Source organism: Lissotriton vulgaris, chromosome 6, assembly GCF_964263255.1.
Source record: "Lissotriton vulgaris chromosome 6, aLisVul1.2, whole genome shotgun sequence".
NCBI classification, from domain to species: Eukaryota; Metazoa; Chordata; class Amphibia; order Caudata; family Salamandridae; genus Lissotriton; species Lissotriton vulgaris.
In genome coordinates, this window is record NC_141694.1 from 1,893,678,293 (window position 1) to 1,893,750,381 (window position 72,089).

Genomic DNA, 72,089 nt, shown 5'->3' on the forward strand with positions numbered 1-72,089 from the left:
TTTCTCTGTATTATGGACGTTTTACGATTGCACTACTGTGTATTTTGAAACGTCCATTTAGAAGATTGTAATATTTTGTGTTTTGGAATCTAAGCAATCCCTTCCTCTCTCAACATTTTGGAATATGTATCTGAATATGATAATATTGTATGCTATTAAGTCTATGAACTCTCAATACAAATATAATTTAAAAAAATGGTAACTTTGATGTTGCTTTTACTCTCCATTGCTAATACATGCCTTGCCACATACAGTACTATTTTCAGTGTAGATATTTGATGTTGCGTTAGCTTTCCATTTTTTATTAATACATTGTCACATTCAATACATTTATATAGTTTCTCGCCTGTGTGAATATTATGATTTCCTATTAAATTTTGTTGAGTAATAGACCCCTTGTTGCATTCTGTACATTAATAAGGTTTCTCCCTACGGTAGATTTATTGATGCTGCATTACCTTATTCTTCCTGCAGAAGACTTTATTATGTTCTGTACATACATAGGATTCCTCTCCACATGGATTTTCTGATGTTGCTTCAGCTCTTCATTTGCCATGAATGCTTTATGACATTTATTACAGTGAGAACTGTCTCTCTCCTGTACATACTTTCTGATGTTGTATTAAATTTTGCTTTGATATAAATCTGTCACCTTTGGTACATTCATATTGTTTCTCCCCAGTGTGGACTTTCTGATGTTTCTTTACCTCTCCATTTGTTTTAAATGCTTTGCCACATTCTGTAAATGTATATGATTTCTCTCCTGTGTGAACTTGCTGATGTATTTTTAAACCTTAATTTGCAATAAATGTCCTGTCACTTTCTGTACATTCATATGTTTTGTGGAATTTCTAATGTTGCGTTACATTTCTATTTGTAATAGATGCCTTGTCACATGAATTACATTTATACAGTTTCGCCCCAGAGTGGACTTTCCCATGTTGTATTAGACGTGACTTTCTAATAAATCCCTTGTCACATTCAGTGCAGTTGAATGGTCTCTCTCCAGTATGGACTTTTAGATGTTGCATCAGCTCTCTATTTCTTATAAATGCTTTGTCACATTCTGTACATTGAAATGGTTTCTCCCCAGTGTGGATTCTCTGATGTTGTTTTAGCACTGTATTTGTTATAAATGTTTTGTCACACTCTGTACATTTATATGGCTTCTCACCAGAGTGGATTATCTGATGTTTCATTAGATGTGACTTTTTAAGAAATGCCTTGTCACATTCTGAACATTGATATGGTTTCTCCCCAGTATGAATTTTCTGATGTTGCTTTAGCTCTCCATTTGTTATAAATGCTTTGTCACACTCTGTACATTGATATGGTCTCTCCCCAGTGTGGACTCTCTGATGTCGTATTAACCTTTGCCCTGTAATAAATGCCTTGTTGCATTCTATGCATTCATAGGGTTTCTCCCCGGTGTGGACTTTTTGATGTTGCTTAAGGTCTCCATTTGTTATAAATGCTTTGTCACATTCAGAACATTTATATGGTTTATCCCCAGTGTGGATCTTATGATGGTTCTTCAGCTCTCTATTTGTTATGAATGCTTTTTCACACTCTGTACATTGATATGGCTTCTTCCCAGTGTGGATATTCTGATGTTGCTTTAGCTCTCCATTTGTTAGAAATGCTCTGTGACATTCAATACATTGATATGGTTTCTCTCCCGTGTGAACTTTCCAATGTCGAACTAAATTTTGCCTTACAATAAATGCCTTGTCACATTCTGTACACTGATATGGCTTCTCCCCAGTGTGGCTTTTCTGGTGTTGTTTCAGCTCTCTATTTGTTATAAATGCTTTGTCACATTCAGTACAGTGAAATGGTTTCTCCCCAGTGTGGATTCTCCGATGTTGCTTTAGTTCTCCATTTCTTATAAATGCTTTGTCACACTCTGTACATTGATATGGTTTCTCACCAGTGTGGATTTTCTGATGCCGTTTTAGGTCTCCATTTGTTATAAATGCTTTGTCACATTCAGTGCATTCATATGGTTTCTCCCCAGTGTGGAATTTCTGATGTTTCATTAGGTCTCCACTGGTAATAAATCCCTTTTCACATTCTGAACATTCATACGGTTTCTCACCAGTATGGATTTGTTGATGCTGCTTTAGATTTTTCTTCCTTTGGAACACTTTATTACATTCTGTACATTTATATGGTTTTTCCCCAATGTGGATTTTTTGATGTCGCTTTAAATCTCCATATGTTATAAATGCATTGTCGCATTCTGTACATTTATATGATTTCTCCCTAGTGTGGATTTTCTGATGTCGCTTTAAATCTCCATTTGCTATAAATGCTTTGCCACATTCTGTACACTCATACAGTTTTTCACCAGTGTGGATTTTCTGATGCTGTTTTAGCTTTGCATTGGTTATAAATGCTTTGTCACATTCAGTGCATTCATATGGTTTCTCCCCAGTGTGGATCTTCTGATGCTTTCTTAGGTTTCCATTGGTAATAAATGTCTTGTTGCATTCTGAACATTCATACGGTTTTCCCCAGTGGGGATTTGTTGATGCAGCTTTAGGTTTTGCTTCCATCCGAACACTTTAGTACATTCAATATATTGATATGTTTTCTTCTCTATGTGGATAGTCTAATGCAGCATCAGGTCTTTCATTGCGAAGAACATTTTGTCACAGTCAGTCCATCAATATGTCTTTTTTCTCCAGTATGAAGTTTCTGATGTCGCACTCCCTCTTTCTCCGCCTAATGAATGTTTTGTCACATTCTAGATACTTATACAGTTTCTCTCCTGTGTGTTCTTTCTGATACTAGGGTAGCTCTTCCTTCGTAATGAGCACCTCATCAGACTTGCTTCGGTATGTCAGTGTGTTATATCTTCAATATATATATCAGCTTATGCCTAAGAGCAAAGTACAGACGTCATTGGACAGTTTTGGTTTTTTGCTGTAGAAAAAGACTTTGGAGAGGCATTAGCCTGCACAGGAACAGATTTTGAGGTATACTGTTTATACATCACCTCCTCCTACACAAGTGATGTTTAATGGCTTCACCTTTTTCATTCAACCCTGCATTTATTTCACCTGTTGGATTAAGGGAAAAAAACACTAAATAAGTGAAATGTAGAGTTCATCACAAAAATCTATTGGTATTTGATAGAGAGAGAGAGAGAGAGAGAGAAAAGAAAACTTTGTTCGAGGTTTCAAAAAAATCACAACATTATGCACAATAAAACTGTACAAACAGAAAACTATAAGAAGGTCTAAAGCACAGCCACCACAGCTTACAATAGGCAAGTTGAAAATGCATGTGTTTTGCAATAAAGATCTAAAAGGGATCTAGTGTCATTTAATGAGACATTTCATTACAAGTGTGCTGAAGAGATTCTAGATTACACTTTCAGTATAAAGATGCAATAGGCAGAGTAAGGGCATACGATCCTTACGTGATCCCTTTTTATCAAGGAGTATGGACTCAAAGAGTAACCAAAACACCAGAGAAGGTTCCTTGTTCAGTGAGTGAGACCCCCTCACAGTGACACACATTGTTAAATCCACAGTGACAAGAAGCCTCCCTTCTTATCAAGATGGAGCCTTTTCCAGTGACTGAACCATGCAACACAGCGCATCAAAATAATTGCGGAAAACATAAGCAATTGCGACAAGGGAGTTTGTTAGACCTGGTATCATTGGCGTGAGTCTCCCTTCCATTTTTTCTGATTGCCTCCTCTATTTTTTATATGTTTTGCTGGTTAGATGCTTCGGGGCACTGTGCCAGTGCTATTCAGTGCCACAGTGCAAGTGCTCCCTATGTTAAATTGTTGTACTGATTGGTGTCTCCATGAATGGGTTATTTGGTTTCACCTGTCAGACCCTAGTACAGTGCACCATGTGTGCCCAGGGCTTGTAAATCAAATGCTGCTGGTGGGCTTGCAGCCCTGGTTGTGCCACCCACCGAAGTAGCTTGTAAAGTGTGTCTCAGGCCTGCCATTGCAGAGCCTGTGTGCAGTCTGTGACTGCCATGTCGACTTGGCAAGTGCACCCACTTGCCAGTCCCTAAACCTTCCCTTTTTGTCATGTCAGACACCCCTATGGTAGGCCTGCCTTGTAAGGTGGGTGCATTGTAAGTATATGGTAGAACATGCCCTGGTGTGTGAGGCATGTCTTAATAGTGAATGACAGCCATTTTCATTTTTTCACTATTGCAAGGCTACGTGTTCTCCATAGGCCACAATGGGCAGTTTGATTATTACATCTTATAATCCTAACTGACCCAGGGAACATGGTAGAAATTTGAGTTTAGTTTGCCTGAACTCAGATGAAAAAAGACATCTTTTAGTGAAGTTGGTATTTTCTTGCCTAACTATCCAAGCCTGCCTCTGCTAGGTTGTGTATTCCGTGTCTGGAGTTTGAGTGACAGGGGCTGGAGGATTCCACGAGACAGGGTGAGTCAGTCCAGCGCTGAATAGAGAGATCTACATCAAGATGGGAGGGAAGAGTTGCACCTGGGACCTGAAAAGGGCTGGGCCTTCCCTCTACAATGCTGGCTCCACATCCTGTGGTGTGTCTATTGTCCCTGGCCTACACTGTGAAAAGAAAGAAGCAGTCTTGTCAACAAGTGCTCCAGGACTGACCAGAACTGGTTTGGTCTCTCTGCCTTCAGAGAACAAAGAGAAAAGTAGTATAAATATGGGGATCCAGACCCCAAGACTTTAGATCGCTTCTGGGAACAAGACAAACCTTTTGCCAAGGAGAACCAAGGAAGCTGCAGGAGTTTGGACTGCCCCTCTGCCAGTGTGCTGTTTGCTGGGCTGGCCTGCCGTAGTCTCTTCATTACCAAGGAAAGGAGAAGGAACTTTTTAAGGACTTCATCATCTTGCAGAATATTACTCCAAGGGCTTGATTTGAGCTTGCCTCCTGACCGAAGTCTCAGGGATACCAGACTTCACCCCCTTCTGTTTGCCTGCATCTGGAACTTGCTGTTCTAGTGCTACATAGGGAATCTGCAACACCGACGCCGGCGAGCGACACCGTTATCTGCAACAACGTCATGAGAGCTGCTCTGACTTGCGACGTGGACCCGACGCCAGTCGCCGTGCCACATCGATGCCAGAGACGACTTCTTAAGCCTGCCATAGCCGTGAGCATCGCTCAGACTTGCGACGCCGGCCCAACGCCTGCTGCTGTGCTGCAGCGACTCCGAAGACGACATCATCGCAGAGCTGATGGTCGTCGTGGGTAGTCAAGAACCCATCGACATCGTGACATCGTACAGAAGTGTGGTTTCAGCGCCATTGTGATGTCACCTCCTCTCCGGACCGGAACCGACGCCTCCCCTGCCTGCGCAAGCATCCAAGACCCGAAGCCTCATCTCCCCAGAAGAGTTGTCCCAGAACCTAGTTGACAGTAAGTTGACTGACCTCTGGAAGCTTGCTGGGGCGATGGACCTTTGGGTCAGTACCAGAGTGTCCGAGAAGGTACCTGGGAGTGACCCCAAGAAGGGTGTTGCAGGTTCCCTCCAGCAGAGTTTGGGGGAGGTTAAAGATGACCCAGACAAGTCCCAGAGTAAGGAGGAAGGAAAGGGTACCCATGCCCCATCTGAGAAATGGGGTGTTTCTGGTAAGCAGTTGCTCAGGGCACCCCATTTTCAATTCTATTGCCTTGAGTGATCGCAGTTTGGGTGACTGCCTGCCCAAGGAAAGCACACACTGGTGGGCCCTCTACAGGAGTGGCCAATAGGCCTTAGGGGTAAGTAGTCCCCAGTGGCAGGTCATATACCATTTCCATCAAAACAGTATGCAGTTCCTAAGGATACAGGAAGAGAGAATTGGAGGATCAATCGGTAGATATACGTGTCCAAATGTTGGTGCCGGAGTCTCCTCCTTTTTGAACTAGGTCCCTCACACACCTGGCTGGGTGTCATGCTTTATCAAAGGGCTTGCTCCACGTCGAGTCGTCGCTGCTATGCCTGATGGGCTCTTTACCAGAGATCTTTTGTTTCCAAGCAGTAATGTGAAATGCGAGTGTAGGGCCGTGGAGTGAAGAGGAGTGTATCAAGTGTGTGAATGGGTTAAGGAAAATAAAAAAGGAGATAAGGTAGTTTTAATCTGTGGGTCTACTAGTTCAGTTAAAATCAGGGTTCCCACCCCACGGACATGATGTTTAGTGGTTGCTAATACAAAAAGGTCAACATGTTTCTTGCTATGTTTGTCACTAAAGTGATCAGTTAGCAATTCACCAGGCCCGGAAGTAAAATGTCTATCTACATAGTGGTTGGCGTCCTAGTTAGTATAAGGGGTTGCCCAGAAATATTTATCCTTGAATTAGATCATAGGGTCTGTCGTTTTCTTATTTTATTTTGTTTGAACCGCTTACCCTTAAATGACTTAACGGCAAGTTGGTCTTCCCATGCGAGCACAGGAAGATATTGTGTCTTATGTTATCTGGGCCCTCAGACTATTGATCATATTTAGTTTGTATGCCCAGCCCTACTACCTTATCACCTATGCTAATTACGTCCTTTGTTCATACAGAATAGTATTAAAACTGCCCATGAGTTTCTCCTTTTCCCTAAGAAAATCTTCAAGTTTACAGTGTTTTAAAACTTGTTGCTTTGGACAGGGGGTATGGGAGCAATTGTTTTATTCATATTTAATCATATTGCCTCCTACCTGAAGGTCCAACTACTAGATTATATGCCACTTATTCTATTTTGGTACTCAAATAATTCTATTCATTTGTTGCAGTAAAGGAATTGTACTGTATCCAATTATTATATTATTGTTCATTATTTCCCCTTCGTTTCTAAAGTGTTCCTAAATGAATTCTGGAACACTGAACTGTTGCTGCTAGATTGAATAAAGTTTTCCTATTGCGGGCTTGACTAATTACATACCTTTCATTTTTTTTCTTCTTGTATTGTTTGTATAGTGTACATAATTAGTCCAAATATTCGTTGTGGTAAAGGAACTATAACTGTATTTTATAATCCAATCTCATTGTGATATTTGACTTCTTCTCTAATGTCGTTTTATTAGTATCTTTTTATTAACTGCAGAACTGTGCACTTAACTATTGCTGCTTGGTCCAAGGATGTTCTTCTGTATAACTATGTAAGCTCTTTTTCTAGCTATATCTTCTGTTGATTTTATGGTTGTGATTTAATCTGTACAAATTTGTACTCATGAAATGCTGCTATACTTTTTATCACTCTAAACGTAAGTGACTTTTTTCTTTTGACTTATACAAATACTATTTTATGGTAAAGGTTTTTTTTTTGCACACTGCAAATTGTATTCTTATCGTGTGATTCAATTGTAATTTTTAAGTGGAGCTCTTTTTGAGTTCCATACCTTAATAAATTGAACATCAAGTTCGTCTGAAATGACTTTAGAGAACTGGTTTAATAACTCCACTACCCCACTGTTATCTCATGCTACAGTTAGCTGTTCAGTTGTACCTGGACATAAGATCATGCCAAACAGTCCTTGATGAAACCATCCCAAAATGTTTAAGTCTTCAACTGCAACATACACTTTACCATAGATCTTCCTTCCTTGATATCTTCAAAATAACCTTGCAACTCAATCTTTCTTCCGCCATATGATACCTATTTGGTGGCAACAATTTACGCTCACCCCACTTCTGTTGAAATGATTCTTGTGTGAGCATAATCATTTTGGCACCGGAGTCTACTAACAACCTTGCCTCCTATCTGAATATCTGATGGTTTGCAGCCGGCGTATGAGCAACCACGCCTTAGTTTCAAACGGCACTTCGTAGAGAGCTCCTGATTTTGAGGACCTGGTGCCAAATTCCGATTCAGGCAAATTGAAATCACTTGGATCGTAGGACTGTCGTATCTTTTACATACTGTCTTGAAAAAGACCCGCCGCGACCTTAGACACTGGCGCCGAAGGGTCGAAACGTCGACATTTCTTCACAGGCTCACCAATTCCAGAATTCTAGTGAATTGAAAGAAATATATAGGATTCTGTAAAAACGTAGTAGTGGATGGCCTTCAAGGAATACATTTGTATATATGGATTGTATTGGAATACATCATTAATGTACATATTGTGTTTTTATCACAAGATCACAATTCACTTTTTTTGCACTTGAATAATTGTGTTTGACAGTCATTGTACTAATTATATAGAGAATTTTTTGAATGAATATATAAAAATACAGCAAGTCAAGTATAGGTCTTCTTTTCATTTATTGCAAGAACCTGATTTTACTGTATTTTGCCTTTGTCAGAGGTGGGTTCGTTTTGTGTTGTAAAGTGCATTGAATAGCATTTGCAAATCACTTGTGTTGTTACCCGACAGAACCATTTTTGTTTAACCTCCTATCTGAATATCAACATAAGGAGCCACACAATGCTCAGGATTGCCCTGTTGGACCTCATTGTCAGACACGACAAAGACCATGTCTTGCATTTCTTCCATCAAATCATGAACATTGTAAAACAAATACTTTCCAGCCCTGTGTGTTGTGCTTGGGATAGGAGGGGCAGAGCATAACCTACCTCCATCAAACCTTGGGATTCTAGGGTGAGCAGTGTGGGAGATATGATGAGTGTTCATTGCCACCCGCCCGCCCCTTACCAAGCATAGCCACAGATTGTCAAGAGGACCTGGAAGCAGGTGGCATCCATTTTAGGTACATGTTGTAACATATCATCACTGCCTAAGCCGCTCCCTTGATATTGCCCAGTGACGACCTTCAACAGAGGACCTGGGAGGGGATAGCATTCATCTTAGTTAGGTACATGTTGTAGCATACTGTCACCATTGCTCTAACAATTGCTCTCAGCCCCTCCGCTGACTATGCCTAGCCATAGACCCCGTGAACAGGGCTTAGTAGAGGAAGGCAGCCTTCATAGATAGGTACATGTTTTACTGTACTGAGACCACTGTCTCAGTCCTCCTCAGAACATACCTAGCATACGTTGAAGATCCAACCTCATTCATCTTTAAGGAGGGTCAATTCACAGAAAAAGGTGCATCCATTGGTCAGAGGCCAAGGAGCAAGAAGGGGGTATTGGGCCAAGCGGTTGAGATCTAATTCCCTTCAGGAGTGTCTTGTCCGGCCCAATCCCATGTTTCCGGCCTAGATTAACTAATACATTTTATACAAATAAATTACTGAACAAAATAGCACTATGCTGGGGTGTCACTAGAGAGGGTGCAGCTAGGAAACTAAACCATATATCTGTTCACTCAGAGAAAAGATCGTTGCACAGGGGTGAGTTTGTCAGTAAAGCCTTTCCCAGCCAACGTGGACGCTGTAGAGGGATGTCAGTGAAAAAGCCATATTGCCAGAAAACAGAAGCTTTTACTCAACATAGAGATGTAAGGAAAGGAGAAAGTCTCTCATGAATTTATACCATAGAGAATCTTTAAGCTGTTCTAATGCAATAACACAAGTCTTAGTATTTCTGTAAAATCTTGCACAGAGAGCTTTAACTGTGGTGAGGTGTGAGTAGTGAAGGTGCAGTTATAGAGTACTGTCAGATAGAATCACTGTTTCATTCATCTCTATTACTGCAAATGCACAGAACACTGACAGCTGAAATATTCGGTGTGTATCTACTTATAAGAACAGAGCTTTCCTACCAAACTCTACCATAGAGATTCTGCACCTTGTGGATATGTGATTGAACAGGTTTCACTATAGAGCATGCTGTCACGAAATATATTCATATACTCCATGCACTTAGATATAACAAGGGGAGGTGTTTCATTAAACTTTACCATTCACATTGTGTATGTAGTTAAATTATGGTGGCACAGGGCTATGTGTTTTTCTGAAATCTTGTACACAGCCCTTTACGCTGTTCAGACGTGTTATTGCAGCATTTGCTATTCATAAGCCCATTTACACACCATGTTCACCCAGACAAAAGGGGTTTCTAGAGGGGTGGTGCCTCACTAAAGTCTTCTACACTCAGAAGCTACGCTGTGGACAGGTGCCAGCAAAGAGGGCATGTTGTAAAAAAAACACAAGGATTCACTTTATATACACTTCTAAAACAAGCATTTGCAACATAATAGGTCTCGCATTTTTGTAGTTGGAGCTATTGGCATTGTAAATGGCAGTTTTTTATTTTTTTGTTTGCAGTGGAGTGATTTAATGAAAAAAAATTAATGCTATACCATATATGCTTTTATAGCAACACTACAGTAAATCTATAGCTATGTTAATGTAAATGGGTATGAATGAAAATACAAAAAAAGATGTTAAAATGCAGGATGGAATGTATAGCAGGTGACAGGGACTACCCACTATTTAATAAAAATACATAGACAAAAAAGCACACACAGAATGTGAAACCTGCAAACTCCAGGAAAGTGTCAGGCATCAGCGTGTATTTGTGGCACATATACATGCAAATATACCATGACATGTTTTCCATTTTGTTTCGGTGCGTCGGACGGCCGGAACCGTCTGCCGCACCAGTGCTTATGTGCATCAGACTGCTCCCGGCTGCCTGCGCACATGGCACAGGAAATACCAAAACACCCTTGGGAGCTGGGGAAGAGCTTCCCCAGCTACCAAGGGTGTTCTGACAACTTGTATCAACAAAAGAAGGAGTATCACCACTGTAGAGGAAATTCCAAGGTTTTCTTCAGGACCAAGTGTAAAAAGACCTGGGCGGTGTACACACGCTAAGGTGTACCCAACCCTCGGTCCTAGTGGCCTAACTACTACTTACAGTCAGGTAACCTTGCGTCCAAATTTAGGCGTAAGGAAAAAATCGAAACTCAATGTTCGAGAGGGATTAGCCCCATAGGAAACTGGGTCGGATTGGGACATCCGACACTTAATTTGTGACCGGATGTGAGGGGAGGCTGTTGTGCCTAGACGCCGACCTCAGATCCTCGCCCAGGTCGTTTTACACTTGGTCCTGAAGAAAACCTGGGAATTTCCTCTACAGGTTGAAAAATGTAGACCCTATTGCACTCACATAGATACTGTTGGTCAATTTAACCAACATAAGTATCACATTCCTGTTTTTAACATTGTCCAGTAGCGTCTGAATAAAAAAAATGTCATCGAAGTTATACCTGGCCAATTTTTAATTTCACTTTTTTCACATCACATTCACACAAAAATCTTCCCGCTCCACTGTAATCAGGTGTCGCAGCACACCCGGATGGCACTCAGCTGTCCGGGTGGGACCCCGATGATGAAGCATGTCACCAACCAGGTTGGTGAGTGAGGGGTCTTTTATCAAAAGAACAATTTTCTTTTGATCATCTCCATTTCCCCAACCCCATTAGGACCTCTCTGGTCCAGTGGTGATACTCCTTCTTTTGTTGATACATATTTAGGTCTATGGGACCAGGAGTACTCCCCTTCACATTGTGGTAAATCCCTTACTCTCTCCTTTGTTATTACACACCTGTTCTGACAACTTCTCTGAAATGACGATTGGCGACATTTCGGAGAAACAGAAAATCAGTTTAAGTGTGTCTGTGCTCAGGGGGCTATCTGAGCACCGAGGCAGATGGGAGGGGGTACCATTAGAAAGGGGAGACTCTCCCCTTTACAAAGGTACCCATCCGTAGTGGATCCCTTCTTGGGGATCGCCTCAGGAGGGTGATCCTCAAGCAGGGGTCCACCCACTAGGCACCAGGAGGGGTGAGCTGCTCCTTGGGCAAAGGCTTTTGCTCCCCCCACTATTTTGGGCACATTCAGTCTTTCTGCCCTCCCCCATGAGGCATATGTGGGCGACAGCCTCCAATCTGCTCCCCCCCAAGTGGGGCAGAAAGCACACTAGGCACCAGGGATGTTTTATTTTTATGTATATAGGGTTGGGAGCTGCCCAAAATGGGCATGGCACTGCCCATGCCCCCCCCCCTCCAAATTCCAGTTTTTTGCCCTCCCCCAGGAGGCAGATAGGAGCATTAGCCCCCAAGCTGCCCCCGGGGGCAGAAAGCGCACTAGGCACCTGGGATGTTTTATTTTTATGTATATAGGGGTGGGGGCTGCCCAAAATGGGCATGGCAATGCCCTCCTCCCCAGATTCCATAGTCTTTCTGCCCCCCCCCCCCTCTCCCGGGAGGCATAGGTGGCATTAGCCCCGATCAAAGCACACTAGGAACCAGGGATTTTTTTATAGTGATATAGGGGTGGGAGCTGCCCAAAATAGGCATGCCAATGCCTCCACCCCTCAAAAAACATTCCACAGTATTTCTGCCCCCCCCCAGGCATATGGGAGCAAGAGCCCCTGATCTACCCCCCCAGGGGGGCAGAAAGCCCACTAGGCACCAGGGATTGTTTTTTTTATATATGTATGGGGGTGGGGACTGCCCAAAATGGGCTTGCCAATGTCCCCCCCCAAATGCCACAGTCCTACTGCCCACCCCCAGAAGGCAGATCGGAGCAATAGCCCCTTTTCTGCCCCTCCGGGCAGGGCAGAAAGCCCACTAGGAACCAGAGATATATTTATGGGCATGTCGTGAAGAAGCCCCGTAGGCACAGGTTGCTCCCCTTCTTTTAGGCAAACATTTTGGCTGTTTCAATTATATTTTTAGTCTCATCTACCCCCAAGCGGAGGCCCGAAAACCACTAGAAACCTGGGAGAGTTTGTGTGTATGAACTGGAGATTGGCTTACGGTCTGCGTGTACTGACCTTTGGCTGGCATTTTGCTTGCGGTGTGTGTGGCTTGCACTTGGCTAATGGTGTGTGTGTGTGGACATGCACTTGATGAGGGTGTGTGTAGATTGGCGCTTTCCTGGTGGTGTGTGTGTGGTGTGACACTTGGCTGGCAGTCAACGTGGACTGCTGTTTGGCTGACAGTTGCATGGATGGCGCTTGGCTGGCGGAGTGCGGGGATGGCGCTTGGCTGGTGGAGTGCAGAGATGGTGCTTGGCTGCCGGAGTGCGGGATTGGTACTAGGCTGGCAGAGTGCGGGGATGGTGCTTGGCTGGAGGAGTGCGGGGATGGTGCTTGGCTGGAGGAGTGCGGGGATGGTGCTTGGCTGGAGGAGTCAGGGATTAGCGCTTGACTGGCGGTGTGCATGGATGGCGCTTGGCTGGCAGTGTGCATGGATGGTGGTGTACGTGTACTGACTCTTGGCTGGCGATGTGGCTTTTATGGATCCCCAGCATTTTCTTACACAGAATCTTCCACAAACCTCCAATTTACTTACAAAGTCACATTTTCCTCATATTTCTGTGTCGGTAAGTTGTAGAATCACAGCACTTTCCTACCACCCAGACTTCCCCCGAGGTCTGGCGAGAAAAATTATACCTCACTTGTGTGGGTGCCCAAAGTAGCGTCAGCCTAAAAACATACAAACAAACTGCACTTTTGGACCTGCTGTGGGCCCCCCTCAATCTCTAAACATTTTTGGCCCTCCCATGTCATAGTCACTTGGCCCAGCTACACAAGTGTGGTATTATTTTTTCGGGAGGATGAGGGAAACGCTGAGTGGTAGGAAATTTGTGCTGTGCAGTGACCCCACAACTTTCCCACTCAGGTATTGGAGGAAAATGTGACTTTTTAGCTAAATTTGAGGTTTGCAATGGAATCTGGAAAGGAAAATGTTGAGGGATCAACGCAAACCACACCTCCCTGGACCCCCACGGGTATCTACTTTTCACAAATGTCTGGGTTTTTTACATTCCCCTAGATGTCTTCTAGCCCGGGACCAAAAACACAGGTATCCACATATCTATCACAAAACTACCTGGTTTGCGAGGGAGTCATCTGCGTTTTGGCCATCTTGGGAAACCTAGCAAACCCAAACATTTCTGAAAACTAGAAACCGAGTGGAGTCCAGGGAAGTGCAGCTTACCTGGATCTTTCTACATTTTCCTTCCCAGAATCCCCTGTAAACCTCAAATTTAGCTAAAAGAAATCATGTTTTCCTCACTTTTCTGTGTGGGAAAGTTGTAAGATCACAAAAGTATCTGGTGCGTTGTCACGCCCCATGGTCAAGCTGCAGAGTTTTGCAAAAAATTACAACAAACAAGAAACCAATATTTTTACTCCATAGTCTTTGTTAATCTGTTTTCTCCATGTGTTTTAACATTCCTAGTAGGAACAACATAACTCCTATCTTTACATGTCAAGAAATGCCCATCTTGGCAGTTTTTCATGGCATAATGGAATGCCCTGTGCATCCTGGGTAACCAAATGCAGTTCGGGCATGTTTTGCCCTTTGTCAGGGGCAGCTAAAACGGAAGAAGAGCCCATCAAAAGTTGTAAGAGACTACATGCAACAAGAACATGACTCATGTTACAAATTTGTAAAACTGCGAAAAAGTGATTGTCTGGCTCAGTGTCCACATTGCTGTAAATTTTTCGAATCCTAAACACATGCTCCATTCATTCAAATTGTGCTCCGGGAATAATCAAGAAACCATGAGACAGAAACAGATAAAGGAACAAAAAGGTGGAAGTAAAAAACGGAAATAAAAAATCAAACTCACTAGTGCTCTATGAGTAAGTGCCTAAAATACTGCGACTTCGTGTCAAACAAGGCCCCAAATCACGTCTGGTGAATCATGCTCAAAAAGAAAAAGACCAATTTACTTGAACAAACTTAAATGTAACCCTTTGCTCACCGCGTGCCTGCATATTTCAAATGTATCTGTGCCAAGTACCCCACCCAAACGTAAACATAAAAGAAATACTACAACCATGCTAGTGTGCCATTAATACTGCAACAAAACCAAACGCAGATAAATACAAATATCATAACTGCCATCATTACTTGAATATACAACGTGCAATTATGAACAGGATATACCATTTCACATTTCATATCTGTGTGAACACAGTCCGCTAACATTGCCGCTATTACAAAACTGTCAAAATACAATAAATTGCATGTCGAAGTACATGGTTATACCCCAAATATATTGTCTTTGTGTAGAAACAAACGTCCTCTGATGACAATACAGTATGTTGGTGATACAAGAGGACTCTCTGGAAATCCCAGGAATCCTATAAGATGGTATTTTTCTTTGTAATCCATTTTCATTGGTGGCAAATTATCTTTTGGGACAACTTTAATAACATAACCTGACAAGAAAGGCTCCAAGAACAGTTCAGTGAAGCAGGAGCGGACCCCAGATCACCCAGCAGCCAACTTCTGTCCCCTGAATCCCAGCCCTATAACACTGCAGTGGAGAGGGCGACTAGGATCTCCAAAGTAGTGAGGGCAAGAGTGGTCCCTAGATCACCCCAGGGCAGCCAGCTCCTGTTCCCCAAATCCCCAGACACTCCATTGTTGCCCTTTCTGTCTCATAACACTGCAGAGGAGAGGGTAGCTTAGGCCCCCACAACACTCAGAGCAAGAGAGGGCCACACAACATGGCTAAACCTCTGCAAGCAATATGCAACTTTCCATTCTCACATCACACAACACTTTGGGAGTCTGCAGTCACAGCAGGTATGCATTGGCACTTTGCATGTGCTGAGGCATCAGAAAATGTTTGTTGCGCAGCGGGTGGCCAGCGGTCATGGAGCTCATTTTTTCGTATTTTTTATTCAAAATTTCCCTCCTGTAAATCAGTCATTTAACAGACCTAGCTCAGCTGGAGTTAATGGAGTCTGATTACTCTGCACTGTATTTACCACTTCCTAGAGCAAGTCTTGGCTGTTTGCTATTTTGAGAGACAATAAAAAAATGACTATTCTGGTATCCAAGTGGAATAAAATAGTCTTAAGCTTCGAAATACCAATTTAAAGTATTATGTACTATGATTCTGTCCAGTAACCACTTACTGCCACAGGATCTGGTCCACTGAGTATGTTTCAGCGAGTGGTAATCTCAGCTTTCCAATTTCATCAACTATGCTTGAAACAAACACTGTATTCAAAAGGTAGCCAGGACCACCAAACTGACATTCCCTAGGGAAAGGAAGCACTTTAGCTTTACCATCAGAACCATTGCCACTCTAATTGTGGGCTAGTGGACTAGTTGGAAAGTTGGAACCAGAAGACCAAGTTCAAATCCTGGCCTCCTATTTGGCCAAATGGCATGCTCTAGGATAAGCAATGTTTAGGCATATATTTCTCTGCTTCCTTTTTGACAAAATAAAGAGTATTTAGAAGCAAAGTAAAAACCACTAGTAGGCATGTGATGAAAAATGGACTCGATGTTACATGGTGGAATGGAGACGTGCCCTGTCTTGTGGTATATTAATCAAAAAGTAATATAATGGTAAAAGTGTAGCCTTTGCAGCAAGTAGTATAGTCTCAGGTCTAGTCATTTGAATAGTATAAATAGCACCCCTGACGAGAGGCTGAAGTGTAATAAACCGTGAGAGCCTGTGCAGCTCGTGCTCTTCCTGTGCCTCAGTTTACAGATCTAACAGTGCATCAGCATTTTGCAACAAGCTTAAACGAAGCAATACACACAGAGGGCAAACGCCCAGGACAGGGACTCAGCGCAGTATTCATTCACACATTCAGTAGGTGGATGGATTTCTAACTATCTGTAGCTAAACAGGCCCCTGATGCGGCACTGTGCAGGACCCTCCTGAGCTGCAGCTTCTTCCTTCCAGGCGCCAATTGTCACCTGCTATCAGGATCCTCCGAGGACCCCATGGACAGATTTACTTATGCATCCCCACATACCCCCCTCCCCAGCCATGAGGACCCCAAACACAGCTTTACCTCTGTATCACCCCCGCCTTCTCCCTGATCACCGTGCCCCTCACCAGTCTGAGAACTCCATGCACAGCTTTACCTCTGCACCGGACTAGACTGCTCCTCTAATTACCCCTGCCCTCCCCACACCCAAGGCCCAATACACAGCGTTACCTCTGCATCACTCCTAGGTGCTCCATCACCCCCTGCCACTTCCCGAGGAGTCCAAACACAGCTTTACCTCTGCACCGCCCCTCCTGATCACCTCCTGCCCCTCCTCATCCTGAGGGCCCCATAGAATCCTTCACCTCTGCCCCCCTCCTGCCCCTGCACACCCCAGAGGGCCCCATAGAATCCTTCACCTCCTCCTGCCCTCCCCCCAGGGAGCCCTATAGAACCCTTCACCTCTGCCTCTCCCCCGGGGGCCCTTTAGAATCCTTCTTCTCTGCCCTCCATCCCTCCCTCCTCTTCAATACTTTCAAGGTGTCCAGTGACTCACCTCAGTCTGGGTCTGGTCCACCTCTCACTGGTGCTCGTGAAATCCCATAAACACAAACAGTGATGACGCTGCACTCACTGCTGCACCGGGGGCCCTGTTGTGTCTGCAGCAAGGCCTGGGGTCAGGGGTCAGCTGTCCTCGCGGCAGCCTCATCACCACGCTCACATCCTTCGGTTTGTTTGGGGCTGAGCTGCAGTGATCCGCGCATGCGCTGAGGATCGGGTGCTCGTGCTTGGGTCTGAGGGCTCCGATCCACCGCGCATGCGTACAGGGTCAGACACTAGATGAGGCATCCGCGCATGCGCAGGGTGAGTGATCGTGGCAGCGGACAGCTGACCCAGGGTTTGCTACAGACACTGAAGAGCCGGAGGTCTGTGGTGCAGGAGCCGGGGCACGAGGTATCTGTGCAGGTCGATTGCATGGAGTATGGCAGCACTAATGACCCTGAATAAGACCTATTTTGTAGCGCGTTAATTGAAACTATAAAGGTGGGGGGAGCAGGCGAAGGTAAAACTGTGAGTGGGCTCCTCAGGGAGGGCAGGGGGTCATGGAGCAGCTAGGAGTGATGCAGAGGAAAAACTGTGCATGGTGTCCTCAGGGTGGGAGTGGACGGGATGGCCAGGGAGCTGGCAGAGGTGGTGCAGAGGTGAAGTTGTGTATAATGGAGTAGCTAGGACTGATGCAGAGGTGAAGCTGTGTACAAGGCCTTCAAGGGTAGGGAGGGGCAGGGGCTGATCTGTGGAGCAGGCAGAGGTGGAGCAGAGGTAAAGCTGTGTATAATGGAGTAACTAGGACTGATGCAGAGGTGAAGCTGTGTACAAGGCCTTCAAGGGTAGGGAGGGGCAAGGGGTGATCTGGGGAGCAGGCAGAGGTGGTGCAGAGGTGAAGCTGTGTATAATGGAGTAACTAGGACTGATGCAGAGGTGAAGCTGTGTACAAGGCCTTCAAGGGTAGGGAGGGGCAAGGGGTGATCTGGGGAGCAGGCAGAGGTGAAGCTGTGTATAATGGAGTAGCTAGGACTGATGCAGAGGTGAAGCTGTGTACAAGGCCTTCAAGGGTAGGGAGGGGCAAGGGGTGATCTGGGGAGCAGGCAGAGGTGGTGCAGAGGTGAAGCTGTGTATAATGGAGTAGCTAGGACTGATGCAGAGGTGAAGCTGTGTACAAGGCCTTCAAGGGTAGGGAGGGGCAAGGGGTGATCTGGGGAGCAGGCAGAGATGGTGCAGAGGTGAAGCTGTGTATAATGGAGTAGCTAGGACTGATGCAGAGGTGAAGCTGTGTACAAGGCCTTCAAGGGTAGGGAGGGGCAAGGGGTGATCTGGGGAGCAGGCAGAGGTGGTGCAGAGGTGAAGTTGTGTATAATGGAGTAGCTAGGACTGATGCAGAGGTGAAGCTGTGTACAAGGCCTTCAAGGGTAGGGAGGGGCAAGGGGTGATCTGGGGAGCAGGCAGAGGTGGTGCAGAGGTGAAGTTGTGTATAATGGAGTAGCTAGGACTGATGCAGAGGTGAAGCTGTGTACAAGGCCTTCAAGGGTAGGGAGGGGCAGGGGCTGATCTGGGGAGCAGGCAGAGGTGGTGCAGAGGTGAAGTTGTGTATAATGGAGTAGCTAGGACTGATGCAGAGGTGAAGCTGTGTACAAGGCCTTCAAGGGTAGGGAGGGGCAAGGGGTGATCTGGGGAGCAGGCAGAGGTGGTGCAGAGGTGAAGTTGTGTATAATGGAGTAGCTAGGACTGATGCAGAGGTGAAGCTGTGTACAAGGTCTTCAAGGGTGGGGAGGGGCAGGGGCTGATCTGTGGAGCAGGCAGAGGTGGTGCAGAGGTAAAGCTGTGTATAATGGAGTAACTAGGACTGATGCAGAGGTGAAGCTGTGTACAAGGCCTTCAAGGGTAGGGAGGGGCAAGGGGTGATCTGGGGAGCAGGCAGAGGTGGTGCAGAGGTGAAGCTGTGTATAATGGAGTAACTAGGACTGATGCAGAGGTGAAGCTGTGTACAAGGCCTTCAAGGGTAGGGAGGGGCAAGGGGTGATCTGGGAAGCAGGCAGAGGTGAAGCTGTGTATAATGGAGTAGGTAGGACTGATGCAGAGGTGAAGCTGTGTACAAGGCCTTCAAGGGGCAGGGGCTGATCTGGGGAGCAGGCAGAGATGGTGCAGAGGTAAAGCTGTGTATAATGGAGTAGCTAGGACTGATGCAGAGGTGAAGCTGTGTACAAGGCCTTCAAGGGTAGGGAGGGGCAAGGGGTGATCTGGGGAGCAGGCAGAGGTGGTGCAGAGGTGAAGCTGTGTGTAGGCTCCTCGGAGAGAGGCAAGGGGTAATGGAGTAGCTAGGAGTGATGCAGAGGTGAAGCTATGTATGGGGTCCTCAAAGGGGTGGAGGAGCAGGAGGTGATCAAGTGAGCAGAAAGGTCCAGTGCAGAGGTAAACCTGTGTATGTGTTCCTCAAAGAGGGGCAGGCGGTTTTCGAGGTGTTAGGCGGGGGTATATCCGTTCTTGAATTGGGGAGAGGGATGGGGTGTTTTTGTGGAGCAGATGTGAGTGGTGTGAGGTAAAGCTGTTTCTTGGGTACTCGGTGGGGGCAGTTTTTGTGTTGATGCTGAGAATAGATGCCCACCCACTGCCTTTTGCAGGTTTGTCCTGCAGTCCTGGTTCCTGTCACCGGCCCAGACCGAGGTACTATCTGACGCCCTTTGTTTTTTAAAAAAAATATTTTTATTGGCATTTATAGTTCACCATGACAATTAGTGATACAAGTACATTCATTTGAGTTATATATTTCATCTTCCACAGCTTAGTATACAGATATCTATATATGAAGCTGATCAGTAGACATTTTGTCAACGATGGTATTTAGGGCTGTGTAAATACTGTACAGAACAGTGGTATAATAACCAGGAAAAGGTTCATGAGATTACTGGGTACAGGTATCAGATGTGGCGTCTGGGTGTTGTGAGTCTCACAAATCAATGCAGCTGTGTACTGTAGAATTATGGGGATGATTACGATCGAACTGATTTCAGTGTCTGACCGCCCAGTGTGATGTGGTGTGTGGTGCAGCTGACAGCGTTACGAATGTGCAGTTGGGAAGGGTCCATTGTGTGCAGTTGTGATTTGCGTTGGTGGTTGGGGGTCTGTTGGTATGAGTGCGCCGCCCACTCCATGGAGATGGGGTGCTTACATATCCTCTTCCTCGCGTAATGCCTCCTCCTCTACAGCTGTCCATTTGTGTAGTGCTCCCACCCATGCCGCGAGGGGGTGGGGGCCTGTGGGGGATCGCCAGTGTATGGCTATGCTCCTCTTAGCTAGTAAAACGGCTAGCGAAGTAAAGCGAAGGTGCACTTAGTAATGTTTCTGTTTCCGGAATATGCCTAGCGCGCTAGCTTCCCAAGTGTTCAGGTATGTAAGCCCTGTGAGGGCTTCCAGGGAGTCGTGAATGTTTGTGCCTAAAGGATCGAATTGTGGGGCAACTCCAAAATATATGATGAAAATCTGCTTCCTGCGATTGGCATCCGGGGCAAAGGAACTGTGTGTCTGGGTAGAATTTTTTCAGGCGTTCCGGTGTAAGATGCGCTCTATGGAGTATACAAAATTTTATGTTTTTAAACCGAGCGTTTCTGGACACCTTCTTGGGGTATTCAAGAGCCCTGTCCCATTCTTTCTCATGCAGTGGACGCCCAATTTCTTCCTCCCAGGTGGTGCATAAAGTCAATAAGGGTTCGTTCGTGAGTTCTCGGATGGTTTTATAAAGCCACGTGACTAAGTGTCGCCCCACTCCCATGTGCAAGACCGTATGTATGACCGGATGTGTGTTTGGCTCCCCGCCGAGAGATTGTGATATAGACAGTAGCTCTCAAGGAGTTGGCGGTACAGTAGGAACTGGCCCGGGGGGGACCGTAATCGTCCATAAGGCGTTGGAATGGTTTGACCTGTCCGTCCTCGAATAGGGACTCCATGTCGGTGATCTCGCATTCTGTCCATGCGGTTAATATGTTAGTCGTGTAATAGTTTTCGCGTTTGGGCCATCCGGACAGCGGCAGCATAGGAGAGTATGGGGGTGTCCCCGGTGACATGCGATGCACTCCTAGCATGCATTGGTGTGCTACTGCTACTTGTAGGGGGTACGTACACCTTGGCTTAGTACCAGGTAGCAGAAGGCTATTGAGTTCTGGGACAGATACTCGACCAGTCATAGTGTGTCTCGCTGGTGTGCCTGCCTGCCGTCCAGTAAGATAACCATTGTAGTTGTGCCGCTAGGAAATAGGATTCAAATGATGGAGCTCCCACTCCTCCCTGTGTGGTGGGTAATTGCAGTTTCTTCAATGCTATTTAATGTCTGCTAGATCCCCAGATTAGTGTGCTGAGAAGCGAGTTAAGGTCACGAAAGAAGGTTCTGGGTGGGATTACTGGTAAGTTCATGAAGTGGTATAACACCCGTGGGACCATTATCATTTTAGCTAAGGCCACCCGTCCGATCGGGGCTAATGGGAGGCTGCTCCAGAATCCGATTGCTGATCTGATGCCAGCTAGTGCCCTACGGTGATTGCCCTCAAATATGTCGGTCGGGGAATGGTAAAGGCAGATCCCGAAGTAGCGGGGGCTTCCGCACTCCAGGCCACCTTCAGGTTGCCCATCCATATGTCTCGGGGGGGGGGGGCAGATTTGGATGAAAGGGGTAAACTGTGGATTTGTCCCAGTTTACCTTTAGTCCGGAGGCTTCCGCAAATTCCGTGAGTGTCACCCAAATAGGTGTTAGATCGTCGGTGAGGGCCCGTATGTATAGTAAGAGGTCGCCGGCGTACATGGAGACGCTATGTACGGTGTCTGCAATGGGAATGCCTCAGTTTGCTCCATCTTGTCGCAGTCGTATGGCTAGTGGTTCGACCCCGAGGGCAAAGAGGAGAGGCGAAAGGGGGCAGCCTTGCCTCGTACCCTTTTGTACCACGAGTTCCGCAGAATCTGACGCCCTTTGTACCACATTTGGGGTTTCTGACACTGTTAATCCTGCCATTGACCAGCTGTGAATGTGTGAATGATATTGCGCTGAGTTCCTGTCCTGAGTGTATGCCTGTTGTCTTTATTGATTCTATTAAGCCTATTGCAAAGGGCTAATGTACTATTATATCTGTGAACAGAGTCGCAGGAAGAGTATGAGTTGCCCAGGATCACACAGTTTAAATCAAACATTTCAACAACTCGTCAGAGGTAGGAAGTGCTATAAATACAATTTCCGTTCAAATTAGTTGATCCAAGACTACTGAATACTGTTACTTCCTGTAAAGGCTATACGATTGCCATCACATTGCATATTGGTGAATTTACCAAAAGACTAGGCACTTCCACTGCATAACATCTAGTCCTTTTTTTATTACATGCTTACTATTAGTTTTGATTTGGATTCCAACTACATCTTATTTTGCTAAAAGGGGAGCAGAGGAATATGCTCAAACATTGATTATCCGAGAGCACACAATTTGCCAAATAAGAAGCTGTGATTTAAGCTGTGTCTCCTGATTCCACTTTTCCAATTAATCCATTAGCCCACAAATGAAGAGGCAGTGATTCTGATGGTAAGGCGAAAGTGCTGATCTTCCCTTGGACGTGTCAATGTTGTCGCCCTGGACATTTTTAGAATGTATTGTTTGTTTCCACCATATTTCGATGAAGTGGGAAAACCGAGATTACCTGTAAAGTATTCCTTATCCTTAGCTGAAACATACCCACTGGGCAGGGTCCTTTTTAGGTCGAGCTGACGTAGCATTCATGCGAAAGCATGAATGCTGTCAGCAAGACAACTAATGCTATCCGTATTTGGGAAAGTGGACAGCAGAGTGCCACGCGCTTTCCCAGTGTCGGATTTCACAGCGGGAGCGAGCGCGCTTGCGCAGACCGCAGGGCTTGCATGCAAACACGGCGCGCACACAGGCAGGCCCCATCCCCTGCACGCACAGGCACACGCGCGCGCTCACACACACACACACGCACATGCAGGCACACGCAGGCACACACATGCAGGCACACAGCCCCCCCAGCCCCCTCCCCTCTTACCTCACCGGAGTCGGGCTCGCACCATCTGCCAAGGGAGCCCCGCAGAGCACTCGAGCTCCTCTCCCACTCTACCAAGAAGCGGAGCTCTCCCCATAGGCATGGGGGCCTCGCAGTCTCCCCGTTGGTCTTCACCCGGGCCCCCTCCTGGGACCCGGGACTTCATGCGGCACTTCTCGTCTCCGGGCTCGCGCTTGCCAAAACGAAACTGCAGAGTGGCGCGCATGCGCAGGCAGCCCCTGCCCTCCCACTCATCATCGGCTGCAGGGTGGCGCTCGACTGATTCTGGTTTTCCTTTGCATTGAGCACACCCAAAACACCGCCCCCATGCCTGCCATAAGCAACTGCTTCTTTGCGATGCTCTTGTTTTCGCTCACTCCCCCGGCCCCCACCCGACTTGTTTTCATTTCGCGGCTATTGCTACCCTTGACTGACCCTCTTACATGTACTAGAGCTCTCTTGTTTTATTTTTGCTCGCTCGCATGCACACAACTCCCGGTCACGGCCGCATGTCTTTTGACGATGTTGCAGAGGGTCCCGATGCTGTACAGCACCACCAAAAGCATTTGGCATAGCCAGTAGGTTCCAAAGTCGATAACAATTAATGCTTGTTTTTCCTTTGCAACCCATCTTTTCCCGCCCCCAGCCGCCTTAGCTACACATGACTTGGCAAAGTTATCACCGCCTTTTCATCTGTCAGCAATTAGATTTGTATTTGAATGGAGTGCTTTGCAGCATGCTCACAGCGTAGCCAATTGCTGTTTATTACTGGGTCGATCTGGGTGCTGTGAGTGAATGAATGACCAGATAGGCGCAAATTATCTTTGTACTTGTTTGTTTAGCAGGCGATCGGGACAGGACAGCAGAGGAGCATAGGCAGGGCAGGGATGGAGGCGGCAGCGGGGCTCGGAAGGGGAGGGAGGGAGGGAGGGAGGGAAGGGCTAGGTCGGAGCAGAAGACATGACTAGTTAGTGCATGGGGAATGCATGATGCTGCTTCGGTTGTATTTTTGCACTCAGTCACACACGTTGTTAAATTATCAATGTATACTGCTTATTATTGTGTGTCTGCTCTGCGGATGCTGCGCCCGCGGTGCACAATACCGACTGCTGCTTGGAAAGTTGTCAGCTTCCGGTTTTTAAGGTCTTCGTTGGGACGTATTGTCTCTGCTGCTGTTTTGTGTGTCCTCGCTAAAGGACACGTACTGTGAAAATGCAAGTGTTTCATGAGTGTGTCAGCTCTGTGGGTCCGTCTTTGCTTCTATCCCAATGACAAAATAACAAACAAGTGTGTGGACTTGATGTATGTGTGTGCGTGTTTGTGTAACATAATTTGCGTTTGTGCATTTGATGGCGTTTGTGTGCATTAAGTGGCATGTGTGTGCGCATTTGAAAATGTGGGTTTGATTAGCGTGTATGTGCCTTTAACGGTGGCTGCATGAATGTGTATTTTCGCATTTGATGATTTCTGTCAGTGAATGTTATGGTGTGTTCGCATCCATTCATTCGTGTATGGTGTATTAGGAGATGTATATGTGTGTGTGTGTGTGGGGGGGGGGTCGGTGCTGTGTGCTGTTTCAAGGTGTTCTTGGGGTAAACAGGGTTAATCTCTGCGTAGATGTTCGATATTTGAGCTTCTTTTCACCAAGTTGTTGTGTTAATGTGTGCATTCATTTCTTGTGTCCGAGGAAAGGAATAGAGTCATGTGGTCTGTGTGTGTTGCTTACGGTCTTTCTGGTAATTCGTTCATTTTATTTTGCCTCTTTTGCTCACATTTATCACCTCTTGCTGGCCTTATTGTAGTTTTTGCTCTATTTTGTTCCTCTTAACTCCCATCTCCCTTTCTCCCCCTATAGTTTCCCACTCGTTATATGTGTAAGTGGGGGCAATTTCATGGCTTATGGGGAAAACTCCTAGGTGAAGGGACACTTTCTGACTCACAGTGGCTGTTACAATTCCGTGGGCCATGGTGCAATTGTATGAGCTTTGTGGAGGAATTTTGTGTACCTATACATAGAGCTTCATGGCTCACACAGTCTTCCGTGGCTAGTTCATGTTTTATTGACAAAGTCAGGCCTGCGTCTTTTTTTTGTTGTTGTTGTAATTTTACATCCCCCGTTTTTCACCCATGTCTGTGTCTTAATGCTTTACTGCTATAACTCTAAAACCCTGGTGGACTTTGAATTGCTTATGACTTCATCAAGTGTAAAGGGGGCCTGGGGCGTTAATGACTTTGTGCACGTTCCTCTCCAATCATTCATCCATCCATTTATTAGGTCGAGCCTGAGCAGTGCATGTGCTGCTCTGCGAGCCATGCTATATTGGAGTATGAAATAGAAGCACCGCCCACTCTCCGCCTATATTTGTCATTAGCTTGTTGTCTGATGTAAACATTAAGGCGCATGCGCAAAGAGCCGGGCAACGCATGCTGCTTGTTACTTCTGCTGTTCTATATAGCGCTAACAGAAGCGGAAGACATGGAGGCGCATTACCCAAGCCGGGAACATTCATTTTTAGGCACGGGATAGAAGTGAGTCATTCAGAACCACAGGATGCCAAGACTCGAACCAGGATTCCCAAGTTCATAGTCTGAAACTGTAGCCTTTCTGCTGCATTGTATCAGCCTATTCTGGAGCTTTTGTTGAAGTGCTTCTGTTTTGATGAGTGAGGGCGACATAAGAGGCCCCAGCTCGCCCGTGTTGCACTCGACCCAGGGGTGTCCAACGCAGCTCCAAGAGGGCGAGAAGCATGGCAGACTTATACCCAAAGCAGGAGAGGCTCCTACCCTCCGGCACTTCCCTGCCCCCCACCCCCTGCTGAGAGCTCCTGTGTTGCACTCGACCCAGGGGTGTCCAACGCAGCTCCAAGAGGGCGAGAAGCATGGCAGACTTCTACTCAAAGCAGGAGAGGCTCCTACCCTCCGGCACTTCCCTGCCCCCCCCCCCACCCCCCTGCTGAGAGCTTTTGTGTTGCACTCTACCCAGGGGTGTCCAACGCAGCTCCAAGAAGGCGAGAAGCATGGCAGACTTCTACCCAAAGCAGGAGAGGCTCCTACCATCCGGCTCTTACCTGCCCCCCCCCCCCCCGCGGGGAGCTCCTGTGTTGCACTCAACCCAGGGGTGTCCAACGCAGCTCTAAGAGGGCGAGAAGGATGGCAGACTTCTACCCAAAGCAGGAGAGGCTCCTACCCTCCGGCACTTCCCTGCCCCCCACCCCCACCCCTGCTGACAGCTCCTGTGTTGCACTCGACCCAGGGGTGTCCAACGCAGCTCCAAGAGGGCGAGAAGCATGGCAGACTTCTACCCAAAGCAGGAGAGGCTCCTACCCTCCGGCTCTTACCTGGTGGAGAAGTGTGGCTCAATGATTAGAGCGGCAGACCCTGATGCAGAGGTCTAGCCCGGGACCAGGGTTCAATTCCCCGCCTCGGCGGGTCTTGGGCTAAAAATTCCACGGATCTGATAATTCTCGCCTCGGTGCCTATTCCAATCATGGAGTCCCACTCTGCAACTCTGGGCAATAGCTTGCTTAATCTCCACAACGGCCCCCACAACGCTAGGGATGCCTGGCCTCCACCTTGGGGGTGCCCAGGAGTGGACGCCTCACAGGGAAAGCCAGGATGGGTTCCACAGCGGTATTCGTACAAGCGCCTTGAGACCCTTGAGGGTGAGTAGTGCGCTATACAAGTGTCAATTTACAATTTACATCCCCCCCCCCCCCCGGCTGGGAGCTCCTGTGTTGCACTCGACCCAGGGGTGTCCAACGCAGCTCCAAGAGGGCGATAAGCATGGCAGACTTCTACCCAAAGCAGGAGAGGCTTCTACCCTCCGGCTCTTCCCAGCCGATGTTTTCATAATAAATACACTAATGATGCTCTCCACATGTGCTTTTCAGGAAGAAAACGCCCCCTAATCTTCACATGTTGCTAATATGTAGGAGTAAGCAGTCTATTTACAAAGCTTCCCTATTCACATTAACCAGAGTCTAACTCCTTATTGACGAGGGAACACTCAATGTATTTCCCATTTCTAACCCGAATAGCCTCATAAAAGCACTTAATAATGACAAATGCACATAGGCTAGGTTCTTTCCACGCGTGTCTCGAGATGCTATGGCATCGCCATTTCTCTGGAGCTTTTTTTTCAGCTAATCGTTCAAAGCACAGATGCGTTTATTTATTTTCTTCACGGGTTTAGTATTGTGTGGGATGAATAATCCAGACACAATGGTGGGGGTCCCTCTGACGAAAGTGACTAGTTTAGGGACACGTGTGAGGAACTTAAAGTGTTTCTACTCTACCACTCCACTGTACGCCAGTGTACTCAATGCCAATCTCCTCTACGCCACTCTAATCTACTATTCACCACTGCACTCTACTCCGAAAAAATCTACTCTATGCAATTGCACTCAGCCCCATTGCCCTCAGCACCACTTTACTCAACACTGCACCACTCTACGCCACCGCACTCTGTAAATGCACTCCACTCTACTCAAAACCAATGCACTTTATGACAAACTACTCTTCACTACTGCATTCAACACTGCTAGTATACTCTACGCCACTGCACTCTACACCATTGTACTCTGTCAGTGCAGTCTACATCACCCGATTCTACACTGCATCACTGTACTCTACGCCACTGCTGTCTACGCCAATGCACTCCATGCCACTGTACTGTACATGGAACTCTATGACAGTATGCACTGCACTCTGACACTCAACTCTATGCCTCTGCAATCTACGCCACTCTACTCTGAACCACTCTACTCAACATTGTGCTACTCTATGCCACTGCACTCTACGCCAATCCACTCTAAGCTACTCTAATCTACTCTGCACCCCTTCACTCTACTCTGAAACAATGTACTTTGTGCTACTGCAGTCTACGTCACTCTATTCCACTCTGCACCACTCCACTCTACGCCACTCAACACTACGCCAATGAGCTCTACCCCAATGTGCACTACACCACTTTACTCAGCACAATAAACTGTATGCCACTGCATTCTATGCTAATCTGCTCTGCACTACTGCACTGTACGGCACTATACTCTGTGCCATAAAATGCAACACCGTTGCATTTTATGGCTTTTTACTCTGCACCAGTTTATACCATTGCACTCCACACCAGAGGTCTTCAAACGTTTTTCTCCGGCCCCCCCTGAGCAAAATGTTTTGAAGTCTGCCCTCCCCTCAAAACATTTTATGGCAAGGATTGGGGAGTGGGAGGGGCATGGCTGAGTGCCGGGGGCGGGGCTTATGAGATAATTTCAGCAGTACTTTTTCTATAGCTAATAAACCACACTAAATATGATACTTATAAAACAGCAAATGTATCAAACAAAAACAAGTATTGACCTAAAAATAGAGCTCCCCATAATTGAGGTGCTGCAAGCCTCTCACACTCCTGGACCCCAATGCAACTGCACTTGCTGTACTAATGATGACTGCTGTCCTGAGAAGCAGGCTAGCTCCCCTGCGTCTTTCACCCCTTCCCCACCAGGCCTGACCTTCACCCCAATCGTGAAACAGGCCTGCTGTCCATTTCGGCGGAGGAAAAGCTCTCACATATTTTCTCCATTTTATCTGCAAGAGTGCCCTCCGTCCTTATGCTAGTAATGAAAATGAGCTCCCGGGCCCCCTTTTTAGGTCTTGCTTAGGCAGAGCGCCGGCGCTGCATAGGAGGGCCTTTAGCCGTCGCTCTTCACTTTTTCAAGCACTGCACTCATGCTTGTGGCGGCATCCACCTTGCTGGAGTGTGCGGCGGCGCACCACAAGCATGAGTGCAGTGCTTCAAAAGTGAAGACTGCTCTCCTAAGCGCGCGTGCGCCTCTCTCCTCGCCCACATAATGAGCAGCTTACTCGCGCACGCACGCACCAGTCCCGTGTTTGTTTTTAACGAGAATCTAGGAACTAGGAGCCCATGTAACTTTTGCTAAGGATCACAGGGTTGGTAAAGTGACATTTGCCTGAAATGTTGCTAATGTCATTGGAGTTGTGGAAAAAGGTACGGGCCGATGCCCTTTTTCAAAGTTGCCCGGCGCTAACCGCCTCTAATACCACTCAAGTTACCAAACAAAGAGGCAGGCGCTGGAGACTGGAAGGCAGGAAACAGAAGTTTTATTCCGACGGAGCAGAACACATCAATTCAGACAACAGGGTATCTTCACGAGGTGCTCTAACCGCATCTCTGAGGCCTGGCCTCTTATACACCGGTTTATGATCTTTATTACAGTTTATTGCATGTGGCACATTGTCGTAAATACTTTGAAGTACGGAAAGGCATCCTCGGAATCCCGGTCACAACAGGTGACGATTGTTGCGCAGCTGGACATTCCGCCGATTCACGGAATGTATGTGGTCGATCGGATCTCATAGGGTGGGGGCTTTGATCAACTCGTGGATCCTTTGATGGGAGAAGCTTCCTACTATATGGGGGGGCAATAAACAGCATCCGCAGGGCCAGGTGGCGGCCTGGGAACGAGTAAGACAATCGGGTACAGAGGAAAGGGGGTTTTATCAAAGGACCCGGGATCATGAAAGGAATGGAGGGAGGTGTTGAGCTGGGAACAGGATGGGGTTCCGAGGCAGGGTTGCGCTGAAGAGGGGTTTATGGCCCAAGCATGTGGGAGCGGGGGCTGTCAGCGCGCGGGGGATGCCTGCGAGGTCAGAAGAGAGAGAGAGAGACGCGCTGGCTGTTGGCGATGGGCAGAGTGGCATTTAAAATGGCTGCCGCTTACGCACACGAATGGACTCAAAAAGGGGGGACAAGATGGCGCCGATAAGTTGACACTGCAGACCAGATTTCAACAGTCCTCCCTTTTCAACATATCTAGCCAGCTTGTCTAATCAATGTCTATCTGCATCAGATTCCTAACCTCAACATCATACAGTGCTCTCATGCGTTCTTTTTCAAAGTCCACAGTCTTAGGGCAGATACAATTCGCACATAGTGAACACAGAGGCGGCAAGCATTGAATTCCTAAGCAGAACCCACATATTACAACCATAGGAATCAGGATAATAGTAAACAATCTCCAGCCCCAGTTCTTAACAGTACTCCAAAACCATCCACCAAGCGACCATTCTTCTTGCTCCTGGTGAACTTCTGAGGAGAGTCTGTGGAGATGTTCGATGGCTTTGTACACTGAGGGTGAATTGTCCGGTATATATGTACAGCAGCTGGACCCAATAAAGCGGCATGCTCCACCACGATCCGCTAGAACCACGTCTAGAACAAGGCGGTTCTGGAGAGCCACCAAGCGGACCGCTTGAAGCTCGGCTGTATTGTTGTCAAGGATGCCATCTGTGATGTTCATTGTTGTCTCGACTGCCTGAGTCAAATGTCGGATGGCACGGCTGTTTGCCATCGGGCCCCAGAGCGGAACAAGTCCCTTCATTGCATCGAGGAACTGTGCTCCTGTAGAGTCGGCTTGTTCAATGTCCTTGGCTCGTTTTTGTCTATGGTGATTCGCCGGAGCCACATAGGTCGGAGGAAGGATGAAGGAGATAAAACAGGTGCCCCCCCCAGCCTTTGGGGAGCCAGGTGTAGGCTTTTGTGCCGCAAACAAAGTACATGTTTGGAGAGGATACAAAGGAAGGTGGATCGGTGGAGTCCAAAGTTCTGGTGATGCGGCAGGCACTGCGGCCCACCAGCTTTGTCCCAAGCCCTTCTATGCACATAAGGCCTGTGACATTGATGACGGATAGGGCCACAGTCAGGGTGGCAGCTGTTCATTTCCGATGGTAAGAGAAGGTGGGTCTGGTCGGATTGTTAAACACCTGCATTTCAATTCGTTCTTTGACAGGGATGTCCATGTGGATAGAGTCGTTGGAGGTCTGCGGGCAGAAGTGTGTCTTCGTTTTGTTTCGCCAGACCTCATGAAAGAAATGCGTCATAGTTTTGCTGGAGGTGGCATTATCCCTATAGCTCTCTTGCAAGAGGATCAGCCAAGCAAGGCAGGAGCCGTGAATTGAGAAGGGTGAAGGGATGAAGGGTATAGAATGTCCAGTGGCGTGGGGTAGCAACCCACAGACCCAGCGGTTGGTGGCATTGGTGGCAAGATTGTGCTGGTGCAGCAGTTGCACGAAGGAGTTGTTCCAAAACTCCTTTCGCCTTTCTCTGAGTTGGGGTGAAAGAGAAATCAGATAATGTTCCTTCATGGTGGTAGGCTGTGCAGTGGTCAGGAATGTCTCATGAGCGGGTGCGCTTTCTTTCACAATCCAGAGGGTGGTCATGAGGAGGAGGCAAAAGAGGATTGCGATAAAGAGTGCAATTGTCTTTGAACTGTGGATTTTGTCAGTCTTTGGGTTTCTGTAGTGAATCTTCGGGTGTCCGGTCGCTTCCATCATCTTCTTATCGGGCGCTTCCATCATCTTCAAGGGAGCTCGGTAGCGGGCAGAACCAAAGACCTCGTCTGGCTTTCTCTCCTGACAGCCTTTGTAGTGTTAGGCCACCGATCTGAGAATTATGACTTAGTCAATGGTCTACTTAGCCGAAACTCCCTCCTTTCGTCGCAGGTTATACCCTTCTCTGGATGGCACTGTGGGGTCAGGAATCTTTGCCAGTTCGAGTGTCTCTGTGTCTGGATAGCAGTTCAATGATGTTCGGTCTCTGTTCAGGAGCTCTTCCTGGGTGGTCACGTCTTCGGTCGTCGTCAGAGTCGGGGGGATCCGTTTGCAGTGGTGCGCATGTACCCAGGTCCGTTTTCCTTCCACTCGAAGAGCTGTTCGGGTGGTGAGGAGGATTTGCCAGGGGCCCGTCCACCGGGGTTCCAGACTCTTGGCACGCTGGAAGTTTCTTATCAAGACGTAGTCCCCGGGTTGCAGGTTATGTCCGGGACCCCTGGAAGCGTCAGGGATGGCATGCAGCACCTGTTGGTGAATGACAGACAGTGTCTCAGTCAATTTATACAAGTAATCAGACATTAGGACGTCCGGGACGTCATGAATGGAAGTCGGTTTTGGTGCAGACCAGACGCTCATGGGTCGGCCGAAAACGACCTCGTAAGGTGTCAAGTGGTGTTTGGTGGGGCTGGAGCGCATCAATAGCAATGCCAGTGGGAGAGCGTCTGGCCATTTCAGTCCTGTGGTAGCCACTATCTTAGCTAGTTTTAGTTTTAGTGTGGCATTGTGTCGCTCAACAAGTCCAGCAGACTGGGGGTGGAAGACTGCGTGGAACTTCTGTTTTACACCCATCCCCTTCAAGATGAGCTGGATAACTTCGGCTACGAAGTGGGGGCCATTGTCGCTCCATAAAATTCAGCAAAGGCCGTAGCGAGGGAAAAATTCTTTTAATAGTACTTTTGCAGTGGCCATAGCAGTGTTGTCACGGGTTGGGTATGCTTCCACCCATTTGCTGAATGCACACACCACACCAAGTACGTATTTCAGGCCTTGGAATCTGTCTAGTTGGATGTAGTCCATCTGTAGGACTTCAAATGGGTGATTGGGAACCCCAAACCCTCCCCGGGGTACTACAGTTCCTTTCCCAGGGTTATGTTGCAAGCATATCAAGCATTGTTGGACCAGACGTTTGGCGGAGTCTGTGATTTTGTCGTTGTGCCAAACTCTGGAGACAAGTTCGATCATGGGGGCTGATCCTATGTGTGCAGGGGAGTGTGCCATAGTCAATATGGGAATCAGGTATGAGTCAGGTAGCAACCATTTGTTCGTGTCTTTTGTTCGCCAGCAGCCTTCGTTGTCTTTCAGTCCCACCCGTGCCCATTCAGTCAATTCGTGTTGTGAGCTAGCCATTTGAATGTCCCTTTTAGTGTCCCTAGCGTCGGTCCATTTGTCTGCTTGGGACCTGGTCACGTACATGCGTGTCGTCGTCCTATTCTCAGCTGTGGTCCGAGCAGTGATGTTGGCTAGTGCATTTCCCTGTCCAATAATGTCTGTCACCTTCTTGTGTGCCTGGCATTTGATGACCGCAAGTCGTTTGGGGAGGAGGACGGCTTCGATCAGGGCGGAGACTAGATCTCCATGTAAGATGGGGGTGCCGTGTGAGGTCAAGAATCCCCTCTCCTTCCAAAGGAGTCCGAAATGGTGAACCACCCCGAAGGCATACTGGCTGTCGGTGTAAATGTTTGCTGTGGTTCCTGCTGCCAGGATGCATGCTCGTGTCAGGGCAATCAGTTCTGTTGCCTGTGCAGATCGTTGTGTGATGCGGGCTGTCTCTACTACAGTCCGGGCTGTGGTGACTGCATAAGCAGCTGAGGTGGTGCCATCAGGGAGTTTGATGCAAGAGCCGTCCACCCACAGCTCTCCATCGGGGTCAGAAAAAGCCGTGTCTCTGAGGTCGACCCTACTCCTAGTCTGTTTGTCCGTGAGGGTCACACAGTCATGTACAGGGGACACATTTGGATCGTTTTCTGGTAGGGGCAACAAGGTTGCCGGGTTCAGCGTGGTGCATCTTTTCAGGGTGATGTGGGGTGCAAGCAGAGTCAGTTCGTATCCAGTCAGTCGTGCACTTGTCAGGTGTTGCGTCTTAGTTTGATTCAGGAGGGTGTCAACTGCATGGGGTACTAATACCGTGAGGGAATTCGAGAGCACGATCCCCTCACTTTGTCGGATAGAGATAGCAGCGGCAGCTACAGCTCGAAGGCAGGCAGGCAAGGCTCTGGCTACGGGGTCAAGAGTGGCAGAGAAGTAAGCGCATGGTCGTTGCTTTGGGCCAATGGACTGGGTCAAGACAGACAAAGGACATCCCTCCCTTTCGTGAGTGTAGAGGGAGAAGGGCTTTGTGTAATCGGGGGTTCCTAGGACAGGGGCCGAACAAAGGGCATCTCGTAGTTCTATGAAGGAGGATTGGCATTCAGGGGTCCAAGGGAGTGGGAAGGGGACATCTTTAGCTAGCAGAGAAAGCAGCAGTTTCACAATGAGACTGAAGTTTGGCAACCACTGCCGACAGAAGGAGGTGAGGCCTAGTAGGGAGTGGACTTGTTTCTGAGTCTTAGGGACAGGGGTTTCAAGAATGGTTTGGATCCGGTCGGGAGTAAGCTTCCTTCCGTCTTTGGACAAAAGGTGGCCTAAGTAAGTGACCTGGGGTTGGTAGAATTGCAACTTCTTCTTGGAGACCTTGTGGCCATTTTCCGCAAGGAAGTGCAGGAGTTGAATAGTGGCTGTGACTGCTAGTGGAGTGATATCGGCCGCCAAAAGGATGTCATCGACGTATTGTATCAATACCACTCCATCGGGTAACTGGACTTCATCCAGTTGTCTCTTGAGGGCCTGACTGTGGATGCTGGGGCTTTCTGTGTAGCCTTGGGGTGCTCGACAGAATCTATATGAGCGGGCTTTTAGGGTGAAGCCAAAGAGGTATCGGCTGTCTGGATGGATGGGGATAGAGAAGAAAGCATTTTTGAGGTCAATGACAGTGAAGGTGGTGGCAGTAGAAGGAATCAAAGTCAAGATAGTGGTGATGTCTGAGACCATGGGGTACTGGGGTACAACTACTTTGTTGATCTCTCGAAGGTCGATGATGAAGCGGTACGCTTTCTCATCTCCCTCTCCTTGTTTCTTGATGATGGGCAAGATAGGGCTGTTGCAAACATTGCTAACCACTTCCTCTACCACTCCTGCGTCTATCAGTGACTGAATAATCTTTACCAATGCCTTCTCGCCCTCGGGCGATATATCCGATATTGTCGAAGTTTTGGGAGTATTGCGTCCTGTCGAGCAGTGATGTGCACTGGGTCAATCATCATGCGTCCTACGTCTGAATCTGTTTTTGCCCACAGATACGGAGGCAGAGTGTCAAGTAGGGACGAGTCAGCGTCAGTGATGGAAAACATGCGTCGGGAAGGGCAATGTCTGAGCAGAATTCGGTTGTCGTACAGGAAAACTCGAACTCCGTCTTGTGAACATCTAATAGTAGCTCGGAAATGTTTCAGCAAGTCAAGTCCCATAATGGCGTCAGGGGTATTGGCGGAAAGCAAAAACGTCGTGTCCGTTGTGTTGTTCTCTAAGTCAAAGGGGATCGGTGTGGACAAAGGGTTAGTGGAGGGCGTTCCATCGAAACCTATCGATGTTACAAGCGAGCCAGACAAGGGTGCCCTTGGAATCAGTCGTTTAGATAACGCACTACGTGTCGCGCCAGTGTCTACCAGAAATGGAGACTTTGACCCAGGACCTTAGCGGTGACATAAGGACCTTGCTGGTCAACATAGAGCTCGACTGGATCCCTCCCTTGCCCTAGGCAGTCCTATGCGAAGTTGCGGGCATCGTCGCAGTCAGACTGCTGGTACTGGTTCTGTCGGGGACGGTCAAATGTATTCGGTCTGTTTAATCTATCGTTAGTCGTGTCATTTGCGGACCCCCGTTGCTGTCCTCTGTTTCTCGGTCCACCCGCTACGTCCTTGGGGTCCCTATTTCTGTTCATCTCCAACAGAACCGGACACTGGGATTTCCAATGGCCGAATCCTTTGCAGAAAGCACACTGGTCCTCGCTAATGTCTCCACGTCCAACATGGGGCGTTGGGGTGCGGTCTTTAGGGGGTGCGTTCCTAGGGACATTTGTCTGAAAGTTCCCTTTGTATTGCTCTCGTCCTACAGTGAAGGACCGGGTTTTCTCTAAGACCCAGCGGTGCCAGGGATAACACCTGAAACCTTCGTAGGTAACCTGTTCCGGCGTACAAATGACAGAGACACGGGACACTTCCTTCGGCGTCAAAGATTCGAGGTTTATTACTGCAGGGAACACAGAAGTCACGAGAAGTACATAGCATGTAGGTTCACGGAGACTGCTTCAAATTGTATCTGTGGATCGCTCTTCTTATACAGTTTTCAAGCATATGATAACATGGTGCACAAAAGATTACAACCCGGTTCCCACAGTAAATGTCACAAGGGGTCGCTTTCATGTATTCAGGGCCCGGAACATAATTACAGTAGCATTCGGCAGTTCCCAACTGTAAAAGCACATCTTCCCACCATTAGTACATTCCAATCAGCAGTAAACGAATCGAGGAATTATTATTATTATTATTATTGCATTTATTGATCGCACAGCTACCCGGAGGTTTCCCGGCGCTTGCCTTGGGAACCCGTCCTGGCTTTTCCCTGTGAGATAGCCCCTACAGGGCATCCCCAAGGTGAAAGCCAGGCATCCCGCCGCAGGGGGGCCGTTGTGGAGATTAAGCAAGCTTAATGCCCAGAGTTGCAGAGTGAGAACCCATGATTAGAGCAGGCACCGAAGCGAGAATTATCGAGTCCGTGGACATTTGAGCTCAAGACCCTGCCGCGTCAGGAATTGAACCCTGGTCCCGGTCTGACCTCAGCTTCCGGGTCTGCCTGCTCTACACCGTGAGCCACACTTCTTGTGGAAGAGACAGAAACAGGTGCAGAGGAAGACGAGAACAGTGAACAGATCGAAAAGGGTGTAAAAGGGGTGGTATCAGGAAACACGAGTTGCAGGGATCAAAGGAGGCGTGCCTAATGAATGCACAACTGAGACAATAGAGCGGCACGGCAAGATGAGCCTCGAGCGGGGCCATCTGCCTTACAATGTCATCCCCCTCATCATAAAGACACCTTCAAAGAAGGCATGTCTTCCGCAAGAGTTTGGGAATCCCAGGGTCGCGAAGCGGACAGCGTCCGTTCGCTGGCTACTTGAGGGCAAGAAACAAAATGGATGCCGTATCTAAGATGGAGTCCGTGGGCTCAGATGAAGAAACCCACGAAACAAACAAACGGTTTAGGCTAGCACAGCGAAAACGCGTACACCCACTAAACTCGTCATTTGCGGTTCATAGATACCAGACTCGACCATATTCGTGCGAGTCAAAAACACCACTTACAATTGTCACGGAACCTCAGACGCTCCTTTTGCCCTCATGTAGGCAAGCACTAGTCGGAATCATAATCGATCTCGATATTCATCAGACCATCTAGATGCTGCTGCAACATAACTCTATCCATCAGAGTTCCTTTGGTAACAGGCGGCTGCCTTATACACGTCGTAGCACAGAGGCCACATAAAGCAGGACCACACTGCACACAAAGACAACACGTGAACAGGAATGCTACAACAACCCCAATGATCATCAGAATCTTCCAACCCCAAGTCGACATTAGGCCCCAAAACCACCCGAGTAGCGTCCAATCCCCTACGTCCACGTGTATGGACTCAGAGATCTTATGCAACTTCGAGATGGCTTGATAGACAGTCGGAGCGTTGTCTGGAATGAATATACAACAACTCGAATGGATCACTCTACATACTCCACCTCGATCTGCTAAGATGACGTCTAAAACCATACGATTTTGTAACGTCATAAGCCTGTCAGCCTGAAGCTCTGCTGTAATATTACCAAGGGCACTGGCAGTGATGTTAGCTGTCGATTCCACCACTCGAGTCAACTGTCTCAGGTTCCTACTATTGATCATAGGCCCCCAAAACGGCAAGAAACCCTTGAAAAAGTCTCCTGCCTCTTGACCGGCAGTGTCCTCTTTGCTAATCACGCCCCTCACAACTCTGGTCTTGTGGTAATCGGAGGCGACTGTAAAAGTCGGTGGCAACAAGTTTGCAATATAACAGGTGCCCGCAAAGTCAAGGGGCAACCATGTATATGCACGGTCGTAACAGACAAAGTACGTACCCTTGGCAGTCAGGAGAACAGGGGAAGAGAGCATTGGTAAGACATACGTCTCAGAGCAAGCACTCTCTCCAAGGTGAGCCCTCTGGTTTCGGCCACAGCCTTTTAGACAGAAATTACCAAGGTGGGGTACGACCCATATTGGAGACGAGCTCCTAAGCTGTGTGTCGCCCACGAGCACACTATATCCAACCTCACTGAGATCCCTATAGGCTCGCACCTCTTCCTCTGGGATGAGCGACGGCTCATAGATATCCCTATCTAAATCAGCAATCGCTATTGCCAAAGACTTATGGTACGGACTGGGACCAAAGTGTGGAGAACGTGGCTCTCGATTGGGGTAAGAATCTAGTGCGCTTCGAAACATTGTTTGGAATGCTCGAGCTGAACCCTGGGAACTATAAGGAAGGACCAAGTACGGAATTCCCTTATCGGTGGTATGTGGCATTAACCCACACACCCAACAATTGGTAGTGTTCATCACCAACTGACGCTGATGAAGGAGCTGAATGAAGGAATTATTCATGAATTCCGCACGTCTAGCCTGCTCGTGTTGGGGTAAGATGTGGAAGGAATGAGGAGAGACAGTGGAGGTAAGTTTAGGTTCAGGAGAAGTGGTAGGTGAGGCAGAAGGCAACAATGACTGTATCATGTAATACACCCCACCCACCAATAACGAGGAAACAGTTAAAAACAGAAGGAACACCTGAAACATGAAGCATTTCGTGTGTGCAATTCTACGCAACTCGAATCTTTGGGCCTGAGCCTTTTCCATTTCCGACAGCTTCGAGAAAGCCATCCTCTAAAACCGTCCGCAACGTTCTTGACGCACTTCGTTCTGTGTAGCAGTAGTCAATCCCCAGGAGTTCCCAGGAATCGACGGTCTCTGACCTAGTGTCAAGACCTACTAACCAGAAGGAAGTACCCGTGCGGCCCTACGGTTCACCCGGATGTAAGGTATCAACAATATACACAAAATCTGCTAGCTGTGGAAGCAAAAACACATATGTGGAAAAAGACTCAAAATTTACAAAATTACAATTTGGCAAGTGTGTTCAGACTGGATAATGGCAATGGGGTAACGTGGATGTCAGGGGAGAAAGCAAATATTCTTATTTTATTAGTCCTTAGGGTTGGAACGGAGAAAATATCGGCTTCTCCCAGGACGTGTCTGTTCGTCAAACAATTTATCCGATGATGAGTCAGAGTTCTGTTGACCAGTCAATTGTTCAGATCTTGAGTTTTGTGATGACAAATGTTCAACAATATCGTTCTGCTGCACTGAGGTATCTCCGACAGGCTGAGCGTCGCTGAAAGGGACAAAGTTCGGAACAGTTTCGGCTTCAGACGATGCAATGCCCTTCCTCACCCACGAGTCTGCTGGTAAAGGTATAGGTACCCTTTTGGTATGGGTGGCATGCACCCAGTTCTTACGCCCTTCCAAACGAACAGCAGTCCTCGTGGCAAGGAGTACTTGGTAGGGTCCGGTAAAACGAGGCTCAAGGTTGCGCTTCCGGACAAAATTCCTCGTCACAACCCAGTCTCCGGGCTGGAGCTGGTGGCCTGGACCCTCCGTGTGCGTCGGCAGTGCTTCAAAGACCTGTTGGTGAATTAACCTCAGTTTAGCAGTCAGATCATAAAGATAATCGATCAACATTGGGTACTCAAGATCAGAGAACACACTGGGTCTAGGGACCCCCCAAACATTGGCAGGGCGGCCGAACACAATCTCATAGGGACTGAGCCCTACTCGGGAGCGTACAGTCGCCCTTGTTGACAGAAGAGCTAAGGGCAAAGCGTCAGGCCACAAGAGACCAGTTGTAGCCTGAATCTTCGCTAGTTTCAATTTAAGGGTGCCATTATACCCTTCAACCAAACCTGCTGACTGGGGATGATTGGCGCTGTGGAATTTCTGTGTAATTCCAAGGCCCTTACACACACTCTTCATCACACTCCCCACAAACTCACTTCCGTTATCAGACCATACAATTCGTGGCATTCCATACCGAGGAAAATATTCCTTCAGTAGGATTTTTGCAGTGGACAGAGTAGTGTTGTCTTTGAGGGGGTAGGCTTCAATCCATCGGGAGAATGCGCAAACCACCACTAAAACGTACTTCAGGTTATTGCATCGCTCCATATGGATGAAGTCTAGCTGAATCACCTTAAAGGGACATGAAGGGGGAGCAAAATGGCCAGGGGGTTTAGGAGTTCCCTTACCAGGATTGTACATCATACATACCATACAATTCTTAACCAATCTCTCAGCACACTTAGTAATACCATCATTCTTCCATACAGGGGACAACAACTTGCAGATACCTTTCGCACTAATATGTGCTAAACCGCGTGCCATCGTCACAACAGCTAGCACATACGCATCCGGCAACATCCACCTCTTATGTTCCGAAAAATCAATCCAGCAACCATTCGCATCCAACTTTCCCGTACTCTCTTTCCACTTCGTCTTTTCAGTCTCGGTGGCCTCGTTCTGAATCGCTTTCACACTCTCGATAGTGTCCTCACACATACCAGTTTCTGCAGGCCACCTTACCGAACTCGTCACATACATTCTAGTGCTAAGGTTCCGGGCAGTCTCCTTAGCAATCTCATCCGCAAACGCATTGCCACGACCAACATCATCCGTCACCTTACGGTGTGCACTACATTTAATAATCGCCACCTGCTTGGGCAATGTAAGTGCATCCAAAAGATCATTCACAAGCTGTCCGTGCTGAATCTTCGTACCATGCGATGTCATGAAACCTCTCTCTCTCCACAACCGTCCAAAACTGTGAGCAACACCAAACGCATACTGACTGTCCGTAAACACATTCACCCGTTTCCCTTTCGACAACACACACGCTCTAGTCAAGGCAATCAGCTCTGCCGCCTGTGCAGAATTCTGATTCAATGTTGCAGTCTCCACAACCGTACTCAACGTCACCACAGCATACGCAGTCGTCACATCACCATTCGGCAACTTAAAACACGACCCATCCACATACAGGGTCCCATCGGGATCTTCCAATGGAGTATTTTTCAAATCAACACGACCTTTTGTTTCCTCCTCAGTCCGTAAGTAGCAGTCATGAGATACCACTTCGTCTGATTCCATACTGATCGGCAACAAAGTCGCCGGGTTCAGGACATTACAACGTTTTATTTGAATGTGACTTGCCAAAAGCGTCAACTCATACCCAGACAACCTTGCACTCGTCAGATGTTGGGTTTTCGTACGATTCAAGAGAGTGTCAACTGCATGCGGAACCATCTCCGTAAGCATATTATCCATGACCAATCCTGCAGATTGTCGGATGGACACCGCAGCTGCCGCTGTTGCTCTCAAACAACTCGGCAATGCTCTAGCTACTGGGTCCAAGGTCGAGGAAAAATATGCACATGGACGTTGCTTACCACCGAATTGTTGCGTCAAAACACTCAACGCACAACCTTCCCTCTCGTGAACGTATAGTGTAAACGGCTTACTGTAGTCAGGGGTACCTAACACAGGGGCCGAACACAATGCGTCACGCAGTTCAGAAAAACTTTTCTGACATTCTTCCGTCCATGGTAAAGGAGTTGGAACATCCTTGCACGTAAGAGCCACCAATGGTTTCGCAAGCAATGAAAAATTTGGAATCCATTGCCTGCAGTATGACGTGATACCTAAAAAGGCACGCACATCTCTCTGAGTTGTTGGCACAGTCATCCGAGCAATTGCCGCAATTCTCTCTGGGGTCAACCTTCTTCCCTCCTTTGACAATAAGTGACCTAGATAGGTTACTTCTTGACAACAATATTGCAGTTTAGAAGGTGACACCTTGTGATGTAAGTCACAGAGATGTTGCAACAACGACACCGTAGCAATTTTGCAAATGTCCTGAGTATCTGCAGCCACCAATAAGTCATCGACATATTGGATCAAGGCCGCACCGGCCGGCAACATAAACGCATCAAGTTGACTCTTCAAGGCTTGGCTGTATATCGATGGACTCTCACAGTAGCCCTGAGGAGCGCGTTTAAACCTAAAGCTGCGGCCACCAAGAGAGAAACCGAAAAGGTCCCTACTCTCCTCAGCAATCGGAATGCTGAAGAAAGCATTCTTCAGATCGATCACTGAGAACCAAGACGCAGAAGATGGAATCAGAGTCAGTAGAGCCGTAATGTCAGGCACCACAGGGAACTGAGGAATCACAATTTTATTCACCTCCCGTAAATCGATGACAAAACGATAAACAGGGGGCTTTGATGGATCAGTGCGCTTCAGAATGGGCAGCACAGGGCTATTGCACACGTTTCCCTGAGTCTCCTCAATAACATCTTTCTCAATCAAATCGTAAATGATTGCTAACAGCGCTCGCTCACCATCAAGAGAGATACGATACTGGGGAATACGTGGCAAACGCACATTAGATTTCAAGTGAACAACATAAGGGGAGATATCAAGCAGGCCCACATCATTGGGACCTGTTGCCCACAAAGATGCAGGAAGAGAACTCAATTCCGGTGGAAGCTTGTCGATGGATAAATACATAGGAGAGATAACTTTCTCTCCCAATGTAAGCTTTACTCCCGCAGGAGAACAATACAAAGTCGCATACAGACGTTTCAGCAAATCCAGGCCCAAGAGATTTTCACCACAACCAGTAGTCAAAATCAAAGGAGCTTTCAGCTCACGAGGCCCAATTGCAAGGTGCAAAGGGCGCAAAACCGGATTGCTAACAGGGGCGCCAGAGAATCCAACGGAAACATTTGTTAAGCCAGACAAAGGTGCGCCAGGGAGTTTCGAATGCATGATGGAACTTTTCGCCGCACCAGTGTCCAACAGAAAAGGCTCAACAGCGCCCGAGGTGGCAACTGGGACGTAAGGCCCTCTCTGATCAACCGGAACTGATACTACTCCCTCTCCTTGTCTATGGCTGTCCTAGTAATTACCGTCGTCAGCACCCTGATCAATGTAATAATCATCCACATTGTACTGCGCGGATCTACCTGATGATGATCCTCGCTGATCGAAACAATTATTTGAATCAGAAGAATTATTAGAACGATCATTTTGATTTTGCGTAACACCACGACCTCTACCTCGCGAAGCCTGTTGGGGACCGCTACGACCTCCTCTAGATGAATTACCGATATTCCGATCACGCAAAACCGGACAATCAAATTTCAAATGACCCTCTTGTCTACAGTAGGCACACTGATTGTACCCAAGCATCGTTCTCTGCGAAGAAGAGTCATTTCGCGATTGTGACCTAGATGACTGCGATTGCGATCTATTCCGCTGCTGAGAATCATTCTGATTAGAGCGCGGAGGATAGGCCTGTTGCAACAACACTTTCGTTTTGAGCTCCTTCGTCTTTTTATCTGCACGATCAGTTTCCTCTTTTTCTCTATTCTCATAATATTGGGCCGTGGCCAATATCTGAGCAGAAGTGGAAACAGCCCACGCACTTTCAGAATTATTTAACTTGTTGCCTAGGTCCGGCAGCAAATTCGACACAAATTTGTCTACGAACAGCCTCTGACCTCCCTCAGTGCCCAAATCTTGACCACTATGATCGACGAATGCCTCCTCAAATCTCGTAAAGAAATCGGAGACACTCTCGTCCTTCTTTTGCTTGCAAGCGGACAATTTGTCCCAGTTAATTTTCATAGCTGGCATAAGCGTTTTCATAAGAGCAATTATTCTCTGAGGCAAATCCGTAATTAACTGGTCAGGCTTAACCCCAACTCCTTGCAAAGCGTCCGCGGCCGCAAGAGCAGCCCAATCGCCACCTAATTCCGCTGCATGATCTGTGTGACGAATTTTTGCCCATACTGGTTGCAGTACGACATTGCCGAACAGCATCTCGATGTCGGCAAGATTCATTATCGTAGCATCCACGAGCTGAGATAATTCTTTATAATACCCTGCAGGATTTTTGCGAGGGTCGGGCAAAGACTGCTTAACCTGCAAGACTTCCGATCGTTTCCACGGAAGATGTATCCACACCCTCTCGAAATGTGGTAGGGTCGGAGGGGCAGCATTAGGATTACCTGGCATCAATACTGGTGGAACCTCGTGCATGGGATACTGACCAGGCGCTGCTGGCGGTCCCTCAATGTCTTCCAAAAACAATGCTCGAGGCATTATACAAGGACGAAAAGATAGCAACTGCTCGACAGCACGTCGAACATTGGTACCCACCAATATTCCGCTCGCAAACTGGAGCTGAAGATTAGATAGAGCAGTCAATACCTCATCAGACGCATCAGCCGATATTTGATCACGTAAAAGCTTGCACATTTCCTCAAACACGAACCTCTGTGTCGGTACGTTGAATTGAGAGAACGTATCAAGCACCACACGTGGAGGATTCCTAAGGGGGTATCTCATCCAAGCCATCGCCATATTATATAGGCAGTCACGTTCCCTACCACCAGGAAGCTGACTACGTCTTGGGGAGGATCAGAACCCGTGGCCCCCAAAATAGGACCAAGAGAATTAAAAAAGTTAGCAGCAACAGAAGGGACACGACGTCCAGTAGATGGGGTATTAGAGTAACACAACGGGGTAACAAGAGAAGTGTCAAGAACAGAGGGAACAGCAGGAGTAACCAGAACAGTAGGAGCAGCGGGAGCAGGAGTATGAGGAAGTACAAGCGGAGGAGCAGTAGGGACAGGAGCAGGTAGAGGAGCAGGAACAGGTGGAGGAACGGGGACAGGTTGGGGAACAGGAACAGGAACAGGGGGAGCCACAGGAGCTGCGGTACCCTGTACATACGGAGGTGGTGACTTCAAGAGATAGGACAACAAGGGGTCCTCTACTACTTCCTCCTTCTTATCCGTACCCGTCGGTAAAGCGGGGTAGCACTTATCTATAGACATGCGCTGCAATCTATTGAAAACTTCCTTTTCCTTTTCCTCCTTATCTCGCTGGAACTGCTCTGCGTTTCTTACCGTAGTAACAATTCCTTCTCTCTTATTACGCTTAATCTGCTTGATTTCTTTCTGCTTGGCTTCTTTACGCCACAACCGAAAGGAATCAAACATGGCCGGCCTTGCTTTTCTTTGGAACAATTTTGCTTCAAGATTATCTAAAATCGGAGTCTCAAAACTACCATGAAGTGGCCAACTAAGGACACCATCTTTTTTAGTATATCGAACCCAACACTCATTGAATGTAATTGGACCTAAACCGTGTCGACTATACAACTCGTAAGTTGGAGTTCCAATCGGAGGTATCGGACACGAGTCCTCCAACCGGGAATCCGTACCGCAACTTCTAAAGCAACTGAACAAAGTACTACGGCCAGGCATCGTGCACACTAACCGAGTTTCACAAACGTCAAGGGTTATAGGATTACAATATCCCTACAAAGAGCAAAACCCTCGGTTTTTGGCGACTGCAGACGTCAAATATCACAACAAAGAACAAAGTACCAAGAACCACAAATGCAATGGAACCATGCAACAACTAAGCACCCACAACAAAGGACTCTGGGAGCGACCCACAAATACTTAACTCAAAGATCAATGGCGTCACCAGGAAGGCCCGTCAATCGTCTCGCTGTACCAAGGTCTACGCTAGGTGCCAAAACAGGTCTACAGTCAGGGCAGCAGTCCGTCGCAGCCGTCAGGAGGCGGGAATCTTCACGGGAAAAGTCGTCGGGCCACTTGTTTCGACAACAGGATCGATGAAGCGGGGTGCACCTTCCCTTGGAGATTTCACACGAAGTTCCTCACGATCGTCGGGCTTTGGACCGGTACCGCTGATGCAGCCCCACGTTGGGCGCCAACTGAAGGACCGGGTTTTCTCTAAGACCCAGCGGTGCCAGGGATAACACCTGAAACCTTCGTAGGTAACCTGTTCCGGCGTACAAATGACAGAGACACGGGACACTTCCTTCGGCGTCAAAGATTCGAGGTTTATTACTGCAGGGAACACAGAAGTCACGAGAAGTACATAGCATGTAGGTTCACGGAGACTGCTTCAAATTGTATCTGTGGATCGCTCTTCTTATACAGTTTTCAAGCATAGAATAACATGGTGCACAAAAGATTACAACCCGGTTCCCACAGTAAATGTCACAAGGGGTCGCTTTCATGTATTCAGGGCCCGGAACATAATTACAGTAGCATTCGGCAGTTCCCAACTGTAAAAGCACATCTTCCCACCATTAGTACATTCCAATCAGCAGTAAACGAATCGAGGAAGAGACAGAAACAGGTGCAGAGGAGGACGAGAACAGTGAACAGATCGAAAAGGGTGTAAAAGGGGTGGTATCAGGAAACACGAGTTGCAGGGATCAAAGGAGGCGTGCCTAATGAATGCACAACTGAGACAATAGAGCGGCACGGCAAGATGAGCCTCGAGCGGGGCCATCTGCCTTACAATGTCATCCCCCTCATCATAAAGACACCTTCAAAGAAGGCATGTCTTCCGCAAGAGTTTGGGAATCCCAGGGTCGCGAAGCGGACAGCGTCCGTTCGCTGGCTACTTGAGGGCAAGAAACAAAATGGATGCCGTATCTAAGATGGAGTCCGTGGGCTCAGATGAAGAAACCCACGAAACAAACGAACGGTTTAGGCTAGCACAGCGAAAACGCGTACACCCACTAAACTCGTCATTTGCGGTTCATAGATACCAGACTCGACCATATTCGTGCGAGTCAAAAACACCACTTACAATTGTCACGGAACCTCAGAAGTCACCCCTTGCAACTGAGCAATCATCACCCTTTCTTTTAAGTCTTTCTTCTTTTTCTCTGTCGCTCTATCGTTTTCATTTTTCTGGTGCTCGTAATATTGGGCTATCTGAAGTGTGGTAAATAAAATATTACCCTGTCATAATTTCTATAAATAACCAAAGGGTCATTAAACGAGAGGCAGAGTCCGTGGTGTCCGATTCAAAAGGGCTTTATTTCAATAACTCGAGTTAGGGGAGAATCGGTTCCATCACCACTAAGGTTCAGGAAGGGTCTTCTGAACTTTATTCACAGAGTACAATATTTATACATTGGAAATACATTAGCTTGCATAGAGAAGGAGGAGCGCTCCAGGCAGAGCAAGAGAAAGAGAGAGATAAGAGCATGTGGGCGTGCAAGAGGGCGTGTAAGGAGGCGTTCACTTGAGGAGTCATAGGTGAGTCATAGGTAGGTGGATACATGAAGGGGGTCTTGCATAGCCAGCTGGAACCTTTACCCTACATGTGCGCGCAACTTGGTCATGACGTGCAATTGACGTGCGACTGGGGGAAGCTGGGGGGAGCTGACTTTCGGTCTAGTAGAGAAGCCTTGAGTGTCAGGACGACCTGCACATCTAATATTATCTGATATCTTAAGTTTGGAAGATGTATTGTCTGAAGTAAAGGTTGCTTGAGCAAAGGTTGCTCATCACTAAGAGCCAGTGTGTGCATATATTTCTTCGTACATTGCGTGGGGGCCATGGGCTTTCTATGGATGCGAGTTCTGTAAATCACTTAAACGGAGACAGAAAGGCTAGGCTCTATCTCTGTAGACGGGTTATGTTTACCTTCTTCACTAAGCAGGAATGTGTTTCTGTGGAGCATGCAGATAACTGTGTGCAAAATACTGTCTTGGCAGGCCGGGCTGGGCCCCTTTCGGCCTAGCCAAAAGTATGCAAGAGGTCAGGGATACGTAGCTGAGCTGCAGCTTTGAGAGTGTCTGGAGGCAGGAGGCCTGAATTCGGGTCCAGGCTCAAGCTGAGCCACAAAACGGGTTCATCTCGATGTTAAACGTGCACAATGCAAATACATGGCAACATAGGCCTCAGTGCAGAATTAATGTTTCTTTTATGGAAGGCTTGGTAACTGACATTCTAACATGGGACGGAAATGCAGAGGCATCATTATTACAGGCATGAGAGGGAAAATGCATGGGTGACATGCACATACACTAAACGTGGGGTACACGCAGGGGACACATTGACCATGTAAAATTTCTATTTCCTCAGAAGGATAGCCGCAGGCTTGGAGGCCGCCCAACTACTCTCGCTGGCCTGCAGTTTCTGAGAGACCTCCTGCGTCAGACCTTTTACATAATTCTGGACAAACAGATGGTGTCCGGTTGCAGTGGTCATGTCCTGGCCGCTGTAATCGGAGAACACCGTTTCAAACCGGGAGAAGTATTCCGATACGTCTTCCTGGGGTTTCTGACGACAGGCCGTTACTATCGACCAGTCCACTTTCTTTTCTGGGATCAGGGTTTTCAATTTCTGTACAATTTTGTCTGGAAGTTCTAAAATGGGTTTCAAAGGCTTCTGTCCAGGTTCTCGTTGCCTATATATGCCATAGAGTTGTGACCAGGTGTGTCCGAACAGCTCAAGGTGGTTGACTTTCCGGATTTGCTTCCACACATCAGCTGGCAGACATAACTCGAAAAACAAGTCGATGTCAGCCAGGGTCATAATCGTTGAACCTAGGGCTGTACCTAATTCAGTGTAGAAGGCAATGGGGTTTTTACGTAAATCGGGCAGAGACTTCCGGAACGTCAGAATATCTTGCCGATCCCATGACTGGTAGACCCAGTTGTACACTCCCTCCCTCTTGCATCTTGGTGGTTGACGTCATCGTGTGTTCCCAGACCTCGTGGGGGAACCCAGTAGGGGGCAGCCTCTCTTATTGGCATCATGGTGCTAGCTCGCTCAGTTCTTGATTCGGTCGCTACGGGTGTCGTAGGTTTAGCTTCCGATTCTTGTTCAGTGAGGTGGCGGAAAACCTCAAGCGTACGCGTAAGGAGGTCCGTCACATCACACTCGCCCTCATCCCCGATATCGGCCTTTCTATACAGAGTCGTTAGGCTCTCGGGACCTTTGTCTTGATATCGGTCCTCATACGCATTCAGGGCATGATAGCACAGTCGTACGGCAAAGTGCCGTCTGTGGCTCCCTGCATATGAGTTGAACATATCCGTGATGTGCTCCCCACTCTCCTTTCTTTCTACCAGTATCCTCACTACCTTGTCGATCCCTGCTCGCTCATCTTTGCTTAACCTGTTCGTTCTTGTGGAATCTGTTTTTCGGGCCTCTGGGTCATCTAACACTGTCGCTTGTGCTGTCTCTAGTACAAGGGGTTTGGCCGGCGCGGAAGCCATGGGGACCGAAGCTCTGGTACTACTCTTGTCTGTGCTTGAGGGTGGTGGGTGCTGTGCTAAAGGTTGGGAAGGGGCATATGGAGGGGGCATGTAGATGATCGGAGGACCTAACAAAAGATCATCGTTGGCTCGCTGTTTCGAGGGTAATTCAGGGTAGAGCGTAGAGGGTGTTCTAACCGGACACTGGCTTGATGTCGCTAACTCTTGTTTCTGTTTGACTTCTTCTCTCTCCTTAATCTCTTCTTCTAATTTCTTAGCAGCTAGGTGGGCTGCCTTTCGCAGCTCTTTTTCCAACCTACTTTCATTTCTCTTTTTACGTTGTTCTGTTTCTTTGCGCCACATGCCGAGACTATCGAGCATAGTGGGCGTTGTCTTGTGTTTTCCAAGGGCTGTTTCAAGCGCGCTTATTTTATCAAGTCGAAGGATCCTATCAGTGGCCACTGACTTTTCTGATACTTCTTCGTATATTTATGCCACAGCTTGCTATAGGCTATAGCGATCAATCCATGCTTCATAAACATGTCCTTATTAGGGGTGCCTTCCAGTGGAGCTGGATGGTTCATCTCTAATAAGCGGTCCGGGCTAAACAGGCTATGAATCAGTGGGGAGAAGATAGGCATGACGGATTACAACAGGGACAAAAGTCTGCACTACCTATCTTATCACTGCGTGCAAAGACTAGACAGAATATTTCTATTCTTCGTTATTTGCAGGCGGTGAATACCTCAAAAGAACCAATATCGAACAGTCAATGTTCGGTCAATCAAACAATCAATGGGGAGAATAAGTAGGCACGACGGGTTACAACGGGGACAAAAGTCTGCGTTACCTACCCTTTCACTACCTGCAAAGAGAGAACCTGTTCTTCTCCGTTTGCAGACAGAGAATCTCCAGAAAACAATCCGCGAACAACAGTTCGGGCCAAACAATCAATCAGTGGGGGAGGAAGATAGGCACGACGGATTACAACGGGGGACAAAAGTCTGCGTTACCTATCCTTCACTGCCTGCAAAGAGAGAGCCTGTTCTTCTCCATTTGCAGACAGCGAATCTCCAAAAGAACCAACAATTCAAAGAGTAATACTAGTATTTTCCAAATCAAACAATCATTTCACAATTTGTCGTGTTACACGACCTTACCCGGACCGCATGGACAGTTTCTTGTCTTCCGAATCCAGCGCCCGATCGTCCTCTAATCTTCGTGACCGTCGCGGCACTCCTGATGGTTCCCAGTCAGGACCGTAGATCACTCGAGAGAGGTCTGTTCGGAACCAGTGAAGTTCGGATGATCGGCTGTCAGACGGGGGTCTATCGGACAGGAGCTCTCCCGATCGTTGCAGTCGTTCACTCTGTCGTCAGGACCTCTCCCACTGGATCCACGAGTCGCTGATGGGCCCCACATTGGGCGCCAATTGTGGAAAAAGGTACGGGCCGATGACCTTTTTCAAAGTTGCCCGGCGCTAACCGCCTCTAATACCACTCAAGTTACCAAACAAAGAGGCAGGCGCTGGAGACTGGAAGGCAGGAAACAGAAGTTTTATTCCGACGGAGCAGAACACATCAATTCAGACAACAGGGTATCTTCACTAGGTGCTCTAACCGCATCTCTGAGGCCTGGCCTCTTATACACCGGTTTATGATCTTTATTACAGTTTATTGCATGTGGCACATTGTCGTAAATACTTTGAAGTACGGAAAGGCATCCTCGGAATCCCCGCTTCAGGCCCGTTCCCACACACATTTACAGTAGAAGTCCCCACCCCGGTCACAACAGGTGACGATTGTTGCGCAGCTGGACATTCCGCCGATTCACGGAATGTATGTGGTCGATCGGATCTCATGGGGTGGGGGCTTTGATCAACTCGTGGATCCTTTGATGGGAGAAGCTTCCTACTGTATGGGGGGGCAATAAACAGCATCCGCAGGGCCAGGTGGCGGCCTGGGAATAAGTAAGACAATCGGGTACAGAGGAAAGGGGGTTTTATCAAAGGACCCAGGATCATGAAAGGAATGGAGGGAGGTGTTGAGCTGGGAATAGGATGGGGTTCCGAGGCAGGGTTGCGCTGAAGAGGGGTTTATGGCCCAAGCATGTGGGAGCGGGGGCTGTCAGCGCGCGGGGGATGCCTGCGAGGTCAGGAGAGAGAGAGAGAGAGAGACGCGCTGGCTGTTGGCTATGGGCAGAGTGGCCGTGGTATTTAAAATGGCTGCCGCTTACGCGCACGAATGGACTCAAAAAGGGGGGACAAGATTGCGCCGATAAGTTGACACTGCAGACCAGATTTCAACAGAGTCGCGCTCCGCTTTACTAGCAGCATATCCGGATTAACTCCTAGACACCGGAAGGCAGCATTTCCTGCTCTCTGCCTATTTTGGTTCTGCTGCCGACCGATCTGTCATGACCTGTTCAGGAGCCTGAACGGAAAACTTTCTGCATATTTATAGAAATATTTTGGTGTCACTGTTCTTTTCGCCCCTGTTGAGCCGTTCCCGACTTGCCAGTGGTTAATATTTTGATCATGTCTTCGCTGCGATCAGATGGACTGACACATGCATTGCCTGTGGCGACAGACAGTGCTGGCGAGAGCGCATCAGTTACAGACCATCCGTCAAGGGTAAATCCCGCCTTTTCTTCCTTTTGTACCCGCACCTACCTTGCCCCCTCCGATTCTCTCTTCCTCTCTTTTTCTCTGCACTTTTCTCGGATTCCTCCATCTCTCTCCCGCCGGCCTTTTCTCCCTTTTTAACACCCACCCTCATTCCATTTCTTTAACACTGTCTTGTCGTCTCTGTAGGTCTCTTCTCTCTCTCTCCTCTGTTTCTCTTCTCTTGTTGTTACGTTTTCTTCCCTTTCTCGCTCTCCTTTCTTTTCTCTTTCCTTCTCTTCCTTTCCCTCGCTTCCTTTTCTCTTCTGTAATAACTATTGTACTCAGTTGCTCATATTCTTTCCGCTCCCGCCTTCACGCTCTTTTCTTCATCTCTCTTTTGCTCTGTCTTCTCCTTTTATACCACCTCTCTTCTATCCTTTCTATCTCTATTACCTCTCTCATCCACTCTCTTTCTATGGACTTCTTCCTCTTTTAACAGGTGAGAAATCCACCAAAGCCACCCCTCCCCCCCTCCAAGCCTGTTCTCCTTCTGGAATCTTTTCTTGGCGCTGGACCATTTTATGATTTGAAACTTTCAAAACTCAGAATATCTGTTTTCCAAGTCTCCTGAGGACCTATTATGCCAAATTTTGAAATTAACTATAGTGCAGCTCCTGTAGTTAAAGCCATCCTGTGATAATCTAGGAGCATTTCTTTAGTTGGTCAATTTCGTGTAGATGTCTGGATTTGATCTCTTTTGTATGCTTCAAGCATGTCGGCATAAATCCTTTCCTTCTTGTAATGCTGCTGATAACCATTACCAATCTTGAATTTTTGGGTTTTTTCATTTTATTTTACAATGTCTGAGTCTAGACTCTATTGTACTGATTTCCAATTCGTTATTTTTACAATTTTGTGTTGAATCCTGCTGCTATTTTGTTTAGTAAGTGGAATCTGTTATTTTGGGTATATATTGGATGGTGGTTATGTTGGTTGGACCTTGTAATTGTTTTCTGTTCTACAGGTGCAATTGTCTTCTCATTGTGTGGGTAATTGTGATGTGTTCGATTGTCACCTTGGTTAAATATAGTTGGATGAAGTTTTGGAATTGCAGCAGATTCCCCAACCCGCAAATTACTGCATGTGAGACGGTATGTAATGTAACTTTTATTGGTTGCACATTGTTAACTTTGTTGTTTCATGTGCCTCTCCGGGCTGAGGTGGCAAAAAGTACCATTAATCATTGAAGCTTAGGAAAAGGTATACTTTTTTGAGTAATTTTAAAATCTTACCCCTATTTGGAGCCCTCAACCTATATTATAATCCTGTAAATAGCTCCCACATTCAATGATTCCTTTTTGTAAACATTTTGACTGTGTGCTCACGCTCGCGCTTTATAGTTGATCTTTATACTTTTGGGGGTCTGATCTTTTTGGTCTTATAGTGTTTTTCACAACAGATCTTTGCCTTTTTTAAGACTACATAATAGCTTACATTTTTTTCTACTTAGTATGTTTATCTAATTCAATGGTTTGAAGCCTTTGGTTTGTAGTTATTAGTATTACCAATGCTTAGTTTGTGGTAATTGTAAATGGTTCAGAAACCTTATGTATATTATTTGGTATACTCCCCATTTCGCAGTCAATGTAGGCAACAGGCGGGAATCACTGGCAAGGCCTTCTATATAATAGATGAGAAAGCAGATTAGCTGTCCTGTTAATTTCCATCTTCCTCTTCGATTGACTTAAAACTCTGAAATGCTTAATGAGTAAAAATTTTAAAAAGTTTGTAAGAATATATGGGTATTAATATTTGTATTTGAAGTTACTTCTTCCCTGTGCTGCTGTTCTATTGTTCCAACTCGTCTCTGAAGGTTTGATGTCACAACTCTGCAGTAGTTCCACACTCCTAGAGCCAGCAACGCTTTCTCTCAGGGACAAATTCAGCCCCAGTCCAGCACTACGCAGTGCACCATATTGCCCCCTTGTTAACTTTTATTTTTTTGTGTGCCTGGGATAACAAAAAGTCATATCTATTTATTCACTTTGCTTCCATAGCAATATTTGACACACAGCAACTTCGTAGAGCTACAAACCAGATGGAACTAAAAAGATAATTCAGAATACCAAGTAAAATTAACTTCTGATGCAGTTCTATTGGGGATGCTGTTCATAGACAGCAGAAAGGCATCTTAGATCTGTATGCCTCTGACATCAACCATTTTCTTGCCAAATCTTTGTGCTCTAGATTAAAATTGGATTCATGAATTCTAGAGCGGTACCTTGTGAATCGTGCTCATGTTATGCAAAACTTTGCAAAAGATTCTCTGGTGAACATGAAGCCAATGTACACTGGATAATGTAGGACAATTGCGCAGACTATGATAATTTTCAAATATAGGAACTGGAAATGGTACGTTTGCAAGCATGACTAAGCGATCTTTTATCAAATGAATAATCTTCAACCTATAAAACAAGCATTGGCATAGCCAATATGCCTCGCCTTTGGGGCCTTATAAGTGTTTAGTTATCCAGCACAATATCCTTGGTGCAACAACATCAACTGTTGCATGGCTAAACATTTATAAGGTCCCAAAGGTGAGACGTAATGTATATGCCAATGCTTGTTTTTAAAGTGAGACCATCATAATTATGATGCAGTGGGCCCTTCCCACCTCTGGGCCCAAGTGCTGCTGCAACTGTTCATAGTGCTTTCTGCCACAGGCAGGAACCTCTTTACTCTATAAAGAGGGCCTCTGCAATTATGTGGCAAAAAGACAAATTATGTGATAGGGTTGACTAAATTATGCTGAAAGAAAAGGCAAATTATGCGGCCCAATGCAACCCTTTTTGTGTTAGTTTTACTGCATTATTTTGTCATTTTTAGGTCTCGCCTATTATATCCCGCAGGGATAAATAGGCGAGATTATAGTAAGCGGAAACGAAAGTCTACCTAGCCTGCAGATCGCGTACAGTTCATGTGAGCTATGCGCATGCACACCATCGCCAGCCACATCACATACCACCATTTGTCTGTGCCTCGGGATCAGACTTCAAAGGCTGCCGCTCACCTGCAACCTCACCCCCCATGTGCACATCGCACACCACCATTTGTCTGAGCCTTGGCATCAGACTTCAAAGGAATGCGCTCCCCCGCCCCGACTCCGCCACAGTAATGCCGAGAGCTTGTTTTGTTTTGCATCCATTTCGCAGGGAGGCCGTGTTTTGTTCGGCGTTCTCTGCACCTTTCTCGGTTTTTTTTTCTGGACGAAAGTGAAAGGCTACCGTGCTTGTTTCCCGTAGCCTTGCTCCTCAAATACTGTTGCTGTGTTGCCATCTCTCTAGGGACACTCAGCTTGAAAACACTCGACTTGCTAGCTGCAATGCTACATCCGCTATGCTTTGCCTCTAGACACGTTGATCCTCGCAGACTGTGCTGACTCTGCCCCTCCTGATTCTAAAACTGGCCAACGCAGTCACCACGCAGTCTCTTCTCTGTCTTATGATGTCTGCCCTGCCACCATTTACTTCGGAACCTCACACCTTCTCACCCTTACACCCTCTCGCCCTCACACACCCTAACTCACCCTCACCCCCTCGCCCTCACAACACTCTCACCCTAACTCACCCTCACACCCCCTCACCCTCACACCTCCAACACCCTCACCCCCCATCCTCACCCACCCTGACCCTCACACACCCTCACCCTCACACACCCTCACCCTCACTCACCCTCTCACCCTCACACACCCTCTCACCCTCACACACCCTCTCACCCTAACAACCTCTCATTCTCACACCCCCTCACCTCACATCCCCTCACATCCCATCACCCTCCATCACACCCTCACCCGTACACCCCCTCACCCTTACCCACACCCTCATCCCCTCCTTTCACCCACCCTCACCCACCCTCTCACCCTCACACACCCTCTCACCCTCACACACCCTCTCACTCACCCTCACTCACCCTCACACACCCTCTCACCCTCACACACCCTCTCACTCACCCTCACTCACCCTCACACACCCTCTCACCCTCACACCCCCTCACTCTCACACACCCTCACCCTAACACACCCTCACCCTCACCCTGTCTCCCTCACCCTCACCCCCCTCACCCTCTCACACACACACCGTCACCCTCACAACCCCACACCCTCACCCTCACTCACCCCCTTCACCCTCTCACCCTCACACACCCTCACTCACCCTCACACCCCCTCACATTCACACCCCCTCACCCACACACACCCTCCCCCCTCATCCTCAGCCCCTCACCCTCACACAACCTCACACCCCCTCATCCCCTCTCACCCTCACACACCCTCACCCTTACAACCCCTCACCCTCACATCCCCTCTCCCTCACATCCCCTTACCCCCCCCACACACCCTCACCCTCACACACCCTCACCCTCACACCCCTTCACCCTCACACACCCCTTCACCCTCACACACCCCCTCACCCTCACACACACCCTCACCCTCACTCACCTTCTCACCCACCCTCACCCACCATCTCACTCTCACACACCCTTTCACCCTCACACACCCTCTCACCCTCACACACCCTCTCACCCACCCTCACCCACCCTCACCCTCACTCACCCTCTCACCCTCACACACCCTCTCACCCTCACACACCCTCACACCCCCTCACCCTCACAACCCCTCACCCACCCTCACCCCCGTCACCCTCACCCCTGTCACCCTCACGCCCCTCACCCTCACAACCCTCTCACTCACCCCTCACACCCTCACCCTCACACCCCCTCACCCTCACACCCCCTCAGCCTCACCCCCTCACCCTCACACACTTCCTCACCCTCACACCCCCTCATCCTCACACACCCTCACCCTCTTACACCCTCACCATCACACACCCCCACCCTCACTCACCCTCACCCTCACACACCCTCTCACCCTCACACACCCTCTCACCCTCACAACCACTCATCCTCACACCCCCTCACCCTAAAATCACCTCACCCTCACATCCCATCACCCTCCGTCACACCCTCACCCTCATTCACCCTCCCACCCACCCTCACCCACTCTTTCACCCTTACCCACCCTGACACACCCCCTCACCCTAACACACCCTAACCCTCACACCCCTCACCCTCTCACACACCCTCACATCCCCTCACCCACACACCCCCTCACACCTCCTCACCCTCACACACCCTCACACCCCCTCACTCTGCCTCATTCACCCCCTTCACCCTCTCACCCTCACACACCCTTACTCACCCTCACACCCCCTCACACTCACACCCCCTTACCCTCACCCAACCTCACACCCCCTCACCCCCTCTCACCCTCACACACCCTCACCCTTACAACCCCTCACCCTCACATCCCCTCACCCTCACATCCCCTCACACCCCCTCACACCCTCACATCCCCTCACACCCCTTCACCCTCACACACCCCCTCACCCTCACACACCCCCTCACCCTCACACACCCCTCACCCTCTCACCCACCCTCTCACCCTCACCCACCCTCTCACCCTCACACACCCTTTCACCCTCACACTCCCTCTCACCCTCACCCTCACACACCCTCTCACCCACCCTCAGCCACCCTCTCACCGTCACTCACCCTTTCACCCTCACACACCCTCCCACCCTCACTCACCCTCCCACCCCCTCACCCTCACACCCCTCACCCTCACACCCCCTCACCCTCACACCCCCTCACCCCGTCACCCTCATCCTCATTACCCTCACCCCCCTCACCCTCACCCTCCCTCACCCTCACACCCCCACACCCTCACAACCCCACACCCTCCCCCTCACACACCCTTACACCCCCTCACCCTCATCCCCACACACCCCCTCACCCTCACACACCCTCACTTCCCCTCACTCACCCTCACACCCCTCACCCTTACACCCCCGCACCCTCACACCCCCTCACCCTCACACCCCCTCACCATCACACCCCCTCCCCCTCACACCCTCTCACCCTCACACACCCTCACCATCTCACCCCCTCACCCTCACACACCCTCTCCCTCACACCCCTCACTGTCACACACCCTCCCCCTCACCCACCCCCCTTCACCCTCTCACCCTCACTCACCCTCACACCCCCTCACTCCCTCACACTCCCTCACCCTCACACCCCCTCACACCCTCACACACCTTAACACACCCTCACTCACCCTCACACCCCCCAACCCTCACACCCCCTCCCCTCACACCCCCTCATCCTCACACCCCCTCATCCTCACAACATCTCACCCTCACACACCCTCACTCACACACCCTCACCCTCATCACCCTCACCCTCCCTCACACCCCCACACCCTCACAACCCCACACCCTCCCCCTCACACCCCCTCACACCCCCTCACCCTCATCCCCACACACCCCCTCACCCTCACACACCCTCACTTCCCCTCACTCACCCTCACACCCCTCACCCTTACACCCCGCACCCTCACACCCCCTCACCCTCACACCCCCTCACCATCACACCCCCTCCCCCTCACACCCTCTCACCCTCACACACCCTCACCATCTCACCCCCTCACCCTCACACACCCTCTCCCTCACACCCCTCACTGTCACACACCCTCCCCCTCACCCACCCCCCTTCACCCTCTCCCCCTCACTCACCCTCACACCCCCTCACTCCCTCACACTCCCTCACCCTCACACCCCCTCACACCCTCACACACCTTAACACACCCTCACTCACCCTCACACCCCCCCACCCTCGCACCCCCTCCCCTCACACCCCCTCATCCTCACAACATCTCACCCTCACACACCCTCACTCACACACCCTCACCCTCAAACCCCCTCACACTCACATCCCCTCACCCTCACTCAACCTCCCACACACTCACACACCCTCACCAGCATAGCATAACAAAACATAGCATAGCATAATAAAACACAGCATAGCATAACAAAAAAAGCATAGGATAGCAAAACATAGCATAGCATAACAAAAGAAAGCATAGGATAGCAAAACGAAACATAGCAAAACATAGCATAGCAAAACACAACAAAGCATAGCATAACAAAACACAACAAAACACAGCATAGCATAACATAACAAAGCATAGCAAAATAAAATATAGCATAGTATAACAAAGCATAGCATAGCATAGCAAAACACAACAAAACATAGCAGAACAAAACATAGCATAACATAACAAAACAGCATAACATAACATAAAACAAAGCATAGCATAACAAAACATAGCAAAACACAACAAAACATAGCATAGCATAACAAAACATAGCATACTTAACAAAACATAGTATTGCAAAGCATAGCAAAACACAGCATAGCATACCACAACACAACAAAACATAACATTGCATAACAAAACATAGCATAGCATAGCATAACAAAACAAAGCTTAGCATAGCACAACAAAACATAGCATAATCAAACACAACAAAACATAGCATAGCATACCAAAGCATAGATTAGCAAAACACAACAAAACATAGCATAGCATAACAAAACACAACAAAATATAGCATAGCATAACAAAACAAAGCATAGGATAGCAAAACCAAACAGCATAGCATAACATAACAAAACATAGCATAACAAAACACAACAATAGCATAACAAAACATGGCAAAACACAACAAAACATAGCATAGCTTAACTAAACAAAACAAAACATAGCATAGTAAAACAAAACATAGCATACCAAACACAACAAAGCATAGCACAACAAAACATGGCAAGGCAAAACAAAGCATAGCATAATAAAACACAACAAAACATAGCATAACAAAGCATAGCATAGCATAACAAAGCATAGCATAGCAAAACATAGCATAGCATACCAAAACACAGCATAGCATAACAAAACACAGCATAGCATAGCATAACAAATTAAAGCATAGGATAGCAAAACATAGCACAACATAACAAAACATAGGATAGCAAAGCATAGCATAACATACAGCATCACTCCGCACCACCACAGCATCACTCAGGGGCACCACAACATCACTATGCGCTACCACAGCATCACTGAACGCTACAGCATCACTCGTTCGCCATCACAACATCACTCAGCGCCACCACAGCATCAATCTGTGCAACCATTCAACAACACCTGGTTCAAATATGTTCTATCAATGTTTCAAGCTTTATTACAAATGTAACAAAAAGATGTTAATATTTCACTTCTGTGCTTAGATTTTCGTCACAATAAAATACACAAAATAATCTTCACAAAAGTTATTTACAAAACTTTAAGCTATTGCCATTATGAATTACAATAACTTTTATTTAAGTCTTAATTATTGGAAAAAAATGAAAAGCCATTGTTATTTGTAATATCAATACATGTAAGTCAGGTAAATACAACACATATTGCATTACAAATGCTATAGGTGTCACATTTGCGAAAGTTATATCTATTGGCATTGTAAATGACAAAGCTATATTTTCGCTATTTTCAAAAACAAAACATAAATAAAAAATGTGTAATTTACAATACCAATAACTCAAACTTTCCTAATGCGAGACCTATTGCATTGCAAATGCTTGTTGCATTTGTTATCACTGTCCTGACATATATTACCCCTCAGTAGAGAGGTGTGGCTCACTGGTTAGAGGCGGCAGACCCGGAGGCTGAGAACGGCCCGGGACCAGGGTTTGATTCCCGACGCGGCAGGGTCGTGGACCAGGGTCAGCGGACTGATAATTCTCGCCTCGGTGCCCACTTTGGGCAGTGATCACACTCGGTAACTCTGGGCATTAAGCTTGCCTCATCTCTACAACGGCCCCCCACAGACGCCGGGGATGCCTGGCTTCACCTTGGAGATACCCAGCAAGGGACCATCTCACAGGGAAAGCCAGGACGGGTTCCCCAGCGGTCATTCGCGCCAGGATACTCCGGTAGTAATTGAGCGCGCTACAAAACACCTTACATTTACATTTACACTTACATTTACATAAGTACCAGTTTAACACCCACATATAGAAAGCAATAAGTAACAGAAAGGTGACCAGTCAACCTTTGCAAAGGGCCTTCCTCTGCCTGGCACCACGTGTTGCAACATTTTTATTTAAGTTTTGAATTGTTTGAGGTAGAAATATTATTTTGTTCATCATGCAGCAGATGATGGATTGACTGGCAAATGCAGAAAACACATAATTATGAGAAAAACAGCTGCACAATCTAAAAATTCCAGTGACCCTGACTGTAAATACAAAGGTCACTACTCCTCTGCACCAACTAGGGTTCTATTATGTGTTGCTCAGCTTTAACACAGACATCTGCAGGGATGGTAGTTGCTAACTAATGTTTCATAACCTAAAAGTGTACGTTTACCACCGGATGTTTAACCTGCATTAATTTTTCAATTAAAATGAAGCTGTTAGTGCAAAAAAGGAGGTGCTCCTGGTCGGGCACAATACACATGAATGGGATAGCCAATGGTGGCCCACAGCTTTGGGCTTCCCCTATCTAAAACTGTGTCAAGAACCTAGAGGTGCTGATAGATGGGGTCCTTTCATTTAAGCCACATGCTAAAAAAGTGGCCGGGCTATGCTTTGGTCTTCTCCGTGGCCTCAAACACATTCTGGGGTTTTTTGATGCCCTAATTTGGCAAACAATTGTTCAATCTGTAGTCCAACTGCAGCTAGACTATTGCAATGGACTGTTTCTAGGTGCAAATAAAACTGTGACCAAACGACTCCAACGGGTACAGAATGCGGCTACACGTACTCTTTTTGGCTTACCTAAGCACTGCTATACCTCCAACCTTCATCATTTGCACTGGCTACCAATCGAGCAGAGAGTTAAGTTTAAAACTCTCTGCATCACTAATAAGATTCCTCATGGTCAGGGCCCCCAAATTCTCCAGGGTCTGTGTACAACATATGTTCCCTCTCTGGCCTTACGCTTTGCTGACCAACATCTAGCCCGCACTACCAGAGTGCATAGGCAAAGAGCATGGGGGCGCTCCTTCAGGGCTTGTGCCCCGATCTTGTGGAACTCTGCCCCTCTTGTCGCCCCGCATACACAGGATCACTGGACTTTCAAAAAACTGATCAAAACCTGGCTCTTTTCCACCATCTAGGCCCCTTCTCACTACCTCCCGTCTCTTTGCGCTGGGACGCTCATTTCTGGGGCAGCCATGTGCATTATAAGTATATTTAACATAACATTTAACATAACATAACCAACAAGTGGTTCCAGTACATGAAATATATCAAAGCATGATCATACACAGTACATTGGAGGACTCCGCATTTGAGAATAGCAATAAAGGCATATAAATGTGCCATAGACATAAATAGTAAGACTGTCAACCTAACCATCTTTCATCCCCCACATATGCATATTGAAAAACACAAAAAGTACCCATAGACACATCATTGCGATATCCAGAGTACATTTGCCCCAATGACATTCAACAGAATGCAGACACCTTAGGAAGGCTGCGAACATGAGTCCATAGTGTGTGTAAGCGGATGTTCTATGAGATACATAGTTAGGGGGTCCCAGATGTCCCGCTGCCGGGACGATAGGGTAAGGAGCTCGGAGTAAATAAGTATTATTGTTGCTTGATGAAATCATTATTCTTATAGGTGAATCTGTCTCTATACAATTATGTAGTTCAAAATGCTTATGATTGGCAGAAAGTAATGCCTCGTGGTTATATTGGTCTGCCTACCCCCATAATAGGTGTTGTGGACAGCTAGGCATTCTCGGACCACAGTTAAGAACTACTGACCTACACAAAAGACTCATTACCAAAGTCAATATTATCTACTTTTTCCCCACTAATCCTTTTGGGTTCTGGAGTAGCCTGCTACTTGCTGAAAAAGTGCTTTGAGGCCTTGTCCGGGGTAGTAAGCGCTATATAAATGCAATTACAATACAATACTTTTAGGGCAATCTACCTTTCTGGGTTGTCTGTATTTTTTTTGGCTTCAGCAGGAATGTGCTATGAGCTAGAGACTGTTAGTAGTACATTCCTTACCTTAAAATTTCCCACATATGTCAGTCTGGATCTGGATATTTTTTCTTCAGCAGTACCCCTGCGCTGTGTTAGGTGGTGTCCATCGGCTCTGCATCCGAAATCAGTGTCATAGGTGCTGGGATGACAATGCTGGATCTACATAGACGCTGCCCGTGCTCGCTGACGTCTAACCATGACTTTCCACGCCCAATGGGCAAAACCATGAAAGACACTGACCACTGGACCTTGGCTGCCCTCCTCACCACAACAGCATAGGAAGCTCCCTCCTCCATAGCCATGGTAGGGAGAGAAATCAAGCCAGTGTCAGGGGATGCGTCCAGACCACTGGCATCATCCAGGTCCATTCACCAGTCTACCAGATACATTGTCCCCGAAGGTAAGTAACTTGTTCATCATATCCGAGGCTTAAAACCAAGAACTTAGTAAGTCTCTGTGGATGCACCTAGTGCCAGACAGCAATGACTGGCCTAGAACAAACTGTTAGTGCCATGTACTCAAAAGATTAACAAGGGATTAAGTTGCACACTTGTTCTAGCAAGACTGTCCTATTCCTACCCAATGCATGATGGTGGATGTTAGCAAACACATCTTTTGCTCACTTTAGAGTGGTTTATCACATGTTAAAGTGCAGCCCAGTGCTTGGTCACCCTTGATATGTTTCATACTTTTCCTTTCCCCGTTGGTCATGGGTGTCCCTGCGCAAAAGTAATCCAAGTGACTAGTGTTGTTCTGGATAGTACACACGGCATGGGGATCTTCGCATACACTGTTTATCCTGCAGTGTCAGTGCACAAAGCAAATAGTACTAAAAACAAAATTCTCAAAGAGCACCTGAAACAAAAACGGTGCAGATGAACTTACACAGATAAAAAACATCTAAACACTTTACCACTGATTTTATACTGACAAACCCCCTCTGCAGTTCCCTTTAAATATCAACTGAAAACAAGACTAAGTATATTGCCGAGTTTCTTTCACTTTGTGATAAATGTACAGTATAAATCTTTCTGGATGACTGATTATAACTGTAGTTCCTTTATTATTGACTTGCCTTTTTTTGTTACAGGTGAAAGAAATGCTTTAAGAAAGGAAGATGGAAAGGACATACAGCAATTTTTTTCTATCAAAATTCTGCAAAGTTTAGCATTGAAAATGTATCCCATGAAGACTAATCCCTGTTCAAAATCAATAAAATATATTAATCTATACACTCAAGTAGCGTGAAAAAATATTCAACTTGAAAAGACTAACCTGAGAGATACTAGGCAATAGAGAACTTGCTAAATGTTCTAAAGCTCACAAGGCAGTTTCATATAGCATTACATAAGAAGAATGTGAAGTCATCAGAGAAGAAAGACAATATATGTTTAATTTAACAAAGGTTTGAACATAAAGCACACACAATGGAAAGACTCTGTAAATGTTCTGAATGTGATCAAATATTCAGGACAACGGGCTGTCTAAAAATCCACCAGGTAGCCTACGCAAGACACAGAATATGTAAATGTGAAGAATGTGGGCAGACATTAAATCAAAAGAGTTTTAACACCGGGAAGAAGTTATATGAATGTAGTGAATGTCAGAAGGCTTTGTATGCAAAGGGACACCTGCTGATTGATCAGGCGGGCCATGCTGAGGAAGACCCGTTCATTACAAAAGGAAACTTGCAGTCACATCAGACTGTCCATACTGATGGGAAACCTTTTAAACTAACTGAAAGTAATCCATTAGTAATTACAAAGGCAGAGCTAGTTCAACATCAAAACATCCACATTGGGCAAAAGCCATATGGATGTAGAGAATGTGGCAAGGCATTCGTTGTAAAGACAAACCTAATGCGACATCTAAAAATACACACTGAAGAGAAGCCATATAAATGTACTGAATGTGACGAGGCAATCATTGGAAAAGAACTGTTAAAGCAACATCAGGAATTCCACACTGAAGAGAAACCCTTTCATTGTAGTGAATATGACAAGGCATTCGTTACAAAGACAAACCTACTGCAGCATCTGAAAATGCACACTGGAGAGAATCCATTTAAATTGCCAGAAGGTGACAAGGCATTTGTTGGAAAGACAACCCTAATGCGACATCTGAAAATACATACTGATGAAAAGCCATATAAATGTTCTGAATGTGACAAGGTATTCGTTAAAAAGGCAACCCTAATGCGACATCTGAAAATCCACACTGGAGAGAAGCCATATAAATGTACAGAATGTGACAAGGCATTCATTACAAAGGTAGAGCTAACACGACATTGTAGAATCCACACAGGGGTGAAAACTTTTTGTTGTAGTGAATGTGACCTGGCATTCGTTGCAAAGACAAACTTAATGCGACATCTTTAAATACACACGGAAGAGAAGCCATATAAATGCACTGAATGTGACAAAGTATTCATTAGAAATGACATGTTAAAGCAACATCAGAAATTCCACACTGGAGAAAAACCCTTTCATTGTAGTGAATGTGACAAAGCATTTGTTACAAAGGGAACACTATCGCGGCATCTGAAAATCCATACTGGAGAGAAGCCATATAAATGTACAGAATGTGACAAGGCATTCATTACAAAGGTAGGGCTGATACGACATCATTCAGTCCACACAGGGGAGAAACCACAGAAATGTACTGAATGTAACAGGGCATTCCTTACACAGGGAGAGCTAAATCAACATTATGCAGTCCACAGTGGGGAGAAGCCTTATGAATGTACTGAATGTGACAAGGCATACAGTAGAAGACGCCACTTGACGGAACATCAGAGAATCCATACTGGAAATAAACCATATGGTTGTAGTGAATGTGACAAGGCATTCATTACTAACAGAGAACTAATAATACATCAAAGAGTCCACACTGGAGAGAAACCATATGAATGTACAGTATGTAACAAGGCATTCAATCCAAAGGCATCTCTAATACGACATCAGAGAGTGCATATTATGGAGAAACCATATAAATGCACTGAATGTGACAAGGCATTTGGAACAATGGGAGCCCTAATACTACATCAGAAATTCCACACTGGGGAGAAACCATATGAATGCACTGAATGTCACAGGGCGTTCATTACAAAAAAATATCTCTTGCAACATCACAAAATCCACTTCAGAGAGAAAACGTATGTTTGTAGTGAATGTGATAAGGCATTCTTAACAAACCCTTGTCTCCTCCGACATCAGAAAATTCACACCGGGCAGAAACCCCATGGTTGTAGTGAATGTGAGAAGGCATTTCTTACAAAATGGCAGTTAAAGCAACATCAGAAAACTCACAGTGGAGAGAAACCATATGATTGCACTGACTGTGGCAAGGCCTTCACTGTAAAGCACACACTTGTACTACATCAAAAAAGCCACACCGGGAAGAAACCATATGGTTGTAGTGAATGTGAGAAGGCATTTATTACAAAACAGCGGTTAATGGAACATCAAGAAACCCACACTGGGAATAAGCCATATAAGTGCAATGAATGTGACAAGTCATTTTTTGCAAAAACAAGCCTAATGCGACATCAGAAAGTCCACACTGTGGAGCCACCATATAAATGTAGTGAATGTGCCAAGAGATACACTCTAAAGCACCAGCTAGTAAAACATCTGGAAATCCACACTGGGACAAAACCCTATTGTTGTAGTCAGTGTGACAAAGCATTCTTTAGAAAACAGCACTTAATAGTACATCAGAAAACCCACACTGGAGAGAAACCATATGAATGCACAGAATGTGACAAGGCATACAGTAGAAAACACCACTTAATGGAACATCAGAAAACCCACACTGGGGAGAGACCATATCAGTGCACTGAATGTGACAAGGCATTTTTGAGAAAGACACACTTAATGCAACATCAGAAAATCCACTCTGGAGTGAAACTATATGAATGCACTTAATGTGACAATGCATTTGCTGTAAAGCACAAGCTAGTACAACATCTGAAAATCCACACTATAGAGAAACCACATGATTGTAGTGCATATGAGAAGGTGGTTCTTTCAAAGAACTGCCTAATGTGAATGCAATGAATGTGACAAGGCATTTATTGAAAGAACATCCTAACGCAGCATCAGAAAGTCTATACTGGGGACAGGTCCTATGAACGTACCGAATAGGACGCAGCATTCGCTTTAAAGCACTTATTAGGTCTACTTCAGAAAATCCACATCAGGAAGTAACCATATGTTTGTAATTGGTGTGACATAGCATTAATTAGAAATAACCCTTAATGCAACATTAGAGAACCACACAGGAGAGAAACCATAAGAATTCACACTGGGGCGAAATTATATCAATGTACTCAATCTGACATAGCATCTGTTGAAAAATGAGGACTATTTTTACATTGGTAGGTCCATACACGTAAGAAACCAGACAAGGCATTCGTTACAAAGAGAGATCCAATGTGCAGTCGAAAGTAGAATGTGGCAAGGCATTATTTTACGAAAAGAGAAGCCACCTCAGTGTATTGAATGTGACAAAGTGTACATTACAAACTAAGACTGGGCTACTAAATCATTTGAAATTTGACACTGGTGACAACCCTAATAAATTTACCTAATGTGAAAAGGCAATTCAACACAAACTCCTCCCTAAATAAACATCTGAATCTCCATACGGTAAAGGAACCATAGGAGCGCACTGAATGCGACAAGTAGAAGGTATAAGCTAATGCAATAGCAAGGAGCCAAACCTTATGAATGTATAAAATGTGACAACGCTTTCATTACAAAAGGAAACTTACTGGTACATCAGAAAATTCAAACTACAGAGAAACAATATGAATGTTATTGAAAATGACAAGGCTCATAGTGTCAACACTGGTCAGAAAACATGAATTTTCTGACTGACTAGAAATTCATTAGAATAGAAAATGTAACATGAAAGTTCACACTTGACTGGAACCACAAGAATGAACTGAATGTGGGAAAGTATTTACTACAGATTGCACTCTAGCAGGTTATCTAATATCCCACAATGGATCCAGGGCAGAATGATTACATTATTGGAAACCGGGACATGCCACAAACATATAAATAGAACTAACAGTGTTACAGTGACCAAAGAGCAAAGAATGGTTTAATTGACAACACTTGGCAGCATAGAAATCATAGAAATTAGAGTGTATGGGGAATTAAATGCAGCCCTTGCACTCGTTATTAAATGTTATGTAAATTGCTATTTGTTTGAGCCTTCTAACTGATTCTGCTTTGGGACACAAAAACATATTCAGTTGACCCCCTGAAACCAGAACATACTAAATTTCCAAAATCCGCCAGGACAGATGGTAAAAAAACAGGACTTTCTCAGCAAATATGAAATATCTGGTCCCCTGTGAGGTGTAGCAAGAAGGCAAAACTTTCATCATCATCAAAAAAGCTTTATTTGGTTTGCCAAGGAACATCAAAGCATTCAAATTAAAAATGTGTATATTTAAAGTCCAAAATACAATTTGTGCAATATAAAAGGTTATTGGGTAGAAGAGGCCATTACAATTTCCTCATAGAAAAGATCTTAGAAGATCTAATAAAAAGAAAAAATCAGTTATAATACCAAGGTACAGCAGCATTCTTCTAATATAACATATGTGCAAATCTAGCAGAGGACTAATATATCCTTTGTTAGCTTAGTTGGCGTACAGTATTCTAATCTAATTGAAGAGAGTTGCACGAACCCCAGCTATCGGAGTTCAAATCTAAGAAGGGAGTAATGTACTCTTCGTCTTCGCTAGAGTACAACCGTGGAGGGTTTGTGCTAAACATTGGCTAAAAACCGACTTAACCTTCAGGTTTAAACAGACATGTTGTCTCCATTTCCTGCGGGGTCCATGGTATTGTGGACAGAAAACAAAACATACCTCCGTCTCTGGAAATTCCCCAATGGCAGGGCATTACGCTGAAGTTCGCTCCCTTACCCACTTACTCGTAAAGGTCTTTAGCAGTAAACTGCCCAACCGAAAACTCATAAAGAGACTCTTGGCTGGGGGGGTGGAGAAATTATATCAAGAAAAACTTCAAACTTTCAGCTAGGTTTCAATTCAAGGAACTGATGGGTCAGACGTTTGATATAACTACAAAGCTGGGGATATGGCTTTCGACCGGGTCTGCTTATGCAATTTAAGCTTTCTTATTTAGTATTTATTTGTTCTTTTGTACTGGACTGACTTGAAATTTAACTACCCCTTTAAATTGTTTGATTTTTTTGTTTGTGCTGTGGTAGCACCACATAGACAAAAAAAAATGTTTTAAGCGCTTGTTAAAAAAATGTCTCTTGTAACACTGATGATCCCTTAACTTTAGACCTGCTCTAAATTTATTTTCCATAAATCGTGTTCCAATTATGATGCACACATGTTACAGTCCATGCACACCAGGTGTTATGGAGAATGTGAAAGGAGTTGAATGAAGCCACACATAATAGTTCTTGAATCCCCAAACTATACCCCCAAAGATCACAGGATCAATAAGCTGCCACTGACCCAACTTCTGGTCACAGATAATTGCTCCATGGTTGTAGATGAGTTTCACAAGGTTCCATTTGAAAAACTGGCACAACAGAATGATTTTCCTCATTGTGTCTGACTGTGAATAAGGTAGAAAATGGTGATGTTCTACTGTCTTTCGGTTGAATGAATCGCTATGATGCATAATATGAAGCTTTGTCTACAAGCTCTGCATCAGGGTTCTATCCTTCACATGTGCTGAGAGGTTCTAACCACCACTTGTGCATAGAGGTTTGAATATCTACCTGTAAATAGTGATTTAACCTTTGCTTGTATACAAGGGTTTTAGCTTCCACCTTTGGAGAGTGGCTTTATCCTCCACAATTGGCCAGGGTTTCCAGAGGTTCCACTATCCACCTATGCCTAGAGGTTTTAACCTCCAGCTTTGCATGGGGGTTCTAACCTCCATCTTTGCACAGTGGCTACCGCTGCATACTATGCACCGGAGTTATAACTTCCACCTCTTCACGGTGGTTCTGGCTTCTTTTTGCACACAGTGGTTCCAACCTCCACCTGTGCTCAGGGGCTTCACCCTTAACCTATGCATAATCAATATCTCCTAATATTGCAGTAGATAGCTACTTTATTTGCTCTGCCCATTTTCTTTAGTACACTCCCCAACATCCTAATAAAACCATATAATGAAAAAACACTTTATTGGGAGTTTTTAAGACGTAACAGTACAAGAGTTGAGACCACTGTGAAGTTGAGTGGCAGTTGCCTGTGCAATCAACAAGTTATATAACTTAATTCTTTATTGTTTCATTAATTAAAATCATTACAATGTGCAAAATGTGAGTGCAAAAAAGAAGTAAAACGTAATCAATAGGAATATATATCCGGAGATCTTAGGTTCTTAAAATCATGAATGTAAAAGGACTTTTAATCTGGTAGGATAAAAATGTGAGGCTTTTAGGTCCACTTGTAATGTGCACACCACACTTTGGCTGGCCACTGTAGTTTGAGTGCCAGACAAAGATCCATTGTGGTTGAAAGTGTCTGGAGCGTTTAAGGTCCTGGATTTCTCGTCATATAAACTTGACCTGTTGGGTTCTAAAATTCTGCAAGCAGAGTTGCTAGTCACCTTTCCTGTGCAGTCCAGACTTCAATTTCTATATAATAATAGCTTAGCATGACTGCTTAACCCCGCTTTGTCTTGAGGGACTGACAAAGTCGACATGAGGAATGGTGGTTTTATTTTAGTGCAAAGAGCAGAATTTGATTTATCTAAAGTGCTTTGGGCTAAGACTGTGCGATAGTATAGAAGGGCCTTTCGATTTTAGACTGGTGCGCATGCTCATGCTAGAAGCCATGAGGTTATCAGGAACTAAAGTGCTTGTGCAAACACATGTTGGCGATGCTATGTGACAAGGTCTTTTCGGCTCTGCTGTTTGTTTTGTGGAGTATTGTGTTCAGTTCCGCCCTGAGGTGCTAGTGGGTTGTTTGCTGCTTCGACTGATGATTTGTGGACAAAGTTGACCCGCCCTTACCTTTGCGAGGTAGATTTTCAGGAGGGTGATTTTGCGTAGACTTCTCCAATGCCTTCCTCAGTGCACTTTCAACCTCCTGGAGATATTTCACTGTCCAGGAGATTGATTAGTGGTCTGCTGAGTTAAGATAGAACGGTATGACTTGTCTGCAGGAGCGCACGCCTCACAGGTTCCAGAGAGGATGCAGCCAATGTCGGCGGAGCCCTAAGTTGGTTTTACAGAGGCTATTTATGTGTAATACCTCTTTGTTTGGGTTATCACATAGTCCGACTAGCAGCCTTCCCTTTCACCCTCAACTAGGGTTTTATCATGCACATTTGAGGGCAGGATCCCAAGATGGTATTTCAAGTATTTCCCTTTTATCCTGCTGTTGTATGCTTCCTTCTGGTATTTCTGCATTTCAAGAATGTGTAGCTATTTAATTCTGTCCAGGACGGAGAGCATGTACTTAGGGTGGTCCTGTCGTCTGAGGATGATAATATTTTGGATGTTTTGTTAACTGTTCTTTTAAAGGTTTCGTAACTTGCTGCTGCAGTCCGTAATTCGTCCATTCCAATTAGATTGATTGTTTTGTTGAGATAGTGTCTAGCAAGTGAGTGGGACCTTTTAGTTATTTCCTGCCATGCGTTGTGGTTTATGGTGTTGTCTCCGGCAGATTTAAGTCTTTAGCAGGTAATGGCAAATGCTGCTCGCCATGCAAACAACAGTTTTTTAACTAAAACCCCAATTTGACCTAAGCTGGTGAGGTGTAGCTGGGGAGTTGGAATATTTGCCTGTAGATTGTTGCAATGATTGTGAACAGAAATGTTGAGTCTCTGCCCTGTAGAGCCTCACTTCCGTAAGGCAGGGTGGGAACCACCTTTGCCCTGGCAATTTCTAAGATGGGGCTATACGAATGCCCATTTTGGTTTCTGAACAGTGCCGTTATCCCTGCTGCCAGGGCGATCCCTTTTCCTTTGATTTCTTAATTGTGAGGTTTAAATGTACCATTGCTGTCAAGTAACAGGCTGAGGTATTTATATTCTTTAATTTCTTCAACCTTGTTGGTGTCAAGGAACGAGCTTGCCTTAACTTTTGTTCTTCTTCTGAGGTCATTGATTTTTGTCTTTTTGGTGTTTATCAATATCTGTGTACATGCAGTGATACTCTCCTACAGGTGAGTCAATTGTGGTTACTGACACTGTAGAAACATTCACTAGGCGCTCTGAACGACCAGGCAAGAGGAAAGTGAACATCTACCCCATAACATTTTTTATCAGAGGTCGAATACCTTCTCAAATTCCATATTAAATTTTGACAAGCCAGAGGATCTGATCTATCAGTGCAGTGTGATCGTTAGAAAATGGAACTCATAATGAAGGGGAATTACTTTGCAGGTGACCTCCAGGTTGCAGAATACCTGAGTGCCTAGAGGAGTAAAGAACTGAGATATCTGGACAACCCAAGATTCACTCTTTCTATATCTGCTTATGCTCTGGCGCTCCACTCGATAACAGCTCATGACTTTCAATGCGTACGGCTTTAAAACATTGGTCAGACATTGTATTTGTTTACGATATTGATTTTTGGAAACCCACAAGCCATTTGATTACTCTTTTCTGATTTTGTTGTTATAACTTTTACTTGTTTTTGACATTCATGCAACGTTTATTTATTTATTTTCATAGAAGATTATTATGTTTGTTGTATTGAAGTTTATCAATCA

At 46.5% G+C, this 72,089-nt stretch overlaps 1 protein-coding gene and 1 pseudogene across 3 annotated transcripts; one reads left to right on the plus strand and one right to left on the minus strand.

Moving 5' to 3' along the window:
• Positions 1 to 274: 274 nt before the first annotated feature.
• LOC147709805 (uncharacterized) lies at positions 275 to 17,376 on the minus strand. 3 transcript variants are annotated; one of them, XM_086928242.1, is made up of 3 exons: positions 17,096 to 17,376; positions 7,522 to 7,945; positions 275 to 3,065 (listed from the first exon to the last, which is right to left on the minus strand). In XM_086928242.1, exon 3 carries the CDS (start codon positions 2,556 to 2,558, stop codon positions 852 to 854), a length of 1,707 nt encoding a protein of 568 aa, XP_086784368.1. In that variant the 5' UTR covers positions 2,559 to 3,065; positions 7,522 to 7,945; positions 17,096 to 17,376; the 3' UTR covers positions 275 to 851. The 3 variants fall into 3 exon arrangements, with proteins under 3 accessions (XP_086784368.1, XP_086784367.1, XP_086784366.1); XM_086928241.1 differs by having other exon boundaries at positions 7,441 to 7,945; XM_086928240.1 differs by lacking the exon at positions 7,522 to 7,945 and having other exon boundaries at positions 17,096 to 17,299.
• A 46,546-nt stretch (positions 17,377 to 63,922) lies between these two features.
• On the plus strand, positions 63,923 to 67,571 carry LOC147709806 (uncharacterized; annotated as a pseudogene).
• The last annotated feature ends 4,518 nt before the right edge of the window (positions 67,572 to 72,089 follow it).

Bases quoted from the DNA above. Each gene is read 5' to 3' on its own strand.
- LOC147709805 (XM_086928242.1), bottom strand. From the start codon at position 2,558: ATGGAAGCAAAACCTAAAGCTGCATCAACAAATCCCCACTGGGGAAAA.